Source organism: Vigna radiata, chromosome 1, assembly GCF_000741045.1.
Source record: "Vigna radiata var. radiata cultivar VC1973A chromosome 1, Vradiata_ver6, whole genome shotgun sequence".
NCBI classification, from domain to species: Eukaryota; Viridiplantae; Streptophyta; class Magnoliopsida; order Fabales; family Fabaceae; genus Vigna; species Vigna radiata.
In genome coordinates, this window is record NC_028351.1 from 6,367,042 (window position 1) to 6,421,074 (window position 54,033).

The 54,033-nt window shown below is 30.2% G+C and overlaps 6 protein-coding genes across 6 annotated transcripts in view; 4 read left to right on the forward strand and 2 right to left on the reverse strand.

Moving 5' to 3' along the window:
- The window catches only part of LOC106773619 (protein CbxX, chromosomal), a 25,333-nt gene extending 24,916 nt beyond the window's left edge, over nt 1-417 (forward strand). Inside the window, exon 8 of the mRNA XM_022783015.1 lies at nt 271-417. Within this exon, the coding sequence (XP_022638736.1) occupies nt 271-402 (132 nt within the window). The 3' untranslated portion in view covers nt 403-417. The remainder of the gene's footprint in view (nt 1-270) is intronic.
- A 2,023-nt stretch (nt 418-2,440) lies between these two features.
- Nucleotides 2,441-6,683, forward strand: LOC106760509. Its single transcript, XM_014643966.2, has 5 exons — nt 2,441-2,930; nt 3,023-3,060; nt 4,578-4,848; nt 5,299-5,585; nt 6,025-6,683. The coding sequence occupies exons 1-5, from the start codon at nt 2,568-2,570 to the stop codon at nt 6,464-6,466; spliced, it is 1,401 nt and encodes a 466-aa protein (XP_014499452.1). The 5' UTR covers nt 2,441-2,567; the 3' UTR covers nt 6,467-6,683.
- Nucleotides 6,684-10,233: 3,550 nt separating this feature from the next.
- LOC106778287 (probable polyol transporter 6) lies at nt 10,234-12,664 on the forward strand. Its single transcript, XM_014666262.2, has 2 exons — nt 10,234-10,541; nt 10,950-12,664. The coding sequence occupies exons 1-2, from the start codon at nt 10,319-10,321 to the stop codon at nt 12,326-12,328; spliced, it is 1,602 nt and encodes a 533-aa protein (XP_014521748.1). The 5' UTR covers nt 10,234-10,318; the 3' UTR covers nt 12,329-12,664.
- Nucleotides 12,665-15,638: 2,974 nt separating this feature from the next.
- Nucleotides 15,639-17,245, forward strand: LOC106767958. The gene has a single exon (XM_014652927.2). It carries the CDS (start codon nt 16,259-16,261, stop codon nt 16,964-16,966), a length of 708 nt encoding a protein of 235 aa, XP_014508413.1. The 5' UTR covers nt 15,639-16,258; the 3' UTR covers nt 16,967-17,245.
- A 10,935-nt stretch (nt 17,246-28,180) lies between these two features.
- Nucleotides 28,181-31,518, reverse strand: LOC106767860 (indole-3-pyruvate monooxygenase YUCCA2). Its single transcript, XM_014652819.2, has 4 exons — nt 30,470-31,518; nt 29,405-29,653; nt 29,072-29,194; nt 28,181-28,806 (listed from the first exon to the last, which is right to left on the reverse strand). The coding sequence occupies exons 1-4, from the start codon at nt 31,163-31,165 to the stop codon at nt 28,597-28,599; spliced, it is 1,278 nt and encodes a 425-aa protein (XP_014508305.1). The 5' UTR covers nt 31,166-31,518; the 3' UTR covers nt 28,181-28,596.
- Nucleotides 31,519-51,933: 20,415 nt separating this feature from the next.
- On the reverse strand, nt 51,934-53,687 carry LOC106765925 (heat stress transcription factor C-1). Its single transcript, XM_014650694.2, has 2 exons — nt 53,265-53,687; nt 51,934-52,810 (listed from the first exon to the last, which is right to left on the reverse strand). The coding sequence occupies exons 1-2, from the start codon at nt 53,487-53,489 to the stop codon at nt 52,094-52,096; spliced, it is 942 nt and encodes a 313-aa protein (XP_014506180.1). The 5' UTR covers nt 53,490-53,687; the 3' UTR covers nt 51,934-52,093.
- Nucleotides 53,688-54,033: the final 346 nt, after the last annotated feature.

Consider the following 54,033-nt stretch of genomic DNA (forward strand, 5'->3'; position numbering starts at 1 on the left):
TCTAAATTTTATATTTTGTAGTATATCACAAATTCAAATCTGAACCATGTAAATGCTCCATTAATGCAGAGAGAGAAAGAGAAAACTTGGTAAGGATAATGGAGAGGTGTAGGGTATTTTTAGAATAAAAGAAAACAGTAGACAGGTGTAGAATATTTTTGAAATAAATGAAAATAATGGAGAGGTGCAGGACCCACTTAAGGAGGTGGAGGGAGCAACACCCTACAAGAAACAACAGAAAAACAGCGAAAGGATACAAATGGTAGATTGGTAGCTACCATGTTGGTTAATGCTAGAGAAAATTTGGACCTACGTCTCAGTTTTGACTGTATGGACACAAAAGAACTTCTTACCATCACTTTGGTAGATTTAGAAGCAGGTCTTCAGCTATTAGCACAGTAATCATTCTCTGGCATTCTGATAGATATTTTGGAGAGATTCGTTTCAGCTTACCTCAATTTTCTGCAATGGATACACAAGTTTTTGCATCTACACAATGAGGAGCTTGTCATGAATAAGTATGTTACTATAGGTCGATTTTTTTAGGAAAATTTTTCCTTGTGTATTTTTGTAATTGATAATGTTATATAGGCTTCATTCATGCACTCTGTTATATTTTTTTTATCTGAATAAAGATTTGTAGACACCTAATGAAATGTATTCCTTGAGTGAAAGAAAAGTAAGAGATAAAAGTGATATGATAGAGAAATGAGACATGTCAAACGAGTCTTTATAGTATTTAGGTATCTATATGAGTACTAAATTTTGGTTCATACATCATCAATAACTAAGATGACAATGCAGCAGAATTACAGACTAGTTGTATTGATTTATTCTAATCACATAAAATATTACTATTATTTTATATCAAAAATCTTAAAATAATAAATTAATACATCTTCACTTTTATATAATTTTTATTTAATATGAAATTTAAATTCACATTTGAATTATCAAATAATAACCCACTGTTTGTCTAAAAAACAAAACAGATACAAAGTTTAGTTATAACTGATAACAAAAAAAAAAAAAACAAACTAGAGCTAGAAAAACTTATGTTTGAAGAATTTCAAGGAAAGAAAAGGCAAGATTGATGACTAAATATTTTTCTTTTTCATGGATATGTCAATAATTAAATAAACTGTGCAAATTCGCTGTTAATTATATTTAGCATTCTTTTAAAATCTAGTACAAAATTATATATCATTAAGTATTTAATCATTTAAAGTGTTAGTGTTCAAGGCTTTGAATGGTTCGTTAAAGAAAGTGAAAAAAAGAAAAATCAAAAGCGAAGAGACAGGTAAAGAAAATTACTTTTCTCTTAGTGGTTTTTATAACAGAAAGTAGAAAAGAAAAATAAGTGTTCAAAAATTAAAAAGATACAAAAAAGAGAGATAATTTGGCATTTTAATTTCCTCTAATGAACTTTTTCTTAATTTCTTTCCAAATTGGTAGATTACCAAAATAATTAGTTTCACTTGTTCTTGTAACTTTCTTTAGAAAGGGTCAAACTTCTAAAATATGGATACATACACAAATAAACATCTAATCTCTTGTGCTTTTTAAAATGAGAATACTATGCTTAAATAATACTTTTTAAAAGAAATGGATCATACATAAATAACTTACCTAATATTTATTTTAAAAAAATACAGTATTTTCATAAAAAGATATTTCATCCTCTTTAGAAAATAAATCTTTTCTCATGAGAAAATCATATAATTTTTTTTAAATAAATTTACGAGGTAAATTGGATTAAATTTAATTTTTTTGCGTGTGATAAAATTTCGTTTCATATATTTCTTTTTTTAGTTCCAGACAACTTCTACTAATTTATGCAATATATATATATATATATATATATATATATATATATATATATATATATATATATATATATATATATATATATATATATATTCATCAACAATTTCTTCTAACTTTTATACAACTAAATGAAATAATTAAAATTTTCTGATTATTAGGGCAATCGTTTACACTTTCAATTAAAAGGTCATGATAAATAAGCTTACATATGTTTTCTTTTTCTTAAAATATAGTAATGTTTTTGGTATCTAATAGGAATTTTATTTGGTTTCTAAATAAATTTATTTTGTATTTGACATATTTCTGTGATCATAATACATATCATATAACGAAAGAACGCGATCAAAATTTTGAAAGGATAAAGAAATCCAGTAATGTTTTTGGATAATTTAATGGATTTACTATTTTACGAACAAAATGTGAAAATAACTTTTTTATGAAGAAAAAAAATAAATTCAAACATACTTATATAAAAGCATGTCTAAGTCTAATAAATTATTTTAAAGATAATCATTACGAAATCTAATCATTGTTAAATAATAATCACAATTGGTAAAATAACATAAAAAAATAGAAGATATTTAAGAAAATTTTATTCCTCACTAGCGGTGAGTGTAAGTGGTAACTGGAATAACCGAACAGCACGGTGGGTTTTCGGTGACTGAAAAATCAAATCCTATTTTTCTGGTTATCCAAACAGTTCTCTATGTGGTTGTGTTGCAGAGCATAGAAGAAGAAAAATGGTGTTAGCTTCAATTTCAATTGTATCTTCTTCATCTTCATTCCTTTCTGATTCTCCTTCTACTTCCGCTTCCATCCGAACCAGACCTTTCTTATTCCCTTCCTCAAACCGAACCTCTCTTTTCGGCTTCCCCAGAGCACCCCTTCCCAATGCTACCATCAGAGCCTCATCATCCTCTTCTTCTTCCGCTTTCACACCGCAGGAAAATGGGTCGCCGGAGCAGTTCCTCGAGAACAATTCCATCGCCGATTTCATGCGGTTCAAAAGCGGCGTCGAAGGTGGTGGCAGTTCCGAGTTGCAGACGGCTCTTGTCAGCTACAGGAAGAGGTTTCCTTGGTCCCTTTTGAGCCCTTTTCTTCAGGTCACTCTCAAGTTTATTTTTTCCCAATTGGGTCTCTTGGTTTTGATATTTCTTTGTTTCTTGATGTTGTGTTGTTTTTGGTGTTGTTGTAGGTTGACCTGGTTTCGACAATTCACATCGCCGATGAAGAGTATGTGTTTGTCTTTCTGAACATCTCACTCTAGTATGTTTTGAGTGTGGTAGTTGTTAGAAGTTAATTAATTGTAGTGGGGTGTTATTTGTTAGGGGGTGAAGAAATGGAACTAAGAAAGTTTTGGGAATGTCAATTTCAAATCTTCAAATATTAATTCGAGATTTAATAATTTATATGTGAAAGGTTGTGATTGTTGACGTATGTGTATAATCATTTCTAATGGAGGTGATTTCAGGATTGTAAGAAATAACGAATAAATACTTATCAGTGAAGTGTTTAAAAGTCATTGTTCATCACCACCACTATAGATAGTTCTTAAGAAGAACAATCCCAACCAGAACACGGGCTTGTGTACTCAAGCAGAAGAGATGCGAATGAGTTATTACAATTCCTTTAACTTTTGAGAGCAAGACTCAAGTTTGTTAGGGTATACGCCATTCATGGAGGGTTTTTCTCAAGTTTGTTTAAAGTTCGTAATCTTATTTCAAATAGCGAGTATTTGTTGAGAGAGAAATGCTAACAACACACTCTTTTGAGTACACTCTAATATCATTTGAAATTTATTGAAAATTACAAAATTTTTGTGGATCTATCTTTTATTTTGGTGAGTCTCACTCATGATTTTGTAGTTTCAAAGAATTTTAACCAATTATAAAGAATGTGCTCAAAAGAGTGCTATACAAAGTGTGTTGTTGAAATGTTTATCTGGATATCGACAATCAGGATTGAATCGTGTTACATTTGTGTTTTTTTTTCTGTTTTCATTTCTATAATTGTTTGTGTTCTATCCTTTTATTTTATTGTGTGTGGAGATTTTTTTTCCCCACAAAAAGGAAGTGAAAAATTCATGTGGTTCTGGTGGTGAGGATGTGTAGAGAAATATATGACGGTAGAGGGGGATGTTTGAGTTCTAAGATGAACCAGAGTAATATGTCAAAATTAAAGATGTTAAATTAAGAGTATGATGAGGGTGGTTTTAAACATATATATGTTCATGCAAGTCTAACAAACTACTGATTTGTTGCTTTCCTGGTTTTGGATTAGATTAATGGCGTTGCGTGTTAATGATTAAATTCAAGTTTTTCTTTAGGTATTGTGAATGTGAACTTCTATTGATAATATTGGTTAGCGTAGGACGGGTATATGTAAATGGTTTGTTTTTTGGTTTTGCTTGCTTGATAGTACTCCCATTCTCCAAAATATGTTGGTCCATAATGACTTCGATTAACGAGATGATCATCGTGATATTCAAATTCAACTGCAAGGGTGTATTTTGCTAAGCTGCATGGCTGTCTAATTACAACCTGCTAGCTTTGTTTGTAGGGACAAACTTTCTAATTTTTCTGCAATTTATATGATCACTTTTCAAGTTTGGACACTATTTAAGATTTTCTTATGATAAGTTTGAGCGCTTTTTGTTGCACTAACTTAATGTGTTTATTTTGGTTTTATGTTATGATTTCTAAGCAATATTATATTACTATTCATTTGGATGATCTATTTTATATAAACAGGTATTTTCTGGCCCTTCAGAAGGAACTTGAAAGCTATGATTGTGTCCTTTTTGAAATGGTAGCGAGCAGAGAAAGTTTAGAGAGTAGAAGAAACGCCACTGCTACAAAAAGGTTAAAAAGTTCCCGCGCAAAGGGTTTTAACATTTTGGGATGCATCCAGAGACAGATGGCTCAAATTCTTACACTTGATTTCCAGTTAGATTGTCTCAACTACCAGTCTTCAAATTGGTACCATGCAGATCTTGATTACGAGACCTTCAAATTACTTCAGGTTTTAACTGCTAATTGTTTTTGCTTAATTCAACATGGTGCACTGATTATGAACACTATTCGAAATACAAAAGTTGAACTGTTACTGTCTTTTCAAGACAATTTATGATTCCATACATTGCATTCTGTGACATTCAGCTGTCTTTCATCTAATAACTGTCATATAAGTGCCATCAAATAATAGGAAAGACTTGCTCCGAAATTGATTCCAGATTCTCTGCTGGGTTTTTTGGTACTATCCTCTGCTGAGCATTAAAATACCTTGATGTTGGTACTTTAAATTTTGTTAATATATTTTAAAAACATCAAAATTAGTGTTTATCAGTGTATTTCGAAGATACAGAAGGAACAACACAGAAAAACCAGCAGAGAATCCAAATTCTCTGAAATTTGAGCTCTTGCACTTTATTAATTTTCCTTGTCCAGGTCTAATTTCATTTTGTAATTTCAGCTTGAAAAAGGTGAAAGCTTCTTCTCTTTTGCAAAAGATATGACTCTTAGGTCTACAAAGGCAGTATTGCAGCCAGCTTCAATTCCGGAAGATCTTGACCCTTTGAGATCCAAGCTTTTATGGGCTTCACGTGTACTTCCTATGCCACTTGTTGGCCTTCTTATCATTGGAGGTGTTTGTACAGATGTGGGAAGTCAAGCATCAGAATATCCCGAAATTGAGGCACTGTCAAGGCTTGATTTTGGGGCTGCAATGAAGGTCTTCCTTGCAAAGAGACTAACATCAGAGTAAGTTCCAACGCATTAATAGTCATTCTGAACTGCATTTTTATTTGAAAGTATAGTCTTTGTTGATTATCCCTTATTCTTCACTAGTACTGCATGTACATATTAAAGATTAAATATGTTTTTAGTCTCTAAAATACATATTTTGTCTGTGTACTTTATGAAAGTCAGGTCAAACATCTTTCCTAGCAAATGGTAGGTGTATGTTATATTATACTTGATTGTGAAACTCTATTTGTTACATGGTAAACTCTTCACGTAGTCTTTGTTGGAAATCATGTTTTACATAACTTTCATAAGCGAAAGGACGAAGTAAGTATATATTTAGTTTAGGCACAAAACACACTTTTTGTGAATAATTTGAGGATTAAAAACATATTTTATCTTTAATATTAAATTTCTTTTGTTTGGACGCTATTAAAAATGACATATTCTTGTAAAGGTTCACTCTGGTGACAGCAGATGTAGAGGAGAAATCAGTTATAATTGGTGAGAGAAATAGAGTAGCAACAGAAGCCCTAAAAGCAGCAATAGACAAAGGACACAATAGAATTGCAATACTTTATGGGGGTGGCCACATGCCAGATCTTGGGAGGAGACTAAGAGAGGAGTTTGATTTAGTGCCATCTAATGTGAAGTGGATAACAGCTTGGTCCATAAGGAAAAGGGACCTAAATACTAATTCATTTCCATTTCTGAAGAAGATTGCTAAGGCCTCAGGCTGGCCATTGAACCGCTATCAGACATTGGCATTGCTCATCTTTTCATCAGTCTTAGCATTGGATCTGTGGTTCTGGGAGCTATTCTTTGGCACTGCAGTGAATTGGGTCTCTGAATTTGGCTCAGAACTTGTTCAGTATGTTGGTAATTCACCAATGATATGATCATTGGACTCAGAAAATACATACTGACTCCTAAATAGGATGAAAAAAATTTGTATGTGCCACTGTAAATACGAAAAGCTTTATTTTTATTACAGATATTGAATTCTAGCTGTTCCCATTTCTCAAAGTGTTAAAATATATAATTGTTTGCATTCAATGTACTTTAACAGGTAGACACTTTGCAAAATATATATTTAACTAATGACTTGCTTGATTACACCTGACTCTACTCTTATTATTCTCATGTTACAGAATTCTTCAAATTGTAGTTTAGTTTATCTGCACAACCACATTGCATTTCATGAGCTCATTTTGGGTACTGTCAAACCAATTTCAAAATTTAGCCATAGTTTTTTCAATTTTATACCTAGAAAACAACATATTATGCAGCATAAGCAAATCATGCTATGAAAATATATTGAACTAGTTTTCTGCTGAACCGAAGGCCAAAGTCCTTAATATTTACACTGTGCATGGCCTTGACACAGGCACAAATATCAGCAATTTAATACATAGTTATTCATATCATGGCTAATCATAAATTTCATGTTGAAATTTATTATCACAAAGGTTCTGCAAAACTTGAGAGTCTACGCAAGGAGGATGAGAACATAATGCAGAAGATAACCTTCATGACTTTTTAATCATGACAACAACAAATAGTGCTATATATCTTGACTTTCACAAAATTATGTTAAAAGAATCCAATGCTTAAATATATAATCTATTGTCTTTCTGCTACCATTTCCCACATCAAAATTCCCAATAAATGACAATATGCGAAGCACATTGAAGTTTTCTTTTTTCTCTTGTATATATACAGATGCTGTTATAGATTAGTTTGTTTAAGAAGTAAATTTAATACAATTCAAAATTTTAATTTCATGACAAAGTAGAGTGTCATATCACCATAAAATAAAATAACAAATAATCATAATATGGATGGGATGTTAAGGTGACATTACATCAAAGCATATAAATTACAAAAGATATACATAAATTCATATAAGTGTAAAGTTGCAAAAGTGAAATTCTTAAATAATTATTAACACTACTATGATAAATTATACATTTTATTAAAGATGTAAATAGAAATTTTCCACTTTAATTTAAAATCTCAACAAAAATTCTAAACTTATATATATATATATATATATATATATATATATATATATATATATATATATATCAATTTCATCTTTAATAACTTTATCATTTAACAAGTATTAATACTTGTAGAAGTACCTCTCTTAAATTTTTCCATAGTCCTAATTTTCTAATGGTGATGTCTTTTTAATGTCTGCAAATTACACTGATTGTTTGATTTCCAAACAGTCAATCTTTACCACAAGTTTTTAGAAATATAGAATTTTTATTACTTTAAAAATGAAATATAGTGTTTTTTTTTTCTTTTTAAATCCTAACTGTCTCATCCTCTAGTTATTCTACCAACATACCAAACTACCATATTATTTTTTAATATTTATGAGATACATGCTTTAGAATGTGTTGGAATTAAAAAATAATTACTAAATAATTAAGTTTGGATAACTATTGAATTTTATTCTAATGAAAAAAATCAATAATAAAAGACTAAAAAAAAGTTGAAACTTTGTAGAATTTATCATCTGATTCATGGTGGTCTTGTCAGAAATTTGAATAGCATATGCATTGAGAAAACACAGATATATATCAGAAGATTGCTAATGTCACGAAAGTATAAAGTAGTAATCCTAAAAATCAGAACAGGTGATAGATAAGGAGTAAAGCTTTGAAATTATTATAAAATAATTTAACAACATAACACATGATAAAAATGTTCACGTTAATGCAAAAGATAACAAATAAAAATGTTCACGTTAATGCAAAAGATAACAAACTAAGGTATTCCTAAAAATTAAAAATACATCATTTAAATTATTTTAATATTTTAAGTCGGCTCCATTTACAAATAAAATTGAAGTTATTTAGAAAAAACAAATTCTAAAACATCAAAACATAAAATATTTCTTACACGTTATTATTTATTATTTATATTTTGAACATGTCAAAAGAAGGATAGGATAGGGTTGAACAATTTAAAGAAAAACATAAGATGTTTACCTTATAATACATATACGAACATTTGACTACAAATTAGTCTAATCCCTCATAAATTAAACACACAATCTATGACATTAAAAATAGTTTTTTTCATGAGTAATATCTTATAATATAAAATTAGAGGAATATTCTTTTTGAGATTTGTGTTCAGACTTCACATAGAGTTCATATTTGTCCTTCATATTAATCTTGAATTGTCAAAATACTATTATTATATTTTTTATATTTGACACGCCTTCTTTTTATTTTTCTTAAATGTAAGACAAGTATAGAAAATATTAAATCTTTCTGTAAAACACATATCATATTGTGTTTCTTAGTTGACAACTATTTGAATGCACACCTATCATATTGTGTCTTGTTGTCGTGTTTCTTTATAATAATGTTATAATATATGATGATATCATAGATATTTTGCTAAAAGATATGGTCCAGGGACATGTTATATTGAGAACAACTTTGAACCTCTTATCAATTATTAATTGAGTTTATAAATAACTTATTTTAATAATTTTTCTTGTCTTATACTATCAACATTTGTATTATTTTTTTATAGGACAAAAAATATAATAGGCTCTTTTTCATACTATAAAGTTGATCTGCATTTCTTCTAAGTTATCATGTATAAATAATACAAAAAAATATAAATTTGGTCTTTGAGAGAGAGTAGACCACAATTTTTGTTAGCATTTTGTATATTTCAATATGCACAAAAATCTATATTTTAAATTTAAATATTTTCTTTCACAAATACTTCTCTAATTTTTTTTAACTTTGAAATCCGTCTTAATGTAGATATTTTTCATTAAATTTCTTTAATTTTTTTTATATAATAAAATAAATTTTTCTCTGATATTTTGTTGTTCGAAATTCAACGTAATTGTTTGTTATATATTACAGACAAAATTATGAAAAATAAAAATTGAATTCTAATGCTAAAACCTAATTTAATTGAATTATTCTCAATTAAATTTGATGAAAAAAAATAGTTGATCAATTTTGTCCATTTTATAAGAAAAAAAAAATCCTTATATAATAGAAAGATATAAGACTATTTTAAAGAGGGTGGGAACATCTGAAAAGAAACAAAAGAAAGCATGAAACACGTGCCTTGCCCTTCTCTTCTAATTCTTTCTTTTCACAATTATTACAGGACGGACACATGCGTCAAATCCTAAAGTGTGATAAATAATATTAAATACAAAAATAAAATTCTAGAAACCAGTTAATAATTTTGATTTGGCTTTAAATTTTTAGATTAGATAGTGTAAAGAGTTTTTAGAATAAAAATAGTCATTTAAAAATTATATTTATTATGATTTTTTATTAACTAGTGGATTTTGAAATTATTTAGCCTTGCCAGCTAATTAAAAGTAATTATAACAATATTTAGTATAAGTTAATCATCTTAGCAATTATAGCATTCTATAGTTGGATTCTATTCAATGAATTTAAATTAAATTCTTTATTTAGGAACTTTTTTTATATTTTAATAACTATTTGGAATTACTGACGTAATTAGTCTTATTTGTTATTTTATTTTTAAACATTTTCTAAGACCTCGTCATAGTTGTCAGATAATCCATTGGGTGTTTGTGCTGATCCTTTACAATTATTATATTAGTAGATTTTTCTGGATAAATTTAAATACTAAATCGGAGGTTGTTTTGTTTGTGCTGTTCCTTTTAGTGTCTGTACAAATATTTGAAGTCACTGTTGCTTTGCTGTTCTTCATTTCTTCTCTCAGTTATGGAAGATAATTCTGCTGAGGAACACCATTATTACTACCCTCTTCCTGTTTCTGCTCCAAAATTTGATCCCAACCTCAGTGATGCTGACAAGGGAGGAACTTGTGCAGAGGAGAATAACCTTCACAACAAGCCCAGCACATCACAGGGTAATTCTGGCATCAACAAATATGCTCTTGGTGGTGCTATCTTGGCTTCCACAAACTCCATTCTCTTAGGCTATGGTGAGTTTCACAAAATCATGTTAAAAGAATATGCTTTAATATAATCTATTGTCTTGCTGCTACCATTTCCCAGATGAAAGTCTCAACCAATGCCAATATTTCCAAGCACATTTTTTCTGAATGTTCTTGTTTGGGAGGCAGAGTTTTGGTTCAGTTATTTGATTAACAAAATTTGTTACTAATCTGCCTAATAAAGGCTCCCATTATATGCCAAAATGGATTATCAAAGTAAAATTTCAATTCTGTTTGAAGAACACTGCAAAAAATAATGAAAGATTGAATTTGAGTATTGCTGTTCATGACCAATTAAAATTGAGGATATTTGATAACAAAGTTTTATGATTGTTGATGCAATTAGGCAAAAATGCATTTGAAAGTACTTAGTATTCATATTTTTGGTGCTTGCAGATATTGGGGTTATGAGTGGTGCTGCACTATTCATCAGGCAAGATCTTAAGATTACATCAGTCCAAGTGGAAATCCTTGTTGGGTGCTTAAACGTGTGTTCTCTAATTGGGTCTCTTGCTTCAGGCAAGACTTCAGATTGGATTGGGAGGAGGTACACCATAATGATTGCTGCAACAACATTCCTGATTGGTGCTATTCTGATGGGGTTAGCTCCTTCATTCCTATTCCTAATGGCTGGTCGTATAGTTGCTGGCATTGGTGTTGGTTACTCCCTCATGATTTCACCAGTGTATGTGGCTGAGCTCTCTCCTGCCCTCACCAGAGGACTTCTCACATCACTCCCTGAAGTCTTCATTAGTGTTGGCATTTTACTTGGTTATGTCTCTAACTATGCATTTTCAAGCCTCCCTAATGACATAAATTGGAGAATCATGCTTGGTGTTGCGGTCTTCCCAGCTTTTGCAGTGGCATTAGGTGTGTTGGCAATGCCTGAATCACCTCGCTGGCTAGTAGTGAAGGGAAGATATGAGGAAGCAAAGCAGGTTTTGATTAGAACATCAGAGAATAAAGGAGAAGCTGAATTGAGGCTTGCTGAGATACAAGAAGCTGCTTCTGCTTCCATCAGAAACAAGGACAAAGGATGTTCTTCTTCTAATTCTCCCAATAATTCAGGAACTTGGCATGGACAAGGAGTTTGGAAGGAGTTACTTATCACACCTACTCGCCCTGTGTTTAGAATCCTTGTTGCTGCCATTGGAGTTAACTTCTTCATGCAGGCTTCTGGGAATGATGCTGTGATATATTACAGCCCTGAAGTGTTTAAGGAAGCTGGAATTGTGAATGAGAAGCAGCTTGTGGGCGTTACAATCATCATGGGAATAACCAAGACATGCTTTGTTTTGATTTCAGCCATGTTCATGGACAGGTTTGGGCGAAGACCCATGTTGATGTTGGGCTCATGTGGCATGGCAATGTCTTTGTTCTTGCTGGGCTTTGGTTGCACCTTCCTTAAGCTCTATGGTGACACACATGATGGATTGGTCATTGCCTTGTGTGTGGTTGCTGTGTGTGCTACAGTTTCATTCTTTTCTATTGGGCTTGGACCCACAACTTGGGTGTATTCTTCAGAGATTTTTCCTCTTAGGCTAAGGGCCCAAGGTTCCAGCTTGGCCATTTCTGTGAACCGTGTGGTGAGTGGGATTGTGTCCATGACATTCCTTAGTGTCTCAGAGGCAATAACATTTGGGGGCATGTTCTTTGTGCTTGGTGGGGTCATGGTGTGTGCCACATTCTTTTTTTATTACTTTTTACCAGAGACCAAAGGCAAGAACTTAGAGGAGATTGAAGCTTTGTTTGAAGATCAGACCCGTCTAGTTTAGGAGCGAGTCTTAGATTAAAAGTTTTGATCTTTGTCTGAAGATCAATTTCTGAAGTTGAAGAAAAAATGGTGCTGTTGTCATCAAAGGAACAGACACACAAATGCAATTCTTTTTTTTGTTCGTTTCATTGTTTTGCTTGCTAAGGTACAAACTGGTTTATAACTGGATTTGTACATTGGGTGGATTATTGAATAGATACCCTGAAATGATTTTTTTCCAAGAAAAAAATGTTTAGAAATTGGAGCTTCAGTCTCTTTTTTTCATTGGTCATCTATATTCATGATGATATTGTTAAGTTACTTCATAATGCGAGAGACTCTTCATGGATTTCCTGTAGTATAAGAATGAATAAAAGAGCATCCACATTTCAAAACTACCATCAGCATATAGCATTTTGAGAGCAAATTCAGAATGATTTCTAATCAGATATTGAATACTTTCTTACCAGGTTTCAGAAGGAAATTATTGATATTGTGGTTACTACCATTGAAAGGCTAATCCATTGAACCATAATTCAGACGTAACATTTGATCCATAACCTGATTTCTATTTCATAAGAACAAAAAGGGATCCAGATGCCAATCTTGCGGACCCTGCTTTTATAAAAAAACTCTATCAGAAGAAAATAATACAATATGTCACGGGTGTATTTGTATCAATCAGACATTTATGCTTGACATGTTTCTGAAAAAGATTTCTTTCATAAATGCAAATGGATGATAGACAAAACATATTCACATCAAAATTTATCAACCTACAATTGTTTATTCTTTTAAGAATTGAATGTCTCTTGATGAATATAAAATAGGTAGGAGAGTGATCAATTATGATTGAGAATGGATGTCCAGAAAAAGAGACATAGAGTGTCATGTGTGTAATGTATGAACATTATCCTTAAGAATCAAACACAGGTATATTTAGATTTTAGATGTTCTTTATTTTCTATGATGCAGACTGGTTCCAAACTCTAGACGCGTGGCCCATTTCCATTAATGTTCAAACTTGGCTTGTAGGCTAGCCTATCTGTTAGTACCCTTATCAGATTTGATGTTTTGTTGCTTAGTCCTGGTCAAATCTTGGCCCAGACAAGTGGGTAGTTGTTCTCCATCTCAATCAACTTCCACTATTAACTGTTTAGTTAATAGTCATGGTTTGTATTTTACTATGTATAGCTCTACAATTAGTCTTGGAAAGTTTCTAATTTCTATCAACAGAAGATGGAACTATTCTATACTTTGCTTAATCATGTAAATGGATAGCATCACTGAAACAAGAACTCTCATAAACAATTGCTTGCCTGAGTCTGTGATTACAGATACTATCACCTTCTGAAATCAGTCAAAACCAAAAGGTTACCAATACCAATAAATGGAGAACTTTTCAATAAGATGCATACTGAGAACCACCTGTTTTAGCATGAAATAAGAGGATGAGACAAAAAACCATTTGGGACCAAAATCACAGCCTGTGGGACCAATTTCTGTAAGTATAATAGCTGTAATATCAAAACTATTAACCTAATATGCAAGACAACACATGTACAAGACTAGAAAATAAACAATGAGAAGAATGACCTAATTGTCAACGCCCTTCATCAAATCCATGACAGAAATAAAAGATTTAAACAACAAATTGAAACTCAGAATAATGTGCCATTTTGTTTTGACCCATCTTTCAAGGTGTATCATTTAAGGTTTATTTATTTTCATTTTCAAGATTTGAATTTGTCAGAAGAAAATTAACCTCTATTCTTTAGACTACAAAAATACTACTTAAAGTGTATATGATAAAAAAACATCAATACTTCTGAAAAGAATTTCAGTAACTTACAGATAAAAATGTTGAATGATTTCTATGTTTATGATATTATAAAAGCTTTTCTGATTTTTATGTATGAGACATAAATAACTACTTCATGACTTAAAGAAGAAATCGCGTGTAACATAGCAAAAGGATGTTTATAGAAACATCAGTGTTTCTTATCAGCAATGAAGAACTTTCTATTATTTCAACAAGAGAAACACAAATCGGTTTTCTGGTCATGCGTCAAAGCTTATTAAATGAAAGCAATAAATATCTCCTACTTTTAGGATGAATACAACGTCTCTTTTTAGACTTTATTCAGATGTGTAAATAACGAGTAAAACAAAACAAAATGAATAAAATTATCATTTTATTAATAAATTATTTTAGAATGAAACATAATTATTTTTGTTCTGTTATTTATGAGCATGATAGAATAGTAAAAAATATAATTATATTCTGAATATCTGATTAGTATCACTGATACATGTATAATTTAATTAACTTATAGTTACATGATGATAATTGTTAAAATTACATAACATAAAAAAAAAACAATTTTTATGTTTATTTAATCGTTGTTATCAAAGTTTTGGCCAAATGAGAATAACTAAAAACATCAAAACATAAGGTCTGACAGCAATATAAAGTTTTGCAGCAACTGAATAACTGAGTTCTGATATCTAAATGACACCTGTGAACAGTGATTTCATAAAGACAAGAGAAAAATAAATGAAAAAAGAATAACAGTACACATGCAGTTGTTTGGCATGCAAGATAATTGATTTTGACATGACTATGGCACCCATTTTTCCTTCTATTATTACATTTTAACTCCACATTAGAATTACCTGCTTCAGTGTGTATATATATAATTAACTCACTCACATGACCACATGGAACCACCCACCCACCCACACCTACATCAGCACTCCTTAATGCTTATGAATAAATCATGAGTTATATTATTTTTGTTCATAAATTTTCTATATTATTTATGTTTACTTTTCTTTTATTCTTATATGTGACAAAAAGTTATAGCAAATATGTACAAGAATAGAATGTGTTTGGAGTAATTAATGTTTTTTCATGACTTCCTCTTGAAACTTGAAATTCACCTGATATGCAGTGAAAATACATTGATGTACTCATCTGAGGTCATTGTATACACTACACACAGTCACGTGTAGGAAGACACTGACCTTTCAAGAAAGCAATCTGCATAAAAGAAATTTGTAGCCAAGCAAGGTTTTTCTTTTTTCTTTCCCTTGTAATGTTGTATTCAGACTCAGCAGAATCCAACTTGTCAAAACAAAAGTGCTAGCTAAATACACCTTGCAGAGGTACTAATTTCAATACGTATCTTTTTGCTCAAAGTAGGTACCCTCTTGGAGATTGTTTTCAACATAACAAGAACTATTTAAAGGGTGTTGATTTTTGGTAAAGTGTTATTTCACACATACATATATGGACTCAAAGATGGAGTTTCTGATGAGCCATATTAGAGCATGTTACTTATTTGAATATGAAGCATGGTGAATTAAGACAAACAGTGATGTGATTATTGATTAGAGATTAGGAGAAAAGATGCCATAAAATATAGGAGCAGAACTGTTGAGGAAAGGCCCAATTCAACAACCACCATCCCCTTTCATTTTCTCAAGGAGGCTGCATACCAACTCCACCATCAAAAGTAAAGGCAACGAAACTTACAAAACTTGTTTATAATGCAAAAGGGTCACTATCTTCCAAGTTTGGAGATTGTGGGACCCAGTTAGGAGGCAGAACAAGAAAATGAGACAACACAAGAGAGAGTCTCAAGAAGACAAAGGGAGAACAACAAAAAGCAAAGGAAAGAAAAGGGAAAACCTCAAATCCATTCATCTTCCAAAAGGAAAAACTAAAGTCTCTTTAATGGCTCCTCTCCTTGTGTCAACTTTATAGAGAAATCTTCACTGAGATCATCACCTAAAAAGAGATACATTTACAGATTCTCACACACAACTTTGTGTTCCTTATCTGCATCACAAGGTACCAACCAGAAGATCTCATTTATAGGTAATTATACACATACTGGAAGTAGTAGTAGTGGTAGTACTACTACTACTACTACCCTTGCCATCACCAATGTTGTTGAGTTCCATTTCCAGCACCAAGAAGTTCTTTCAAAAGACTATAAAGAACTTCAAGTCTTTCTTCTCCCCGGGTTACCAAAGGCTTCCAAAAACTTCTCCTCACGGCCATTTCTCTTATTCTGTGCCTGCATCAAGTGCCATGGACATGACCAGCAACACAAGCTATCAAGACACGGAGAAATTGTACACTGACTTCTCAGACCAATGGGAATCAGAAACGGAGAAAACAAGAAGAATGAAGAAGAAAGCTGTGCCTGCATTGCCATCAAAGCAAGAAAGTGAGGTCTATAATGGAAGCTACATCAGCTTGTCCAATGCAAGCCATGCTCAGAAGAAGAACAAGATGGAGAAAAAAGAAGAAAGTGGTGGTGGTGCCAACCAAAACGACAGGAAGAGAAGCTTAACTCTAGAAAAGGGAAGGCATCAGAAAGAGTCATCATTCATGTCTATGTGTATGAGAGAACACAGATACTGCATGGTGGAACAGAAGCTGAGAGAGTTGGAGATGTTGGACATGAACAATGTGGAGTATATATTAGACATTGAAGAGGTTCTTCACTACTATTCTAGACTCACTTGCCCTGCATATCTTGAAATTGTGGATAAGTTCTTCTTGGAAATGTACTCAGAGTTGTTTGGTCCATCTATGAGGCATGCTTCACCTTCCAGTGTCTCTAGGAACAACCTAAGATATCAGTGAGAGTTCTTATGTTTGTTTAGTTTTTGTCTTGTTTCATAACTTTTTCAGACTCTCTAAAGATCATTTGACGTTTTCTATGTGTTTATTGACCTTCAATTTGGTGGATGGTATTAGCTGTTTGTGTTTTGTTTGTCTAAATAATTCAAAAGCTTTATTTATTTTGCTAATTAATATCTTTAATTGATCAAAGCATTTCATTGACATCACTTTATGATAATTGCTGAAAATTGTTGCGTTTTCCAAAATAGTAAATATTTTAACGATAGTTTTCTGGGTTGTGTTTGTGGAGACTGAGATGGAAGATGAAAGAATGGAGTTCTTAAATCTGCTTTGTCTCAATTATTTGATTATTTTGTAAATTATTTGATTAATTTGTAAAATGAATAAATTAATAACAAGTTTATTTGATTATTTTGTAAAGGCTTAATAGCACTAATGGTTCCTATTTTGGTTGGCAAAATTCGTTTTGGTCTCTATTTTTTTTTTTCTGTTCAATGTGGTACTAAAGATTGTAAATTTCGTTCAATCTGGTCCTTTTTGGAGACGCCGTTTAAATAGTTAACTGCAGAAACTCCAGCTTTGCAGAAAAGTGTTGACGTGGCATTTAACTGCCCACATGGAGTCTATACAGGCATAGTGAGGTAAAATCTGAAATAAAACTAGGACCATTTCGAACACACTTAACGAAAATATGGACCATCAGAGATATTAAGCCTTTCTTTAATGAAACCCAATTTTTAATGAGGGTGGATACCCAAATTAGGGTTTTTAGGCATAATGAGGTAGATTTATTCATTTTGAAATTGAAATTGCAGATATTAGGGTTTGCTTTTTGAAAATGCCACAACCTGGGAACACAACCTGGCATTTTTGAAATTCATTAGGGTTCTTAGAATTTGGGAACCCAACCTGTTTCACCTTTGCCTTCGTCAATGGCTACCACCCGCTCTCCCTCCAAAATCGCCGACAAACTCAAGAAGAGGAATAAGTTAATCACCTCCGAATAATGGGTTCTTCACCAACGAGGTTTTCATTTGACAAGCAATTGAGCATTTTTTTTTGGGGTTTAGGGCTTTACTCATACTGTTGTGGAAAAAATGGGGTTCTTGCCTTATGATTTTGGAAGCTTTAGGAAGTGGTGCTTGTTGGGGTCTAGTTTGTTACAGATTGTGGTATTGAGGCCTAACCTGCAGATTATAGCAAATAGGGATTATCTCTACCCCCATTGAACCACCACCAAGTGAAGAATGACAATTTTGGTGGCCCAAGCTAGTGCAACAACAAGAAGAAGAAGATTAGGAAGTAAACATGGCTAATCAACCACCAAGATTCGGAAGAAGATTGGTTAAAAACCCTAATTTGGCTATCCACCCTCATTAAAAATTGGGTTTCATTAAAGAAAGGCTTAATATCCCGTCCCTATTTTCGTTAGGTGTGTTCGAAATGGTCCTAGTTTTATTTCAGATTTTACCTCACTATGCCTGTACGGACTCCACGTGGGTAGTTAAATGCCACGTCAACACTTTTCTGCACAGCTGGAGTTTTTGTCGTTAACTATTTAAACGGCATCTCCAAAAAGGACCACATTGAACGAAATTTACAATCTTTAGGACCACATTAAACAGAAGAAAAAAAATAGGGACTAAAACGAATTTTGCCAACCAAAATAGGGACCATTAGTGCTATTAAGCCTTTTGTAAATTATTTGATTAATTTCTTTTACTTTTTCTAATCGCGCTTTGATACTATGAAAAATGAGAAGCATCACACATATACAATTAGAGGAAGAATTAAGATCGAAGCCATGGAAACATTTAAGCAATTCATTACAAAATCAATTAGTGGCATATGCGAATGGAAAAAGCTTAAAGGGTCAATATCGAATTTTCTTTTTGTGCGTGTGTGGATGTGAAAGAAAATTATTTCTAAAAATAAATTAATGAAGATAATATGGATATTATTAAAATTTCAAGAAAAAAAATGTGAGAAAATAAAGAGTGAAGAAAAGGAATATGAATAACAAACCACCCTTTCGAAAATCCACATATAATTTATATATGAGCCCATTCACGCGTATGAGTTGTTATATTGGGGCATTTCTTCTTATACTCCCATAATTCTAACTAGAACCTCCATAAATTTTTCATATTTCAAATATACCCTTCTCGAATTAAATTTATTAGGCACTTTTAGCTGGTATGTATTTTATTCTGAATTAGGTATTTTTGAAAGTTTTGTAGATTATATAATTTATAATTTATTTTCAAAATTTGTTTATATTTTAGATTGTGTAATTCAAAAATATAGTTTATAACACGAAAATAAATTTGTGTAATCTTGTTAAAAGATACATAATGGATTGAATAATCTAGAATATATTTTTCAATAGAATAATATATTTTTGATTTACGATCTAAAATGAGTGTCCAAAACAATTTTTGGAAGGGACAAAAGGGTTCCGATGTAGCAAGAAGAAGAAAAAATAGAGTAGAGAAGATAAGGACAAACTAGTCATTTCATTATCTCATGTGGGTGGGTGTACATTGAAACCACAGGATGCAGGAAGAAATTTATAGTTGTCAGACCCAATAATGAATCTTCCATTTTCCTGTTTCTATTTAAAATCTGGGCATTTCTTTTTACACCCCACAATTTCAACTTTCACCCCATAAATGTGAAAATTTCTAATTTTCCTTTCTGGAATTAAATTTATTAGGCATTGATTGATTGATTGATTGTGTTGGTGTTGAAGTGCGGTGTGCTTGGTGTTGGTGGGTAGCGTTGGTGCTTGGTGGTGGTTGTTGGTGCATTGAAGATTTTGGTAAGTCGTGTTCTCTTATTTAGGATTTTAAGTTTCAACTCGAAGTTATGTAATTCGAAAATGTCTTAGATTATACAGTGTGAAACATTAAACAAGAAAGTTGAATCTTGTCCAAAAAATGGTAGAGAAAAGGAAGAAGAAAATTAAAGGTTTCCACCTAGCAAGCATATATGGTGGAGCCCATATCATCTCCTACCCACTAAGATGAAGGAATTGAAAGGAAAGGCAAATAAGGAATGGTAGTGAGAAACATGTCAATCATGTCCCATAAGATATATTGTTCTTATGTGCAACTACCTCATTCTTCAAACAAGAAAGATTCCACAAGTATTCATTGATATTCCAAGAATATGGGGTCAATATCACTAACAAAAGTAACTCCCCATACTAAGTTGGACTAAAAATAGGAGGCAATTGAGGAGCCTAAACTTTTCCCATTGTCTCACTCAAATGGCTATCTTATGATAAAATCAAAGAGTTAGAAGTTAATTTAGGGCATTATATTCTAGCCACTTGGTATCTATTACATCTTAGATAGAATTGCCATCATTGCCCAATTGACTTATTTGCTACCACATAGCAATGCTATCTAACTTTAAGGCATTAATGGAGCTTGCCATCATACATGGTCAATTCCTTCTCATCCAATCAATCAAAGTTTCCCTAGTTACCTCTAATCCATACACAAGCACCCAAACAATATTATAATTCATGAAAAGTTCAACACTTCATCAAACTTGTCAAGGATGTATAATATTGTTGACTAAGATATTGTTCACCTACTCCTATCACTATGTCATTATTTTTAATGATTCTTCACATCTAGCTTTGCATAAAAAAAAATAAACAAACTAGAATTCAACAAAAATGAGATGATTTGAGCTATGACTTAACTCAATTGCACATTATGTGTGGAAACTATGTTTTCTTTTTTATCAAACAACCATCTTCAACAACTCATAGAAGTTACTAGAAAGATTAATTAAACAACAATCCCTTTTGTCTAATCAATGTGTACAAATGTTTTTTTATTATGTGGTTTGAAAGTAAAACTCATTTGTTGACTTTTGTAGATGAAGACATGTGGATCATAGGACCCTTGGTTGAGGAGTTGTCAATTCATATGCATGTTTTTGATTTGTTAGGAATAAGTTTGCTTCATTTTGTTTTGTTACATGCATAGATTGCTCCTTTATTTTCTTTATACGTCCTTTTGTATTATGATTGAGCACCATGACAAATAGCAATGTTGTATAAGAAAATATCCCTCCAGATGGAGGAGTGATAAAGATATTTCACAAAAAGTGGAAATGGAATGCAACATCTTTGGTTTGGAATCCTCAGAAAATGTGAACTGAAGAATGGTGCAATGTAGTGAAAAATTGCAAACAAATGAGAATTTAGATGAAATTGTAAGATTTTGAATTCACAAAAAAGAATAATTCTTTTATATATTCCCAAAAGATGAAAAATATGTATATATAATGTATCATATGTGAATCAAATAAGTAGAAACTAATAAAAATAATAAAATGTTCTTTCAATATAGTTAATATATAATATAAGAAAGTATAATAGTAAATAAGGAAGAATAATAATTATATAAATAGTACTTGTATTCAAGTTGCATACCATACTAATAATTACACATGTATTGATCATCACAGTACAATAATAATTTGAACAATTATAGTGACAGTGACAGTAATGGTAAATGGTGTCAGTATTATCACGACAATTATAATAATAGTAATAAAAGTATTTATTAAAATAGTGATAATTATTATAATAAAAGTGTAGAGATTATGATTAGCAATAATAATGAACAAGGAGAATTACAAAAAAAAATACAAGTAATTATGATTAATAAAAATAATAAGCAATTATGATGATGACAATAAAAAAATAAAATTAGGATGAAGGTAGAAAAGTGAGATATTATATCACATATATATACTTAATTGATACACAGTTTTTATTTCACAATTATTTCTGCTTAAGTATTAATTACATACAAATGCATTATAATATTCATTTGATTTTGAATTAGACTATAACATTAGAATTGTGATAAAAACATTATTAATTTCCTCAATCCATAATATTATAATTGATAATTGTTTGCAAGTTATCTCATCAATCATCAACTCCAAATTTGATTGACCATGCTTGTTAATTACCATCAACAAACTAATTACATCTTCCTTTAATTTTTATATACGTGCAAGATTTGTAAGCCTGTGACATTGACTACAAACGAATCACAAGAAGATACTTGTGTATTCTAGTTTCTCAGAAATTTGAAAAAGGAGAGAAAGAAGAGTATAGGAGAATATTATTAGAGAAGATAGAGCTAATTCCAAAAAGAGTAAACTTAATGGATTATAAAATCTTAATTTGTCACTATCAAAAGGAAATTGAACATATTCATAATGAATTTTGAAAGTTTTGTACGGTAAGAGAAGATACAAGTGAGATTTAACATCCATAAATAGATAACAAATCTAAATAAAAGAATAATGTAACGCCCCGGCAACTTACAGGGACCGTTGACTGTCCTCACACATCACCACGAGACTTTCCAGTGTGCTTTGTCCTCACTCGCACACTTTCCGAGAAAACTTCTCGGAAGGTCACCCATCCCAGAATTTCTCCAGGCTAAGCACACTTAACCATGGAGTTCTTATGGGTTAGGCTTCCGAAAAGCAAATGCATTTTGGTGATATAGGTAGTCAAATCAATTCTTTTAAGCTATCCTTCAACGGTATAGTCCCATACCTATACAGTCTCCAGATCCCTCTCATTCTGGTGTATGATCGATTCGTCCATGTGCCCCTTCCACTCGAAGCCTGCCAGGAGCCGCTCCTTGTCTGTGCCCCCTGCACCATTCCTCTTGCACCGGCGATCACTCCCCGCCCTCGTCAGTGCCCGGGTGTCACAACTAACATCACTAATTTATTATAATTATAAGTTAAAAGTATGATAGTTAATAATAGAAAATGGGTTTAAGCCTAATTCAATCTCGCAAAACCGAATTGTAAGGTGAGGTTTATACTTTACTTATATATTATAAATTGGATTTATCTCTAGTCGATGTGAAAATTTTAACATACTCTTTTTACACTGAGATATACACATCTCGTGCGTGATAATATATACTGACACAACATCAAAACTCTCTATGAGCATGTACCGATCTTGACTAGTAAGTTATAACTTAATGAAGATGGTGAGCAAAAGGCATGTCTGACATATTTTCAAGTGTGACATGCTTTTGAATATGAGCTATCTCGGAGTTCTACGTACGCTTATTTTCCTCCATAAATAGTTTGGGCAAAATAGTTATAACCACGCAAAGTCATGGTCAGTGGTCATGCATTCCTTCGTCAAAACTAATGGCAAATGGTCCTAAATAAAGATATATATAGCACACTCATCAATCATATGGTTATTACAATAAATTTCTTTTGGACCACGTTTATTAAAGTCACTGAATATACACTAAATGCATGGCATGGATTCATGACCATGTGCGCCACCATCCATTCTGCATACCTGCATTGTACAATATGAAAGCTTAGTTGGGATTAAGTTTCTATGGTTTCACGTGCATTTTGGACCATATGTTAGTTCTTCACCCTTAATGCCATAGTTGACACTTTGAGCTCATGTACCTCCTAATAAATAACTATACTAACTCCACCACACCTCTTAACCCTAAAAACTTATCACAGGATAACATTACACTAACACATCTTATATAGAAACAAAAATCTTAAACTTAATCAAATCTTACCTTATAAAATGTTGAAAGTTGTATATCGATTAGAGATAATATATAATTAGGTACCAATCTCGTTAAAAGAAGAGAGAAGTGTAACCGACATCATAGGACTAAACTACGATGCATGCAGATCGCATCAGTAAAATATAAACTTGCAAAATTCTCTAAACAAACTTGACCAAAAGATGCAAATTTCATCTGTCATTGGTTGTCGTATGTATAAAACATTAACTAAGTACATTCATATATGTTTGTTTGTTTCATTCAAAGTATATATTTTCAGCATCAATCTGAAAAATGCTTTTGAGCTAAAAGTACATACACATAATGGTTGTCTTAATCTTCACTCCTGATGTTATAGCTGTTCCACCTTCATTACAATCGATACATTATTATGATCACTATCACAGTGATTGGAATAGATAGATTTGGACACTGCAAAATCAAATTCGATATCCTTTTCTCTGATCATGAGAAATTTTAAGCCATTTAGTTTGAAGTTGGTTGTCACTTTAATCCTCCGTATATGTGCAATCAAGCCTGGACAAATCAAAAGTTAGATATATCTTTTTCTAGTATGGAATCACATGTATCATTGATATATAAATATATATATATATATATATATATATATATATATATATATACATTATAAAACCAGTTTAGTTGTGTTATGGTCTAACACGGAACAAATTTGAAAGGATTTGATGGCTATTTTTGTCTTGATTTGGTGAATATATATATGATGCACTGCAACCTTAGAGATTGTTTCAACAGTGTTGTTAGTAAAGTTAGGGTATGATGATTATATGCAATTTAAAAGGTTGTCTATATAAGTTAAGTTATGATCGAAATATTGTTTATTTTATATATATATAGAATAAAAAGAGAAAAGAAATATATGAAAATGTGATCCCAATAATAACCCTTGTTGTGTGAGACAATATATCCTACTAAATGGTAGTAGGGTCAATCCATAAAAACCAAAAGAAAGACGTTAGTGGGAGGGAGGAAACGTGCAGAAATCCAAAAAGAGAAGAGATGGATGCATTATCTTGAGGAATCATTGCTCATGTTGGCTCTTTTCTTTGCTTTGAGATATCATATATATATATATATATATAAGAACATAGTATTTATTTTATTTTTTTAAAAAATAATTTGATGGGATGAGAGAAAAAGAAGATAAAGATTAAGGATGGAATTAAGAAATAAGATGGGGCATGCAATAATTAGTAAGAAGCACTTTTGGTGGTCCTGTTTTGGATTGTAGCACTGGAAAAGGAAAGGGTTGATGCTGATAGACTGTGTTATATCTCTGTGTGTTGTGTTGTAGACCTTCCACTGCAAACTCATACCTATTCGTCTTCATTCAAACCCTTTAGATTCCTTCTCTTCTCTTTAACAATCTCTTCATCAACATCCTCTTACTTGGTCGGAACTAAACACACCAACGTATCTTTATCTTAACACTACTCTAACTGTAATAACTATCTCCATTATACCTAACTCATCATTTCAAAATCCAAATCCTGTTTACCTCTTTTCTAGCAATATTTTCCTTCCCACTACTTCTCATTCTAAACCTAACCATTAAATCAATTCAACTCCTCTTCTCTTATAACATCTTTACTCTCACTCTATATCTCTCTCTCATATAATATATATATTTATATTTATATTTATATGTATGTATGTAGTGTGTGTAAAAGAGATACTTGATACCTATAACTGACCAAAGATAAGTTTTGTCAGATTAATTCAATGCTCAAGCAGCAGGTTAAACTCTGCTTTTTTTCTTTAATTTGTATCGATGTTAGTATGATCATTATTACATTAGTTAATTTAATTTCTTTTGATAATTAATACATCATTTAATTACAAGTTTTTATGATATGGATTATGTTTACGGAATTGTGTATCGATTTAAAATTATTTAGCATTTCAATCGTATGTGTCTATGAAAAACATCGTATGATTTTAAAATACGTGAAAATATCATTTATTTAATCATTATAATTATTTATTTTTATAAAATTGCACATAAAAAATTAAGATGATAAAATCAACTTTTTTTTCTTAAAAAAAATTAAGTTGATTTTTGAATCTCACACCCACATGTGTATTTTTTATATATCAAACTCTAGTGTTTAGATCGGAGACGGATTCATGTTATGGAGTGGGGTCCTTCTGGATTTTTTTTTTTTACTTTTTTATTTTAAATAGATAATTTTATTTTTTTTAATATGTATGTACATCTTATTTTGTCATTTTTGTTTGGGAAATAATAATTTTTAAGAGCTATTTATATTCTTATATATATATATATATATATATATTTATTTATTTATTTTCATCTTATAGTTATTTACTGAAGCAATTTAAAAAAAAAACAAGAAATTTTTTTTAAAAAACAAAAGGTATAGGTTCACTCTTTTAATAAATGCATTATTTTATTTCTTAAAACAAAATATAATTTATTTATGAGTAAATTAATAAAAGATGTTCAATAATTCACCAAAAATTAAGTCCAAGATAGTTTCTTTTTTCTTCAAAAAAGAAAACTATAGTAGCAAGTTAAAGTCACAAATTCAGAGTTTAAGTTATTTGATTATTATCATGGTATTTTGTTATGACAAACATAGTTTTTATGTTTTAATTGTTCATTTTTACATAACAATTCTTAAAAGGCTTAAGACTATATTTAAATTTTTTTATGAATAAAAATTTACTTTACATATCAACTTAAATAATTTTAAAATATATTTAATTAACTTATGTTATAATACAAATATTCAAAAAATGTGGATACATATGTGTCACAACATCTGCTAATATGTTATATATTTAATCGAATATAATAAGATTGAAGTATAATTATGATAAATATTATTGAAATCATGGTAAATTAATTAAAGTAAGTTGAAAAGAAAATAAATGAATTTAATTATTTTCTTAAGAAAGAAGAAAGTACAATAATATTTAAAGTCAATATATACTATAATAATTTGTGAATTTAAGCATGTTTTCAATAAATACCAAATATTCGACAAAAATAAATAAATCACACAATGATCGATGTGTTCAAATATAACAAAAATAGAATAAAATAGTAACAAACATGATAAAAAAAATAATGAAATGTAATAAAGATAAATATATATAATTTATAATAAAAAAACCAATATATCTGTTTTGTGATTAAGTAAAAATAATATAACGTTTAAATAATTTGATTTAAATTTTGACACTATTATAAAACTTTTTAAACTAAAATCTTGAATGTTATTAACAAAAACAAATAGATTTACTTTCTCTTTTATCTTTTATTGAGAAATTAGGATTTATTGAATTTTACTTAGTCTTTCGTATTAATTTTTTGCATTAGATGATTGTTATAATTTTCTTATATTTATATTTAAAATAAGGAAAATAATATAAAAATGTGTTTGATCTAATATAATAAATTTATTTTATAAATTATTATAGATAATTTTCATTTACGAATGTTTTATTTTTGTTTACATAAAGTGTTGCATATAACTCAAAAAATAATATAAGTTATACTAATTAATTTAATTTTTATAAGTGTAATATACTAAATTATTAAAAATAAAATCAATTAACATTTAAATTTAAAAATTATATTTTAGTGTACCTTTTTCTTGCGGTATTAATTTTAATTTTAATTTAAAAAAAAAAGCACTTATTCTTAAAATATCGGTTAAAAATAATTATATTATAAATGATGAAATTAGAATATGAATTGTGTAAAGAAATCATCTTTATATATAATTATAGATATATAATTAAAAAAGTAAATAATTCTTTTATGATGATTTAAAAAGTAATAATTAAAAAGATATAATTAGAAAAAACAAAATGAAGTTAAAAGAATATAGTTATAGATTACTTTAAAAGCATCTAGATCATTTCCTAGTATTAGGATTAAAATCCACATGTTGATCCACTATAAAAAGTATAAAAGATTTTGAAAAGGGTGAGAGTGATGAAATTTGAGGAGTAAGAAGACCCATCAACATTCAAAAGACATTAAAATGAAAATTAGGAATATATTGAATAGATAAAAAATCTAACTATAAGATTTAACCAATGCCAAGTGTCCCATGAATTATATATAAATTGTGTTCATGTTTTGATTTCAAAGTTTACAAGTGCAAGAGTCGACGGGGTTCCATTTTCAACCTTAGACTGTGATTGGTTTATCAAGATGTAGGTGTTGGCAATGACAGAGATGAATGAAACTAAACCATGGAAGAGATGTTGTGCATTTTCAACTTTGAAGAGAGAAAGTGGTCCGTTTTGGTGATAACGATGGAAAGAAGATGAGAGGAATAAAGTAATTGAATTTAAGAGTAAAATATTGGGAAAAAAAAGAAAGAAAAGTAACCTGCATAAGTCGTGTATAAATAGATAATCAAAGGGCCACTTTCATCTTCATGGGAATTGGGACCTTTCCTTAGTCTAATGGACTTTTCTTTTTATGCTATTGGATTTTTCTCTTTTTTCAATGCCTTTTTTCAATCAGATTTTTATGCTCCTCTGCTCCATATCATTATCATCACACAAATCATAGTTAAGTAAGTAACTATAGAGCAAAGCCAAATGTATGAATAATACAACAACAACAACATTAATAATAATACATAGTTCCTAGGCTCAAAAAATTCCTATAGTAGCTAGGTAGATGGTGCAATGTACAAGATATACAAATGTGTAATATGAAAATATTCATCAACTGGTTAAAAATACATACACATTTATGGGAAGCACACATTCTATACACACATATATGCTCTCTCATTTTGAGTTTCTTTTCCACCCTTTTTCATGCTCAAGCTCCTTTTTCCCTTTTGAGGCTGCTGTACTCAAATGGGAGAGAAATTGTTTGGTACAAACCAATGTGTCAAATAAAAGGCACCACCAAGAGGCTACAGGCCATTCCTCTCTCTTTTTCTTTGCTTTTTCTAATCCTAAAAACAGTTTCATCTTTCAATTCTCACATCATGCAAGTGGACAAGGAAACTCCAAAACATGCGTGGCCTCAGCTTTCCAGCTATGTTCGATATCTTCTGCAATCCTCTTTGCATCAATTGATGCACCAAGCAAGCCACGTTTTGTGAATCCCACAGCATACAGTCCATTTTCACCTTTCCACCCATTTGGAAATGGCTTCCGGGGCAATCCATCTTTCTCACTGAACATGTCACTCCCCTGCTCACAGTAAATTTCAACCCTAATCAATATATATGTATATTCCACTCATACTGTATATTTTTCAGAAATTTACATACAGAAATTGTTGTTGATGCAAAGTTTTAGTGTAGTTATTGTGAAAGTTGGCAAATTTATTAAGTTTGAAAGTGTTGTACATTGTTGGTGAAAATATTGTTTACTGAATTCACAGAAATGTAACTTTTTTATTAGACCAAATACCATAACTATACCAAAGTTAGCAACAAAGAAGTAAAGGAAACACCTTTAACCAAGAGGGTACATTGCTTTTGTAACCAGTTGCTAGAATGATGGCATCAAAGTTCTCAACTTTTCCATCAACAAACTCCACCGCATTGCGTGCTAGTCGTTTAATTCCCCGGCAAACCTGTGCACATAATTGGACAAGATTTAATGTTGGAAACAATGAAACAAAAAAATGTCTTGTGTTTTTTCAGTTTTTTTTTTGTTTTTCCTTTGCCTTGGAGGAAAAAGCAAATTTGGTTGATTAAGACAAGGAAACAGGATAGGTATGATGAGAGGTCTTTTGGATTTGATTGGCAGAAGGATATATAGTGTTGTTGTTATGGTATGTTACCTTAATTTTTCCATTTTTTATCTGAGCCAGTGTCCCAACATCCAAAACTGGTGTCTTGCCGTACAAGCTCTTGAGCTCTAGAGGCCCAAGTTTGGGACGGCGAAGACCGAATTGAGCTGTGTCTCCGAGCATGAGATGTGACAGTAGAAGCAAAAACTGATCCACAAAACGCATGGGGAACCACTTGAGCAAGAACATTGATAAACCAAAAGTTGATTTCCCGAGCATCTGCTGTGGCAAGATGTGCACCTGCATCAATGAAAAGAAAAGAAAAGATCACATTAAAACTGAAAAAAAAGTGGGGTGAAAAAGTTACATAGCCTAAGAAACTTTTTAGGAAATTGTAGACACGAGGAGGCTAATGACAATAATCTTTTCATGCTTCCAGTTGCGTCTGTGAATACTGACACGCAGTGGTTGTGTGCAGAGAAAAGATTGATCTCGAACTCAAGTCATATTATTCTAAGATTTTGGGATGCTGACCTTGTTGCGCATGCAATTACAATGAATGAAGTGAGAGAGAACAACGACACACTCTTTTTAGAATTCTAGATATAGCAAATATAGTATAATATGTTATAGCAGACTGTGTTCACTCTCCATTTTCCACCTTTGTCATTAGAAATTCAGAATTGACAACCAAGGAGCCACTATGAAGATTTGGACGAGAATATATATAAATAATATATATGCGTTGTCTGTTATTTCCATATATTTTTCTACATTTCATCTCAAACTATGATGTTTTTTTACTGTGATATCATTAGAAATGTAAGGGTGTTGGTACTAAACCATTAGTTAAATGAGTGACTACATCAAGAAAGAGAAAGGAAGAGAATTTCTGAACAAAAAGTACCAAAACCCTTGAACTTTGGAGTGTAGCATATAGAATTTCTCTATTTCAGTACACCAAACTCATTATTCTTTTACGCGTATAAACATTTCAATCATACTATGTGGAAGTTTTTGGCATGTTGCATATCATAAGTTTAAGTGCACGTTTAGTTTCCAAAACAAACAGTACTAGAAAAAAAGCAATTATTTTGCAGAAGTGATGAAACTCACAGCGTCTCTAACGACTAGAGATGGACGAGCATTATGGTTGCAGAGATCAAGGCAAACCTCCATTCCTGAATTCCCACAGCCTACTACCAAAACATTCTTCCCACAGAACCTGCTTCCACTCTTGTACGAGCTGGTGTGTTGAATAGTCCCTTCAAATTCTGACATCCCTTCAATCTGAGGCCTTACTTCCTCAGCACACTCTCCAGTAGCAACTATAAGCCATTGACAAAGATATTCTGCAGTCTCATCTCTCTTGTGTCGAGCTTGAGTCTTGACCCTCCAAAGCTTGCACACATGATCGAACTCAGCACTGACCACGTCCTGGCTGAAGGCAGGTTTTATGTCAAAGTGATCAGCGTAGAGCTTTAGGTAGGCCAAGAACTGCTGTTTGGTTGGATAGGAAGGTAAGGTTTTGGGGAATGGCATGAGAGGGAGCTGGCAGAATTGCTTTGGGAGATGAAGTCGGAGACGATCATAAGTTCTGAACTGCCACATTGAAGCTAAGCATTCAGCTCTTTCAAGGATCAAGCTTGGAATACCTTTCTGTTTAAGACAAGCTGCTGCAGCTAGCCCTGAGGGACCAGCTCCCACTATTACTGGTCCCGGAACAAATATAGGGCTTGCCATTTTATTCATCTTTATCTGGTGATAACAATCATGGACACTTTTTCCTTCTAGTTCCTTCAAGTAGTCCATGAAGAACACCCAGAAAAAGAAATTAAAGCTCGAGAGTTTCAAGGCTAGTAGGATATGGATTATTTCAAGATTCTGGACCCTATTATGGATTACGCCAAAGGGAAACCATCAAAACTCATTCACTTACCAACCATTTTCTGCTAAAGAATTCAGTTGGTGAGATGCTGGCTATGTTTTCAGTAATACTGGACTATGGAAATATGGTATTATAAAGGTCTAATTTGCAGCAAACTGAAGATCAAAGTTTGAACTTTGGTTTTCTTTCAATGGAGGAGAAAGCGGGAAGCAAGAGACATGAAGCAACTCTACTTATGGACACCAAGAAAGTTGAGGAATAAAGGTAGTTTGTACTGGGGTAGTGGGTTAAATATATATATATACATACCTATATATATATGTATATTTTCTAAACGTAAATTATTCTTTTATATCGAACAATATAAACTGTTTCAAATACTTCATTAAATGATATGTGAACTATTCAATGTAAACTATTACAGTCATATAAAAACAAGCAATTTTAGAAGATTAAATAGCCGAAGACTGCATTATTGAACGACTGAGTATCAATTTTTTTTTTTTCATTTTAAAAAATTTAATTTTTTGTATTAGAACTGATGAAAAAGTACAAATATATTATTAATGGTTGAATGGTATTGATGATAATAAAGTTACAGAGATTATTTATTACATAGTCAGAATGTATTAAGTTATAAAGTTAGTGAATTATAAGAAAAGGGGTTTGGTTATGTGGGGAATGTTTAAGGTGGTAATAACTAACATTAACCGACAACGAACATGAACCTTTGATTCACTCCAAGAATGTTTTTCTTTTGAAAAAGGAAAACTGAGCAAATATATTGTAGCTATAAAGACAAAGGCACTGAGAGAGATCCCATTGATGGTTTAGAATAGTACTTTGAACTAAATACATAAAAAGTGGACATGACACGTGGAAGGTCTCAGTCAATTCCAAGTATGATTTTTTGGGATGTTTGGTACTTGGGTCCATATATAAACAGTAAAAAAAGTCCCTTCAATTAATTAAAGGGCTATATTAGTCATCATGTATTATTTTATGTATCTATCATATATATGAAATCTTCATCAAAATTTTATCTATACTGTAAAATATTATTTTTACATATACAATATTAAATGTTGCAGCTTATGTTGTTGTCTTTTGATTTTTCATTTATATTTTTCGTAATATTATGTAGTGGGAGAGTGATTTGGTATTCTGTGAGATTGTGCTTGAAAGTTGCTTCTTTGTCTAAATACCTAGACAACAACATAGACTTTTGGACTCAAACTTATATTTCTTGAATACTCTTTAATTCAGCTTTTTATATATTCAAACATTAGCTCTATATACTCCAACTTGGCCTGGCTTAGTTGTCGTGTACTTTTAATCTCCAACTTGAACTTTATTTCAAGCATGCTCTTTTTTTTTTATGTATGAAGACAATAAGGTTTGATTATGCAAAATACCTTAATATTTTATATGATCATTAGGCTAACCCTAATGTTATTTTAAGTTTGAGTCTATGAGATTATATTCATTTATCGCTAAAGAAGTTCATACTTTTTTTTTCTTAAAAAAACAAAGTTTACAACATTTTTGTGTCGTATTCCTATAGCTTTTGTATATCCAATGTGATAATTCATTTTTCAACAACAAAATAGACATTTAGGGGGCAGATTTAGAGCATATTTAGCTCGAATTATGTTTCGTGGAAGAGGTTTAATTCTAAACAATAACACTAGTTTCCACTACATTCAAGGGGAAATTATAACTCTTAATTCTTGCATGTAAATGTTTGACAACCAAATACTATTATAAATTAACGTTTTAATGACGAATTTTAACTCAAAATTGGTTAAGTTTGTGTTAAATAGATTACACACAACCCGAATATTATTCAAATTTAATTATTTGACATGTTTATTAAAGGTTAAATATGTTTTTTTATTTTAAACTATTATAAAAAAATTACTTCCCGTTCCTAAATTAAATTATATTTTTTGTATTTTATGAAGAATATGTAAAATATAATCTTCAATAAACAATATGTGAAATGTTTTTTATGCGACAAATGGAGTTTCATATTAAACTTTAATATATCATCTTATTACTAATGTTCCACATAACTTTTATAAAATGTAAAGATGAAATACTTTATAATTTAATTTAAAGATAAAATATATTTTTTAATAATAATTTGGAAACAAAAAATTTGAAATACTTTATTAAATGATCCTATCTTATTGATCATACTTATTTTTAAGTTTGGTTGAAAGAGTCGTACACAAGAATAGAAAATGAAAAAAAGAAAAGTTTGCAATGAGTTTTATTAATCTCAAATTTAGTTTTTAGCTGAGTAAAGTTTTGAATTTTACGTAATTATATAGAGTGAAAAAGTTGTGAAAAGAGAAAATATCTTTGCTAGTAAAGAGAGACATGGTAGATCACACTATCCTTCAATATTTCCATATTTGAATGGTTATCAATTGCAAAAGGGAATATACCTTTCCTACTGAAACAATTCCCTTCTAATTTTACGATGTAAAATGTGCATCAAACTCCACTATTCGACCAAATTCATCATCACACTAAGTTGTCAAAGGAACAATATAAATGTGCCCCTATTCCTTTGGAGAATCTTTAAATTATCAGTTTACAATATTCTCTGTTTTATATTTAAACAGAAAAACAAAACAAAATAACTATGGTATCTTCCCTCATGTTCTTTCCTTCCATGAACAAAACCCTTTTCAAGCGTGCACAAAAAAGCCTTTTGATGATTTCCTCAGGCTAGATTGTTTATATACAACATCTCTTCCTTTTTCAACAAAGAAATCATAACTGCAAGACCTCATATTCAGTCAAATGACTCATATATGCCTGTAGCTTTATTTAAAGTTGCTATGCATAAACATAAATACACACACATCTATATAAACAATAAATATTTTTGCCTTCTTAATATATAAAAAAAAAAATGCCTATAGTTAATTGGAAACAGCTCGAAAGGCAAATGAATTTCAGTACGTCTTCAATAATACAATTCAGATTAGTTTAAAATAATTATATCACAATATTTCTAGTTTGCATGTGTTTATATATATTAGTGGCTTCACAAAATTGTATTGATCCAACAAATATAACATCTCAAGTATCTGTTTCTCATATTTAACATAATTCACTGTTGAGAATCAGACTAATTAATCTCTGAACTTTTAATCAGTCTTTAGGAGACAAACATTATTTTATAAATTGATTTTGTAAAATTTAATTGAGTTAAAAGTCTACTTTTAATATAAAGTCATCTAAATACTATCTTAGTAAAATTTGTTATTTCTTATACTTACAGTATCATTCGTTATTGAGATATTTGTTATTTGTAGAGTTAATCCTGTCAGTTATTATCAAATTACATAATTATGTTTAGTTCCACATTCGTGATATATTTGCTTTGACGTGAGGAAGTTGCATTGGATATCCATATTAACTAGAAATAAGACAAATTTACAGTATATAAATTGATACAGATATCCTCTTATTGTAGATTTGAATTAACTTAAAAGTATATTTATTAAGAATGAAAGCTTAAATTTTGTGTTTAACTCTTTTTGCCTAAGCTGAAGGAAGACGTAAAGATGATTCCTGAACATTTTTGTGAATAATTACGTAGAAAAAAATTTGAAAGAATTGATTCCAAATATGAAACAAAACACACCCCACATTGGCATTAGTATCTGTCGGGGTGGCCCCTCAAAGATTCATGTTTTTCTCTGCACTCCAGCTTTGAGGCAACGAGACTTGTTGGCTGCCCCTATTTTCCATTGAAAGAAGGTTTGATTGGATGTTTCATATATGTTACATGGTCAACTTATGAGTGTGTTAGAGACTTAGTAGTATGAATTGTCATATAGGTAATTACTACTTATGCAACAGGTTATGGTGAGAAATATTTTAGGCCATTGTTGGTGGACATCGTCACGTTTGAGTCTGACAAAGGGTTCTAGGTAGATCAATCCTGCTGGGTCCTTGTGATCCTTAGATCAACCCTAGTCCTTTCCTCCTCCTGTTCAAAACCATTAACATTCTTTCCCTTTGCGATAGCATGATGCCATCTTCTATGTAATGCAATGCAACACTAACCTCCTTCTTTAACTTCCACTTTCATTCTAATCTTACATATATATTGTTCTGTCTATTATGCAGTTCTTGTTTCCACAAAGTGATTGCATGTTTATGGTAAGTGTTCAAAGCATGGTTATTAAACTCGTCCGAGTTAACGAGTTTACATTTCCAGACCTGGCTTCTAAGTTAACTTGGAAGTTAACTTGTTTTCTAAGTAAATTTAATGGAATCGATTTTGAAATCGGTAAGATCGTGTAGAATTGTGAATTTGGAGTGATTTTGCAAGCTTTTTTAATGAAAAAACTTATGGCATTATGTTTCGAAATGCATCAAAATTAATTATACTAAATCTAAAAATTTATGTTTTGCAATATTTTTACGAAAAATATATTTATAATTTTTTTTATTTTAAATTATATAATTTTGTAGACTTATTTGAATTAAGATATTGTTTATATATTTTTTTATCTGAAGTAAATTCTTACAAGTTTACAAATCGAGTTTGCGAGTCGAGCTTGCAAATCAAGTTTACTCGAGTTTCATAAATTTACGTAAACTCTCGAATTTAATCATTTTAGTTCGAAGTGAATTTAAAATCAAATATCAATTAAAAATGAATAATATAAAATACAAAAAAGTTTATAAATTCATTGCCTTATATTTTTAACTAATGTTTTAATCTCTTGTATAAATTTATCATTACTGAATCATCTATGTCTGTCCTCTCATAAAAAAAAAAAAAAAAAAAAAAACTTCACTCTGATATCAAAATCATGCTCTTTTTTCATGTGTAACATGTACAAAAGTAAACAGAAACCGAAAGCTAAAACTGTACATGATGTTAAGACCATAATAAAATGTCATTAAATAGGTTTACGGCCTGTTGTCGGATAAAATAATCAGTGTACTGTCTCAGTCAACTCCGAAACAGCAAGGGATATTGCTTTAGGTTAAAGGAGATGATATGTATATATATTATTAACGAATTAAACATTAACATGTAAAAACAATACTTAAGGTTGTAATCAGTGAATTCCATTTTTGTTATTCTGAACCATGAACTAGAATCGACTTTTGCAACTGTATATTACTATATATGAACTGTTGTGAGCCGCCACTAATTATATTATAATGCCACACTAATGAAAAGCTACGCATTCATCTACTTGAGAGTTTAAAAAGGAAAAAGAAACCCTTTATTTTCTCAGATAAAAGATCTAGGCATTTGATGTAGCCATGTGTGTCAGTGATATCGCTTTGCAGTATTTAAGGTTTGTTTAATTGACACTAGTTTGAAGCATTTGTGTTTTGTTTACTTTGCAGCTATATAATATTAGCATGATTCAGATGATCCGTTGCACAGGAACTTAGAACAATAATAATCACCATGAAAAGAGCCTAAGTTGAACCCCTATAGCCTTTACAAGTACTTAATGTGCTATTAGCTAACTCCTATTCATAGGTTGTTTTGTCGTTTAATAATGTTTTTTAAAACATCTCTTTGCATTAATTATTAGACAATGATATTTTGACAACATTTTTTGACAACTTTTTTTACAATGGGACACGTGTCATCATTTTATTGGTCTATTTGAATTTATGTTTAAAAAATATTTAAAACCAATCATAAACTGCTACGTTGTCAAATTATTAAAAAAGTGTTGTTAAAAAAGTTTTTCCTAATTCTTAATCAGAAAGGTCAGCTCCCACTACAAAAATTATGTTACTGAACTTTGCTTAACAAATCAACATCTTTAATTATGAACACTTTCTTGTATCCATTTATGGAAAAGTCTCTCCAATCGTAGAACGATAACTACGAAACGCATTATTCTTCATAGAAGAACGCATTAATACAGAAAATATATAATTTTTTTATGTTGATTGTTAGATTATTTTTGAAAGAATTATAAAAGGATAATGATAACACTTTCTTTACAACATTTGAACATTGATTACGTGTCAATATGTAATTGGTCAAAAATTACTCCACAATTAATAATAATAATCATAAATATTATTGTGGAATAATTTTTGACCAATTACAAATTGACACGTAATCAAAGTTCAAATGTTGTAAAAAAAATGTTGTCTAAATATCATTATCTATTTTATAATGAGAAGAAGTCTCTCTTTTGAATATTTGATAGCTAAACATGGGAGTAATAGAGGATGTGATGCTTCCAGAGCAACTTTCAAACAATATTGATTATTAAAGAAAATGCTGTTTCTGGCCATCAATTCATCAGAAGTGATTCGTTTGTGACTTGTGAAATAAAGAAAGATTCCAATTACTTAATTTAGCAAAAGGTTTAAAGTAAATAGAGATTTTGGGAATTTTTCTACTGAACTTTGTTTTATATTTTCAATGGAAAAGAATTCCTAAAAAGCTATCTATATTTAACCATATTATAGGAAAACAGGTAATTAAAATATAAATATCTATATATTCCTAACTTACATTAATTGAAATAAATACTTTGTAAATTTAATTGTTTTAATTAATAAAGTTAAGAATAAATATGTTATACTTTTTTTTTCATTTTATACATTTTCTTTTGTTTAGATTAAAATCCATTTTAGACATATACATGATGAATGGAGAATATTCCTTTTCTTGTGCGGAAGGGAAATGATCATAAAATATTTAGACTTTATTTAAATACACTTCTTCATAAATATTTATAAAAAATAAAATACATTAAATTTCCTATAAAATAAAATCAACCCCGACACTAAAGTTTCTTATCTAGTTTATCAAATTCGAGTTTAATCTAACTTTTTTATAGCTTTAAAAATATTTTTTTTTTCCTCAATAGATATGTATGAATAAGTGTATATATAAAGTATTACACTATTATAATTAAGGACTTCAAAATAGATTATTTTAAGCATATTATATAAATTGTATTATATGAGTTATACCATTAACCTATGTAGCATGTTACTTTTCCTTAACAAAATTGAAGACATGCTTGCATCGTATTATTACTACTCATATTAAAAGTATTTTAGTATTTACAAAATTATTACTACTTTAATTATTTTTAATCATATTTTCTTTTTACAAACAAAGTTTCATATCAGAAAAAATAAGAAATGAACATGTTTTTATATACACATAAGATACTTCCATTGATAAGAGGTTTTTTGGAGTGATACCAAAAACAAATCTGTGAAGATTTAATCCAAAACGGACAATATCTTATCAGTGTGAAGACTTATGTACATGTGGAACTTTGGAACTCCTTCATACATTTTTAACTATAAGCAATATAAATAAACTTTTTCGAACTTTGCTTTTACAACCAAGTTACATTGGTCCACGAGTACACAGCATTATGAGTAAGAGTTTCTGATTTTTCTCCCTATCAACCCCTATGCACGTTGATCTTTTAAAAAGGACCAATTGCAGAAAAATGGCGATTGGAGTAAATTGCAGGGACAAATTTCAGAGAAAAATGAGGCAGGAAAATTAATTATTTATATATATATATATATATTTAGAGTTCATAAATATGCGAGTGAGGAAAAAGAACTTAAAAAAGTCTTTTCAAAAGTGCATTCTTTTCATCTGCCAATTATTGATCTTTGGATTATACGTATGAAGTGAATGTGACTTGCACTACCCAAATTATACTGTGCGATATGACAAACAACTCAAGAGCTACTTTGCAAACCATATATTATATATAATAATTATCTTGTCATTAGCTTCAACTAAAATCCAACATCATAAGGAAAGACAACCATGAATGTCATACAATCTTTTCATCATTTCCATTACTTCATGTCTACTCAACTTTTATATTAAATAAAAATAAAAAGAGATTAACTTATTATTTTAAGGTTTTGATTTTAAGTGTTATCAATTATTTAATTTTTTTGTTAATTTTTTTCAAAAAACCTATTAAAATCTTAAACAGATTAACTTTTTTATCATTTATTACCGTTAATGATACTATCCGTTTTGAGTAAAGTATTTTACGGATTTATTTTTGATACTATTTCAAAAAGTTTTTTACTAATATAAATGTTATATATATATATATATATATATATATATATATATATATATATATATATATATATATATTTTGTGGAGTTAAATATGTTTTTAGTCGAGGCGATTTTGGTTTTAGTCTTTTTTACCATTCTTTTTTAACTTTATTTGTTGTTTCAAACACGTTTCATTATAGCATTTCGATTGTTTATACTGTTTTAAACATTTTTGCTTCAATGTTAACTAAGAAACGTTCTTGAAACAACAAATAAAATTAAAAAAAAAAATTGGTAAAAAAGACTAAAACCAGAGTTTTCTAAAGTTGAAGGACTAAATTGTACCATAATTTGAAAATTGACTAAAATCAAAATCGCCCCAAATTATAGGGACTAAAAACATATTTAACCCTATATATATATATATATATATATATATATATATATATATATATATATATATATATATATATTTATTTATTTATTTCATCTCTTTTTTTATTTAATATAAAACTTTGTTTATATTTTTAACATATTCCAATTCCAATATTGTTCATGAATTAGGAGAAATAAGATGTTTTTATTGGGAATTTAGAATAATGCAAATCTAGACAAACTTGATCCTATTAGCATGATAAGAATAATGGTAATATGACACACATTTACATTCATTTGACACGTCTAGTAAGGATAAAATAGTCATAAAATAATGAATTTTTGTAATTTTTTGAAAAAAAAAGTAAAAAATATAAAAAGATAACATCAAATGAACAAATGAATGTAAAAAATTATATATGTCAAAGTATTAATGTGATAAAGTAGTTTATAGGATATGAGAGGTAAGAGAAAGAAAATTGGAATGGGTATGTGTGTGTCTTTCATATATACATAAAAGACATATATATTTCTTATTTATTCTTATTAAAAAATTATACAAACAATAGTAATTAATAAATTTTTCTTATTTTTGTTCGAAGATTTTGACGAATAAGATGACATTCAATTCAAAACTGAAAGTATTTTGTACAACAAATAATGAAGGTTCAAACTAAGACGATGATGATGATGATGTTAATAATAATAATAATAATAATAATAATAATAATAATAATAATAATAATAATAATAATAATAATAATAATGGCTACTTAGCTACTTATATTTAGATTATTAAAAAATATTTAACTTAAGCTAAAGTTTAGTTCTTTTTAAATACATAGACCTTCTGCATAGGACATTTTTTAAAATAAAAAGTAGTTAATAAAAATGTAAAAAGCATTTAGAATGCTAATATTCGGCTTTGAGTAAGTGCACATTAGCAATAAAAAATTAAGTGTAGATTGGTGATTAATGATTAATGTATCTTTATATCATTGATTTGTTTTTTTTTTTTAAGAAAAATATGATAAAAATGATAGTGGGAATTTGTGTCCTATCAGAATTAGAAAAAAGTAAGAAGAAATTGAAGAAACCCCAAAATCTGATCTAAATAAGGTTGACACGTGTTAGGACCATTTATTGGGCCACTTCTTTAAACTTGGATATGGCCCGTTCAGAAATTTTATAACATTTTTTCTATTTTCTTTTAAGCCTTAGGGTCCACTTTGCAACCTTTGCTTGCAGATAGGTCCTTCATCAAGTTTATTAATGCGCTACAGAAAAACGAAACTTAACTACATTTTTTTAGATAATATGATGGTGCTGTTTATGTTTTCAAAAATTTTAATTATATTAATTGTATTACTTTAGCCCTTGTAAATATAGAATCTTAGCTTTTTATGTTTAATTATAACAATTAAAATTATTATTTTTTCGATTTGTGGAGTTGAGATTAACCGTTCTTTAAATTCTATTTTTTCAACTCTTTGTCCGGATTACGTTTGATTATACAGATAGATTAACCATAGAAGGTATTATAATATCAAAGATAGTATAGATTGGACAGTCTAATAATAAAAGCATATTAAATGTAATTAATTTATTACAATACTTTAAAATTATATTTATAGATTTCGAGATTAGTTTCGGATTTACGTGTCTAATTATAATCAAAGTGATAATGATTGTACTTTAGTTTAAAATAATTATTCTTAGTCTAAATTTTCGTTTAAGACCAATTTTTTTATTTATGATACTCAATCAATTAATTCGTTAAGTGCTCTTGACTGATAAAACTGTCCGATTTTAAATTAATCAGACAGTCATACAATACCTTTATATTTTTGACATTATTAAAATTATACATAATTACTATATTAAAATGATTCTATTGACACAATCAAAAATAAAAAACCTAAAAGTTATACATTCATCATATTTAAGAAATATAATGGATATAATAGAAATTCAAAATGCTAAAATCATATAACTAATTACATAAAGTGCCAAAAGTATACAAAAAGCTGAGAAAGTTAAGGACACCCAACAAAATTGAACAAGAGAATATTTCTTATTTCATTATTTTTACTTATCCTTGTTCGTATTATTTAATCGAACGTTGACATGGGACAGATTTTAAGTATTTGGTACATTATTATAATAAATTTTATTCATTGATATAAATATTTATTTGTAGTCACATCAAATTCTTTGTGTTTTCGTTGTAGTATTTTATGAACAAACTATGAAATTTATCCTTATCTGTGCTGCACTATAGCTATGCGACTTCAAATAAGACACGTATGATGCTTTTTTATTCATCATATATATTTATAGTACAATCAGATTCTTATAACATTATCCATCTCATAGACTCAATAAAATGCTCATTTCATGATGAATATTAAATAAATAAATAAATAAGTGAAGAAGAATAAAAGAGCAAATTTTGACCAACCATAGAGAATATTTAATTCTATAAAAGGGCTTCATTAATGCAAAATTATCAAAAAAAGACATATTTTGATATAGAGAAATGTGATATTAGGACGAGTCTGATTCAACGAAAATAAAATTCGTGGCGCCTTTTTGTTGGGCTTTCTTGCCCAAGGGAAGTGCAAAGGAGACAGACCAGGAATGTTGGACCATAGGCCCAGTATGGTTCCAAGTGAAATGGTTTTACTTATTGCACCCCCACAATAGTTTCACTCACCACCTCTATTTTTCCAAAGGACCATTTTATCTTCTGGAGAAGTAACCTCTGGATTGTATATTTCGGAAACTTTCCGGAACTTTTCAAAAGTTTCATAACAATATTTTTGGAACAAATTTTTCATATAGCGATTTTTGAAACAGAACTTTCGAAAAGTGTTAAATAAATTTTTCAAAATGAAAAACATAAAATGGCTTCCAAAATGCATTTTCTTAGATTATCTGTGCAAGAAAAATACTTTAAAAAGCTTTTCAAAATATACGAAATATGTTTTGAAAAAGTTTTCTTGTTTTTACCATACTTAACAGTAGTATTACATAGTTTAAGAGTTGAAGTTAAGCATAAATTAAATATTTTTTTCTTCTCTCACCCACCCCAAAACACTTTTTGAGGATAAAATTGTGATGAAGTATAAGGGGTGTATTTAGTAATTAAGGGGTGTAGAAACCAACAGCCCAAGTAAAATAAAATTATGACTAACCTAATTCAAATTAAGGAACCATCTTAACCGTGATCTCACACAAACCATATTCATTTATGGTAGATTTTACTCAAACAAATAATTTTGTAAATATTTTAAGATAATTAAACGCTTATCAAGTAAATCTACTAATGTGCATTTTGAGATTAAAAAGTGACGGTTAACATGAAACACACGAAATGGTCGTTAATTATGGTTAAAACTGCTGGCACTTAACACGACAGATCCACGTACGTGAATAATAAATACATATTAAACTGTAATTTGCATGCGTCACTAAAACAAATAATAATCACATTATTTTATTTTTCCGAGTAACGTGGATGATTTACAGTCGCATTAATATAAGCTATATTTGGCATGAATCTATGGTGGCAACAATTTTTTTTTTCTCCCAAAGCCAGAGAGACTTTGATGAATTAAGAATTTGGCACAGGACAGGTGTCATATTGTGTGTTGAGTGAAAGTGTTGTAATCCAGTGGTGCAAGCACACGTCTTCTACTGTGGGAATATTTATTTCAGTTCTTTTGAAAAAGTGCATCTCCTATCTCTGACAAATGGGATCTACGATAACATATTCATATCCTTTCTTCTTTTTTTAAGTGTTTCTTATTAAACTATAAAATTTTATGAGTGTTACTGGGTTATTAGTTTAAGCATGAGCTGAAAATTTTAGAATAGAACTCCATTTTGATAAGTGGAGCAGTCATAAAGTTTGAGTTGATTGGAAGAATGAAACACTGTTTACATCACACCAAAAAGAAGTTCGATTCCATGGTTGAGTATCCTTCAAAATTTCAAAAAAGAAAATATTTGATTGATTATATGATCGAGATTAAGTATATTTTACGTTGGAAGTCTCACGTTGACTAGAAATAAGACCAATTTATAATATATAAGTGAGATGCAAACTTTATCTTACAAACCTTGTGAAGTTGAGTTAGGTTTTAAACACACCTTTCTGATAATAGTTTCTAAAATAGTAAATATGAATCAATATAACTAATGTATTTATAGATGTTGATATAAATTGCTTATTAGTGTTAGACAGTTTAAAAATTAATAGTTTAGATCAGAATTAATATAATTATGATTAATGTTAATTTAATTTTTAGTTTGATTATTCAATTTTCTGATATGATACCATATGTGGTCTGTTACTTGATTTTTGAACTTCTAAGACGATCATATTATACATAATTCTTATTTATTTTACAATTTGTAGAAACAAAATTATCTAACTATTAATTATAAAAAAGGAAAAGGCCATCTAACTTAACTTATTGTGGTAGTAATAATTTGTTTTATTATTTTTATTTTTATTTATTTCTCATAGTTTTACTAACATGGGTGATAACTTGTAGAAGTTACACGTGGTGGAGCCATAGGAGTAATGGAAGTGATGGGTTCAACGTCCACCGCAATATCGTGTGACAGAGAAGCACCATAACGCCGCTCATTCATCGTGTGACTGAGTGAGTGAGTGAGTGCAAAACCCACCATCAGGTCCTAGGGTTCCTTATTTAAAATTACTATTTATATTTTCTCACATTTAATTGCAAAAATTTTCAAATATTTTTATTAGGTTAATACCTATTCTAACCCTTCACTTGTTAAGTTTATTCAAAATGGTGTTATTTTTTTAAATGTTAACATTCGTTAAATAATTTATAAAAACGGTTTAAGTTAGTCTTTTTTTTCTTACTAATGTATAAGTTAACTAAAAATGAATGATTTGTCCAATTTTCATTACATGGCAACTGTGACCCAATTAACGTGATAGTGTTAATGTAAAAAGAAAAGAGGAAACCCGGTATTTCAATATAACTAATGATTACTTATTCACCCAGAAACCAAGGAACAACACAAACACCAGTCATCGTTGCGATGCAACCGAAGACGTCATCGCCACCGTGTTTGGCGTTGTCGTAAGTGACATCCCATATTGTTTTACTTCTTTAGGCAAGATTTTTTCCAAATTCCCAAGCCTCAAACTTCTTTTTCAAAGTTTTCTTCATACAGTTACTCATCTTTTTTATGTTGCTGCAAAAATCCTAAAAATTTAAACCAGTCATATAAATCAAGCAATATTCCTTTAATTTCCATACTTATCATCCCTTTCACCCACGTGGGATATACCAACATTATAATTTGTACTCATAAAACTCTGGTCTATCAGGTGGTAAATAAGAAATCGTAGAATTTTTTTTCAACAACATTTGAGCGTTGACTTAAATCTAACACTCGCAAAATGCATGAATTATGTTAAAAAAGTGTATACTTACAACATGGTAAACAAACAAAAGATAGAGAAAAAAAATGGTTACCTTCATGCCATGGATCCCATGAAGGATATGCAAACATCTTGAAATTATCATCAATTGAGGGAGGCAGTGGCTGAACACCACTTGTATTGGTACAAATGCTCTTTTGAAGATGCTTTTGGTAAAATATTTGGAAGTGCCCTCGCAATTTATTTATTTTTTATTTTCTTCAATAAATTCATGACCAATTTTGTTTCAAATTAAGTTTTTTGTTGATAATGTTTTTTTATAGTTCATGAAATTATAGAATGATACTATGTTTTAGCGCCTAACATTTAATCTAGTTGATTTTGGTATTGTTTGAGTTTGAGAATGTAAAATTTGAAAGAGAGGATGGTAATCAATAATTTGATATTTGATCTTTCTACTAGAGAGAAGAGCGTTATGGCTTCAGGAACAACTCCATTTATCAGTGACCACAATAGTGCTGATAACCAATTACCACCATTTAGTTTTACTTTTAGATTATGTTGATCTTATAAGTATAATATGGATATGTTTTCGTCAAAATAAAAATAAATGAAGGGGAAGATCAATATATAAAGGAAGCAAACCTCGCTGCAACATTCTGAAACACACTATTGTAATATGCTTGGAATTTTTAAGACTATGGATGAAGTTGTCAAGGAATACATGATGGATTCTTCGAGGATTTTGTTAGAGAAGATTCTTGATCATTGTATTGTATGACTGGATGGGCCGAACGATAAGGACGATATATAACTGAACGTCATGGACGATGTATAACCGAACGTCATGGACGACGTCGTGGTGACGATGACTCCTCGGTCCATGCATTAAATGTTTGTCATAATTACCTTGCACACGAAAGGATGACATCCAGTCTAACCGAGTAGCATGAAGCTTAATTTCACGAGGGTTAAGGTAAATCGTGATTAATGGTAATGGACTGTGATTGGACCGAGATTAAGACATTACTAGTCACGGGCTCACACCAAAAACTATAAATACAGGTTAAAGGTAAGAGGTAGGTGGTTCACTTTTTCATTTATTACTAATTTGTAATTACCATACAAATTGTGTACTGGCTTAAGCATTAGATTACTTTTGGCATGTACCTCTCCAGATGGAGAGTGCATAGGAGACCAGGAAGTGTAAACAGACAATAGTGAAGACAAAGTGTGAAGATATTAGGAGTGACTCGACCTTAACCGAAACAATCATCATTTAAATGAATGTTTTGTTGACATTTTTTTTCTTTAAGGCATTTGAGCATCATAAAGATTGATATTGTTTCCATTTTCCTTGTTATTATATGTTGTATTTGATATATTATTATCTTACATATATAAATGATCGTTTGGATGAAATTATGATTTTTTTTCACTTAGATATATCTCTTCTTTCAAATGGATAATTATATCCATGAACACGTGCATCCTAAAAATATTCTTGTCTGAAAAGGAAAAAGTAAATTATCACCTATATCACTCTTGAAGTCAAGGCCTCATGTAATTTTCCTTTATGTGGACATAATTACCGAACTTTCAAAGAGGGAAAGAGAATTATGTTAAAAAAGTGAAGTCATAAAAAAGAATAACCCCTTTGAAGAATACTTGTTCCCTACACAAGTTAAGTTTGAGACATAAATTTAGGACGAAATGAAAAGGCATCTGATTTCTCCACTATGAGAAAAAGTGTTGTTGGAAGAATTATATAATACATGTGATACAAAAGATAATAATGCAAAGGAAATAATTACCATGTCAATTAGACCACAATTATCACGTCATAAAATATTGAATAAGTTATTTACTATTGATTAAATTTGATATTAAAGTTTCTAAAAGAAAAATACTAATTTAAATAATTTTTACAAAATGTATACCTAAAAAAAATAAAAACATTTTTAACTGATGAATCAAAATAAATATTAAACTTTTTATTAGAGTTATTGATAAATATTTGAAGATCTAATAGGAAGAAGACACGAGTCACGGTTACCCCACGTGAGTTACACGAGGAAAGGAGGTGGGGTTCCCTTTTAAAAAGCGAAAAGACCGTGGAGTTTGTCCCTTATGTGAAACCTGGGTCCCATCCAGTTCCACTTTTTCTCCCATTACCTTCCATTATTGGAAAGGATGTGGGTTCCGCATTTGCCACAAGATGCCTTCTCCTTGTGACGCGTGTCACCACCACCAGCTCAATGGTCTAGATCGGGTCCCACATGATCAAAGCCTCGTGTGCATCTCTCCTCATTCCTCACCCCCTCTCTTTTTCCTTTAATTTACAATTCCTTTAACGTTTTAATTTCTTGTTCAAGTTCATTCTAAATTCTAAAATTATTTTAAGCTTAAATAACTTTTAATCTGAAAATACTAGCTCAAACACAAAAATTAAATAATGAATTTTAAGTGTTAACTTAAATATTCATTTAGAGAATAGATATTTACTCGTATTTATAAATTTGTATGATCCAAGACAAAGGTTATTTTAAGAGAAGTGGAGAATTTAGAAAAGAAAAATGATGTTTCGATCGTATAGTGATGAATTCTTTAAAAAAAAAAAAAAAACTTAGAATGGGATATTTCAACCCAATCTATATTGTTTTCTAATAATAATTATTTGATAAGAAAGTTTAGAAAATAATATTGTTCTTACCGCCGCATAGTAGTCCGATATCGATTAAAAATCAAGGTTTGAACAATTTAAATTTATTTTTTCTTTTTACTTATAAAAACGTATTTTAAAAATGAAATCATAATAAAAAACAAAATTAAAAAGAATAATATTTCAAATAAAGAATAATTGACTCTATTAAGATAGCTCGATAATCTATGAATCTATGTTTGATTGTTAATGTGTGTTGAAAAATTATTAGGTGTGCCTACAAATATAATTTGACCTTTTGTATATGGAAACTATATTCTTTTAAGGAAATAATATTATTTTATTTGTATTGGGGTTAGTGTTGCAAAGTTAGGTGTTTCCCTATGAAGGAGAATAACATAATAACTTTTTGTATTGGTTAGTGTAGAGAAGTATGATTTGTTAGATGTTTAAAATTTGTTGTGTATGAGATATTTATGTGAAGTAGATATGAAGATAGCAAAAGAGGAAAGTAGGTTAACATGAAGGTTGACAATTTTTTGTGGCAAAGGGGACAAAGGCAACGAGGGCATATATATGTGGTGGGACATATTTCACACAATCCTACGACTTTCATCATCCAAGCACTTCCTAATCTTTAATATTCTTATATTGTTTAATGAAAATAGTTTAAATATTTTTTAAATTACTTTTTTAAGAACAAAATTATAACATTTTGAATTTCAAAAAGGGTAATATTTTGGATATAATGATTCATCATAACTGTTAGAAGTCTCACATCGACTAGAGATAAAGCTAATTTATAAAAATGGAGTACAAATATCCCTTTACAAGCCCGGATTTGTGGGATTGAGTTAGGTTCAAAATCCACTTTTTAATATGGTATCAGAGTCATGATTAGAGTTTATCCTAGTGAGATCTGTGTGACATTCTATTTCACTCGCTATTGAACCACTATCGAACCATCTATTTCTACTATCACGTTCGAGATGTTTATATTTCGACATAATGGGAGTGTGATCCCACTTAAAGTCCACTTTCAAATATATTATCCTTATTCACTTAAAGTTGAAACATTGATTTTATTTGTAAAAGATCGATACTAGATTCACACACCTACACTAATTTGATATTGTTTTTATTAATGAAGAAAAGTAAAAATACATTTGTCAAATAAGTGTAACATTGCATCAAATAATTACAATGTTATCTCGGAGACTTTATGTTTTAAGAAGTTAGAAATAGTAAACAAGTTCGTAATAAAAACAAAATTAAACTTCGTTGTTGAATTGAATTATAAAGTAGTAATTAGTAAAATGCAGTATGTGTTTATTTCTATCATCTTATATTAGTAAAATTAATTTATAAGTTATTTAGATAAATAATAATTAGTTTATTTATAATCAAGAAATACATTTCATATTTTTTTCCTATGATTATATCGTAGATAATATTCTTTAAAAAAGAAATAAGTGAAACGACATTGAAGAGGCAGAAAACGTCGAAGACAATCACGTGGCTTCAGAAATGAAATGCGTCTTTATCACAAACTATATATACTCATACACCTACACTGTCAATGCCACTCTTATTAAATTATATTTAAACAAATATTTAAAGACGAAATAATTGAATTATTTAATTTATCGGTTTTAGAGCTGTATATTTAATCACTTCTAAAACTAACATGATTTGGATGGAATCTTAATTTTATATAATTTAGCGAGAGATAACAAAAATAGTTTTAAAATATACACTTTGCAATTTAATATTAAAATTTTATTTTTTAATTAAGCATGAGTATTGTTGTTATAAAAAAAAATAAAATTGGTATAAGAAAGATATGAATTGTTATGATGATGACGCATTAGAGTTGGAACAAAATGACGTTGAATAAGAAAGAACTGAGAAGTGATTGAAAATAGGAAAAGGTAAGATCACAAAGATATCATAAAAGAAATTATCATAGTTTCATATCACTGGATCATTATCCAATTTCAAAATACATGTTTATTTAAATCGATCAAATTTAATGCAGAGATTTATAAATAGTTGTATGTTGAATAATATTATTTGTATTGAGTATTGATAGACGTAAATTTAGTGTATATTTTAATTTAAATTATTATTTATGAGTTTGTTTCTACTCGAAAAAGTTGCTTTTCTATTAGGTAAATCTCAACAGTGATATATGTGCCATTGGGTCTAATTTAATAAAGATAAGATCGTATTAATGATCTTTTAAATGCAAATGAGTTGTTAATGATAATAATATGAAAGTTTTTAATATAAAATTTAATGTGAAGGTGGTAAGAAGTGATAACAAAAAAGGTTATTATTATCAATAAATATGTGTAAATCATTAATAATTAGATTGGTACATCCATAATTGGCATTAGATATTTGTTTTAGAACATATGAGACATTTTGGTGACAAAAAATATATTGATTTTTCAGTGAATATTTACTCTACGTCTACTAATAATATGATGTAATATGAGAAAGAGAACTACACAAAAATAATATAAAAGAAAATAATTGTTTTCTAATATTTTTTAAGTGTACGAAAGACTTGAATAGTAATGTGTTATTAAAAAGTTTACCACTTTTTCAGAAAAATTATACTAAAGATTTGCGATTTTGTGTAGAGTTACATAAAAAAGAGTTTATAATTTTGTCTATAAAAATTGATTTAAGATAGTGTATATACGCTTTTTAGGTATCAAACCATATTAAATAAATATTTTGTCATTTTATTTAAAGTTTTTAACATATTTTTACAATTAACTTTTAAATGTTGTCTTGCTATTCTTAAATATTTAGTAAACATTTAAAGTAATTTAGAAGCAATCATGTTTTTGTTTCCTTCCTTAAAAAGCCAGAGAATAGAGAATAAGTCAGAAGTAGAACCTGCAGTTGGTTCTGCAAACAAAAGCTGTGCCACATTCCTTTCTAAAAATAACAAATACTGTATTGTTTCACTTTCTTCATTTATAACCTTAATCTTTTTGGATATCCGTAAATGGTTCATTTATGAGAAACTGTTTAACTCATTATTTACTCTTACACCTTTCAAGTACATTGTAACTTTTAAGAGTTTTGAAATTTATATTTCTCTTATGAGATAAAAAAAAAGAGAGAGGATGTGTTATAGTTTAATCAGATATTGTGTTTGGGAAATCGGATCTCAGTTATTTCAATCACTTAAATAATTTCTTTGGTGGGAAGGTTCGGTCTTAATTTTTAGTATGTTTTCACTTTATTCCTGTAATTTAGAACAAATGTAATTAATATGTAATAAATGTGTACCATTTATCTCTTACTTTAACCTGTATTTATAATTTTCGTTTGAGTTGAGATTAGCGAAATTTTAATCAAGATCCAATCACACTTCAATATTTCTAATCATTACTTATCTTATTCATTAACATGTAGTATTTAATTAACAATCATTAATGTTCTATGAGTTTAATAAAGACAACAACAAAAAATGTTAATATAGAGTGGGTCATTCTAATTATACTATGAATACATTAAATACAAGTCTAATACATAAAATTTATTATGATAGTTTAATTTTTTTCAATCGGAAATTTTATTAATAAAGCAAAAGGAAAATGATGAAATAAGAATACAAGACATATTATTTGAATGAGAAAAAAAAAGACAATGAATGTTGTATTACATTGAAAGTTAAATACAATAATAAAAGGGTTAAATATGTTTTTCGTCCCCCAACTGTTGGTCGTTTTTGTGTTTAGTCCTTCTTTCAAAGTATAGTACAATTTAGTCCTTCAACTTTAAAAAACTCTGGTATTAGTCCTTTTTACCAAATTCTTTTAACTTTATTTGCTGTTTCAAACAAATTTGACCTTCTAAAAAGTTATGAATTATCTACGAGACCAGTTTGAATTGAATAAGCAGGGAGATTCTTACTGCTATGTTATTCCTTTGTTTTCCATCTTAAAATGAAATATTCGTTTTTATTATATTATTTTCCACTTGTAAAACTCAATTTAAATATTTTTCTTGAGAATATTTGAATTGAGTTTTGCAGGGACCGAGGTAACATAAGTAACTATGTATTAAATTTAAATGGTCCACGCCAAACGATATTTATGAAAAGATTAAAAATATAATTGAAGACAAGAATAAATATCTAACAAAAATAAATCTTTTTCCCTTTTTCTTTTTCCCTTTTCTTTACACAGAATCGACGCAAAAGGATAGAACTTCCAAAACAAAAGACAGAATCCAAGATAAAATCTTGTGGCAGTAATAATTCATTCAGATCATAACCTAAAAAAACTAAATCTAAAACCCACCTTCCAACAACGAAAACGGATAAGGCGGCAGAGCACTCCCCTCCGCTGCCATTTCCCCAAAATAACTCCCACGCCCCAAATACCCTCCTCCCATCGCCGGCGCCGCCGGTGTCACCACCGTCAACGGCGTCGTTACTCCGCCGCAATTATACCCATAACATCCCTGTTCCCCCCAATACCCCACCGTCGCCGGCGAATATATAATATTATTATTATCGATTTCCAAACCCGTCTCCGGCGATGAAGAAATGATGTTATTACCTTCGTCCTCTTGGAACTCCGTCTTGATGCCGGATGAGGAGGAGGAGGTCGCCGCCGTCGAAGACGAAGGAATTAGGCGTCTCTTTTTCTCGCTGAGGTGTTTTCTTTCTCTTTCTCGGAGAATCCGAGAGAGAACTTGCGGGTCCTCGACAACCTTTGACAGAAAAGCCATCATTTGCTGCGGTCGTTTTTCCGTTGTCTCTAACCTCTTGTTCATTCCTCGAAGCTCTTCATCCAACGCTTTCTGCTCCTCCTTCAGCTTCGCTATCTCCATCACCATGGCCTCGTCGTCCAACTCCTCCAGCTTCAGGGTATGCAAATGCAAATTACTGCTCCTACCTCCGCCATGCTTCCGCCGCACGATGTTCCTCAACAAATGCTTCTGCCCCCGCAGGAACCACTCGTTCGCGAATTCCCACCGATCCGGATCCACCTTTCTGAAACCCTAACAAACATAAAATAAAACATATTAAAATTACCTGAATTTTTAGAAAACATAGGAGCTGCCCAGAAAGAAAAATCTAACTTTATGAAATGGAGTTCAATCGAAACTGGAAAAAACTCATCTAACTTTTCTAACTTTGTTAACATGGACAATTAACTAATACTGTCCTTAATTCATACAAATTCGATTATTAAAACCTAAGCTCTATACAAGCTTTTCTTCAAAACTTAAATACTGATTTGTTCTAAATATAATACTTTAGAACTAGCTACAAATTTTGTTCAATGGTAAATGAAAATTGAAATTTGAGTAACATATGTGTTTTTGTGAAAAGTTGACATTGTAGGGAAGCATAAATGATGGAGATGGAAGTGGTGTGATAAGCAAAGAAGAGAAAAAAAGGAGGTAAGAATTTAATTAGATTGAGATAGAAAGTGAGGTGAGTGATACTAACGTAGGTGTTGAGTTGGCGAACGAAGCTGGAGAAATTGTTATGCTTGAAGAAAGCAGGGAGGAGTGAGTGAGAGAAGTCGAGAGGGTCGAGGACGATGAAACTGTTGTTGGCTGGGCCCCACGTGATGAGTTTATCGGTGGTGGGATCGTTAACCATGTTGTAGGTTTTTATGACAAACGGTGCGATCACGTTGTTGGTGTTGCTGATGATGTTGTGTTCCATCATTCCATGAAGGAAAAAGGAAAGAAGGAACAGAACAATAAGAAGAAGATGAAGAAGAAACAAGGAGGGATGGTCTGTTGGAAGTGTGAACGTGGGTGTCTGAGTTTTTCTCTGTCAGTGACAGAGAGTGAGAGTGAGTGAAAGAGAGAGAAAGTGTGTGTGTATGTGTGAGAGAGGTGTGGGGGTGAGGTTTTTTCTTTGGATGAGGGAGCACCGCGTATATAAAGGGGACGCGTGCACAGAAATACAGAGGGCCACGTGGCTATCATCCACAGGGCTTACGATATTTGCTCCGGGATCGTGGTGGGACCTTTGCTTGGTACACGTCACGCTTCAGATGGAGATATTTTCCTACAGGAACCACGCTCCTTGATGGCGCGTGGAGTTCTGGAACGCAATGCTGTGGCGGTTGGCGGTGGTCCCCGCCCTCGGGTGAGGACAAGGGCGAGTTAACGACAGCATGTTTTTGGTCGAAAGATGTGAGTGAGGCAACTCTTTTGGGCTGGCTTTGTCGTTTACGGAGTGTTTGGATTAGAAGAAGTATTTG

Coding starts and splice junctions, on each gene's coding strand:
- LOC106767958 (XM_014652927.2), top strand. CDS start 16,259: ATGTTGTTGAGTTCCATTTCCAGCACCAAGAAGTTCTTTCAAAAGACT.
- LOC106767860 (XM_014652819.2), bottom strand. CDS start 31,165: ATGGACTACTTGAAGGAACTAGAAGGAAAAAGTGTCCATGATTGTTAT. Junction 29,654..30,469: donor CTCTAGTCGTTAGAGACGCT/GTGAGTTTCATC, acceptor TCATTGATGCAG/GTGCACATCTTGCCACAGCA. Junction 28,807..29,071: donor ATGTACCCTCTTGGTTAAAG/GTGTTTCCTTTA, acceptor TACTGTGAGCAG/GGGAGTGACATGTTCAGTGA.
- LOC106778287 (XM_014666262.2), top strand. CDS start 10,319: ATGGAAGATAATTCTGCTGAGGAACACCATTATTACTACCCTCTTCCT. Junction 10,542..10,949: donor CTCCATTCTCTTAGGCTATG/GTGAGTTTCACA, acceptor TGGTGCTTGCAG/ATATTGGGGTTATGAGTGGT.
- LOC106765925 (XM_014650694.2), bottom strand. CDS start 53,489: ATGATGGAACACAACATCATCAGCAACACCAACAACGTGATCGCACCG. Junction 52,811..53,264: donor TTCGCCAACTCAACACCTAC/GTTAGTATCACT, acceptor TATGTTTGTTAG/GGTTTCAGAAAGGTGGATCC.
- LOC106760509 (XM_014643966.2), top strand. CDS start 2,568: ATGGTGTTAGCTTCAATTTCAATTGTATCTTCTTCATCTTCATTCCTT. Junction 2,931..3,022: donor TTTTGAGCCCTTTTCTTCAG/GTCACTCTCAAG, acceptor GTGTTGTTGTAG/GTTGACCTGGTTTCGACAAT. Junction 4,849..5,298: donor AGACCTTCAAATTACTTCAG/GTTTTAACTGCT, acceptor TTGTAATTTCAG/CTTGAAAAAGGTGAAAGCTT.